Here is a 72,089-nt window from a genome sequence, read left to right on the forward strand (position 1 = left end):
ATGCTAGCATTGTATACGATGAGGACATGCATAATACGATGTAAAAACACATAAAAACATAAACTTGCATGCGAATCGGTCATGGACCGCCTTATCGCCCCACAAATGCAAAGAAAACGTAAAAGTCCTAACTTCTCTAAGTCGGGAATGATTATACCTAGCCCCGGAATGTAGGAAAAGCCGAGGAAAGTTGAAAAAACAGGTTCGGGAAATCGGTTTTGCCCCCTGGAACAAACAGACCCGAATCGGTGAAGTCGGGTCGGCTGGCAGACCCGACTGGCAGTCTGGCTTGTCGGGGCTGTACCGATTGATTGGGGTGGCCTTTTCCCTCGAGATCGGTTGCGTTCGATTCCCAAGAGACTGAGGATCACGCCTGCTCTGGTTTCGTGAAGATTTCTTGCGTAGATGTTCCGAAAATCAAAAGTAAAGTCGGATCAGTAAAAAAAAGACAGACCCAGTCGAGGCAAAACAGACCCGACTGGCACCCAATAAAGAAAAGGCTCTATAGGAGGCTCCCGATGGTCTTTTGACCCAAGGTCGGTGGCTTCCAACTCCTAAGAGTCCCTCGGAGGTGTTTGTGGAGGTTGTTTTGCGAGAAGTGACTAGGGTCGATCCGATCTGCAAGAAAAGTGAAGAATGTCAAAAAAACGAATAGACCGAACTGGGTGGAATTGACCCGACTGGGCAAGTCGGAAAGAAATGGCTCTCCCGGAGGCTGCAAGGTCGGCGGCATTGGACTCATAACTGACTGAGGATCATGCCTGCGGTGGTTTCATGAGGATTGAACATGTAGATTTTCTGAAAATAAAAAACAAAGTCGGTTTAGCTAGCAGAAAACATAACCGACTGGGCGGAACTGACCCGACTGGGTAGGTCGGAAAGAAATGGCTGTCCCGGAGGCTCCCGGTGGTATTTTGCTGTAAGGTTGGTGGCATTGGACTCCTAACTGACTGAGGATCACGGTGATAGGTGGCTCATAGTGAGGTTCAACCCGAGCTGACCTGTATGTTCCTGCAAAGTTCGGGTCAGAAAAGAAAACCAGCGGAACAGACTCGACTAGGCTGTTTGGGTTGAAACGGCTGCAAAGGAGGCTCTGAGTCCGGCACCAAGCTGGCTCAACTTCCTCTGGTTTCCCGATCGTGAATAGTGACATGAGCTTTGATCGGAAGTCTTCTATTGGAGCTGGTGGACCAAAATGGGATGCTGACAGCTTGCTTCTCTTTGGTTGCGTGCTCGATTAAAGGAGGTAACCAAAGATCATGAGAAGCATCCCTTTTTTGGTCCCGACGACCATCTTGTTGTCACTCTCTGTAGTAGCTAGCCCTCCCACGTTGGATATTTGGGGAGAATGTGTGAGTGCACGAACCTGTCACAAGATAGTAGTATGATTGAGAGGTGACGATTATGATATGGTGGATGAGGGGGTCTTAGCCCACAGGACAGTATGTGTGGGGCCGGAGCCCGCGGAAAGCAGTGAATCACTAGGCCGAAGCTCGTGGAAAGCATTAAATTACTAGGCCGAAGCCCGTGGAAAGCTGTAAAGTACTGAGCTGAAGCCCGTGGGAAGCAGTAAAGTGCTAGGTCGAAGCCCGTGGAAAGCTGTAAATTGCTAGACCGAAGCCCGTGAAAAGAAGGTAAGGTGCTAGGCCTGTGCGCACCCGAATTTTATCTCGTCGGGGCACGCGTGCGCCCGCCTATGCAACGCGGCTTGGGAGTGTCCACCTTCCCGGGGACGCGCGACGGACACATATGAGAAGGAATCGCCACTTGCCATTTTACGACCCGAAGGTCGAGGGTCGGCAAGTTACCCGGGTCTAGGGGTAAAAGGTACACCTAAGTACAAAGGCAATGGTCATACGGAACAGAAAATTCCGAATTCGGGGGTTCTATTACGTGCGGGCCTATATCCCGCACGCCTTTTCGGTACTCTAGCTTGCTAGGCTTGCCATTTTATTTATTTACCGCGTGATTTAGAGTTGCACTTGACTCACCCGTTTTGACACCGTAAAGTCGGTGAACTGATTGAATTAGGCGAAGAACCCGAAAGGCGAGTAGGCTTGTGCGTCGAGGGATCGGTTCACTATCTTATCGTTACAGTTCATCAAACCGTGATGGTCAATTCCCTGCGCGAATCGAGACCACGATTATTCAAGCTTACTCATCTCTTGGTGATGATAGACCAACTTAACCGATTCGACACTCGGACCTCTCGCTCACCGATCGGGGATCCTTACAAGTGAATGAGTGAATATACAAATGAAATTCTCACAACGTCCTCTCGAATAATTACAAAGTATAACTGGATAAGTAAATGGATCCCGATCGGTTTACGTTGGGCCAATATTCCGCTCCGGCTCACCGTGTGTTTTGAATAACCGATAAGTAAATTAAGGCAACGCGGGCTCAAGGAGCCGGGGGTCGGGTCCGATTGATCCAACGGTTTACAGGAGAACTGATTGATTCCCACTGTAACCGTTGGACCGATCGAGCTCCCGGGTGATATCTAACCCCGTTTCACACATCCAATCCAAATTGCCTTCCACATTGTACGGACCCGAATGTGGACTCTCGTCGGGGCCCGCATTGCGCGCTTTTGGATCGCGCGGCTTGGGAGTGTCCACCTTCCCGTGTGGACGCGTGACGGACACGCGTGAGAGAAGGAGTCGCCACTTATCATTTTACGACCCGAAGGTCGAGGGCAGATAAGTTACCCGGGTCCAGGGGTATGGAACACCTAGTTTGTTGTTAAGGCATTGGTCTGTGCGGAACCGGAAAGTCCGTGTTCGGGGGTTCATGTTACGTGCGGGCCTATATCCCGCACGCCCTTTCGGTACTCTGGTTTGCTAGGCTTGCATGTTTTATTATTTACCGCATGAATTAAGCTTCACTCGGCTGGCATGTTTTGACACCGGAGATTCGGTGAACTAAACGATGTCGGTTAAGAAGCCGAGAGAGAAGTAAACTCGTATGTCGGTGAGTTAGTTCACAATCTTGCGTTACAGTTCATCGAACCATGGAGGTTGAATCCCTGCGTGAACCAAAACCGCGAGATCTTGGATTTACTTGTGTCTGGGCAAGCATTAGGCCGATTCGATTAATTCGACTCTCGGACCGTTCGCTCACCGACTGAAATTCTTACAGAACAAATGTACAAAATAAAAATCCTTACAATGCTCTCGAAAACAATAAATACAAATTACAAATGGCCGAATTCCAGTCGACTCGCGTTCGGTTATTATTCCGCTCTAACTCACCGTGAGTTTAGGGAAAAGACCGAAGAACTGAAATTCAATGCACGCTCTCACTGAATAGGGCGTTGGACCCTGTGAGTGTTGATTAGGGCGTTGGACCCTGTGATCGATGATTAGGGCGTTGAACCCTAATATTGTTCGGCCTAGGGATCAGGCTCGACTCGCATGGCAAACAGGTGCGGAAAGATAACAAGCAGCAGATAAATGACAGACAATGTGTTTGTATTCACCGAATGTACGTGGATTAACAAGTTTATTGATCCGGGGTATTTTGACATGCAAATCCTACCCTAGACAAACAAATGCGTGTCAATGTTTTAGCATTCGGCTTTGGTTTGAGAACCTGACATGTCGGGTGTTCGTAGTCAAGTTTCGAGTGTGTGGATTGTTTTTACAGTGATTCGGTGTTGTGACACTGAATTACCACTGAATTAACCAAACTCGTGTTTTGACTCTAGATTTGGAATCTAGAATTCCTCCTAACCCTTATCTAGTGTTTGGTTAGGTCGAGTGAAAGGTTAATCAGCATTTTGCATGTTTTCTGACAAAGATAACCGTTCTAGTTACCCGAGTCTATGTTAGGATGACAGAAACTCATCAGTTAGATAAGAAAAGGCTATGCAGATAAACCTGCACCTGAACAGGTAGCCTGTTCTTATCCCGTACTGTACTGTTTCTGTCATGCTAACCCTAGGGGTGTCGCTGAATTGTGAAAAGACGATTTTGCCCTTTATTTGAAAATTGTTTTCAGAAAAGGGGAAACATCGCAGTGCGGGCCATCTCAGCCTGTAGCCGGTGTCGACCAATTCCCTGGATCGTCTAGGGTTGTGCAAGAACCCCGAAAAAGCCAAAGAACCGGTCGATCTACCCGGAAGTGATCTAGAAAGATCTTCTGTATCCTGACCTAAGTTACTTGGAATCAGGTAAAAGCTCAAGTTGAGACACAGAAGCCTTTTTCAGACATCCATGCTACATCGGACCGCGCGTTTCGGGTTTTGAAATTGATAAGTTTGAAAAGGGCACCAACGTCATTTGACAACTCATCGACGCGAGTTATCAGTTAATGGCCAATTCGTGTAAACTTTATCATTGTGAAGTGGGTTTAATCACGTGAGCGTCCCGATTAACCCATTCGTGAAATTAATGCTTAAGGGTTGTGCCGAATGCATTAATTGTGAAAACGATTCGCGACTTGACGACCAAGACGATTCCATAAGGATCGAGGATAATTTGGTCCAATGACCGAAACTACCCTCGTAACCGAATGGAACCGAATGAGTAATCGATACCCAAATCCATGCATGCTTTGTTTTGGAAAGACATTTCATGTGAGATTCTCGATGTAATTGAACTTGCAAATTACACGAAATCCGAGAACGGATTTAAAACGGGAAGAGGAAGTCTCATGGAACCCGAATAACTCCATGAGACTCTCGGCCTATTCTCCTTGGAGAAAGCCGAGAGGTCTCATGGCTTGTATTTGGTTTCACGAGTTTTCCCCGTCTTGTTTTGAATCGTTTCTTGCATGCTCAAACATCAAACATGTTAAATAACACGATTAAACGAAAGTCAGTATTATCATGATCTAAATAACACATTCAAACATGCAAACATGCACAAACATATTATTTAAGGAATCGATAAAACAATACCGACTTCATGGATGTGAGAAAAACAATAAAACTCAGGAAACAATTTAAATCGGGGCAAAGGAATCCGGTCTTGACCCAAAAAGGTCAAGAATGCTCTAGGTTACCTCATGGAGAGGTTAACCCGAACGATCTCGGCTTTTCCGGGTCGGGATAGTTTCCTCGACTTCGATTTAAATATTTCCCGACATATTAGCATGTTAAACGATGATAAACATGCATGGTGTAATAAGGAAATTGCATAATATTAAAGTTCGGAATTAAAATCATGCTTAAAACCCCTTAAAACTCCATAAACACAACAATAATGTAAAAGTCCTAGCTCTTCTAAGTCAGGAATGGTCATACCTAGTCCCGAGATGCGGGATGGTACCTTCAAGGGTCGGGTTGGACGGTTGATGGGTCGGGTTTGGGCTGTTCTCCGTTGAACAGACCCGAATGGCACCAAACAGACCCGAATGGAAGGGTGGACAGACCCGACTGGCACAAGTCGGGTCGGACGTCGCCACGGAGGCTCCCGATAGAATTTTGAGGCAAGGTCGGTGGCCTTGGATAGCCAAGGGACACCTCTAGGTCACCGTGGTGGTCGTTTGTCCCCAGAGTTGTCGGGTCGACCCGTACAGTCCTGCAAAAATACCCAAAACAGAGCACGTCTGGAATCTCGGACCCGACTGGCACAAGTCGGGTCGGACGTCGCCACGGAGACTCCCGATGGAATTTTTGAGCAACGCCAACGGCTCCCCACTGCTAACTCACCTCCGGAGGTGGCTGTGGTGGTCGTTTTCTGAAAAGAGTCCTGGATCGACCCGATCTGCAAGAAAACCGAACAGACAGTCAGAAACGCCGGCCCGACTGAGCAGTTTTCGGGTCGGAATTCATAACGGTGGATTCCGATGGAATATTTGAGCAAGGTCGGTGGCTCCCGACTCCTAACGAACCCCCGGAGGTGTTTGATGGGTTTTGAAAGTTCAGACCGACTCGAAAAGGCGAGAAAACAGGGTTGGAAGTTTTGACCCGGCTGGGCCAAAACTGTGCTCGATTCTGTACTGAGCTGATTCTCTAACTTAGAGGCTTCGAACTTGAAATCTAAGCTTGAAAATGGATAGAGGGGGTCGAAAACATGTAGGATATGAAGTTTGGTGAAGTTTGGATTTAATTCGGGATGGATTCCGACTTAAGTCTTGAGTGTTTTGCTTGGTTTTTGGGTGGTTCTTGCTTGCTGCGATTTTGCTGAAGTTCTTGGGAGGTTGAGAGCACTTGTTTTAGTGAGAAATGCTAGAGAGAGAGTGCTTGAAGGTGTATATTTAAGTTAATGACTTGGAAAGTATATATAGGCTATGCTTAAGTGCAATTAAGTGTGAAAAAGCTTGATTAAGGGCATGCTTATGGGGATCCGAATTTTCTAAGCAAGATAAGGATGAATCTCCTCCATGCATTCTTCATGAAGATGACCCAAATGCATTGAATGCATGGATGGTGATGGTTGAGTGCAAGAAGGACAAAGCTAGATATTTTGAAGGCAAAGAGTGCAAGAGAGCAAGAGGATAAGGCCGAATTGTTTAGGGTAAAGGGGTGATTGCTCTTGGGCAGCCCGTGGACCCCACGGCTCGTGAGGAGAAACCGGGAGAAAGCTCGGGTCTCGATTGGTCGCGCATTCGAAGTTCGTGGCTCGAATTGAACGTCGAATTGTCGATATACGCGAGAAAACGAAGTTAATGAGCCCGAGATTGACATTTTTCATGGAGAAATGTCCCGGATGTATGTGAGGCTTGGAAGCCGGTTTTGCTCATTGCAAGTGACCAAGGCGAAGTTGTCCGCTTCTGACAGCATATCTTGTGTCTGCATCTCACGTTGATCATTTTGACATAAATTGTCAGACAACGTGAACAATTGTCCCTATGCTTTTCCAAAGAGGGGTATGCTTGTTTTGCTGCTCGGAAGTCATTTGAAGTGCCTGTGTGACTTCCAAGAGACAATCTGAAGCATTGTTCATGCTCTGTGTGTTGGTGGAGCATGGCCGAATATGACATTTGGAATTAACTTTTCTCTAGGAAACCGGCATTTTTGGACTTCCACCGAAAAGTTGTCTGTATACAGAAAGTTGTTCTGTATAGAGCAGATGATTTGGAAAATGCCTTTGGGAACACTTTTCATCTGTTTGGCATTGGAGTGGATTTTTGGAGTCCAATATTGGCTATCTTCCGACGATTGAGCGAATTATCGGAAAATAGTACCGTCCGTGTAATATACTGAAAATGCCGGTTTTGGACATTGTTGAGCTCTCTGGTCGCTTTGTTGCCTTTTGGTGACTCCTGGAGTCTTTCTGTCATATGCATGTGTCATTTGCCCGATTTCGCTGACTTGGGGATGAATAGTGATTTTCTGCTCTATTAAGTCGTTTTTCTGTACTCTGCTCAAGTCATAGCTTGGATCATTGCTGATAATGTAATTTGAATCAGTGAGCCAAAATGGGGTGCTGACACACATAGGCCATGTTTGGAGTATGATGGTGAATCGAGGCTAGATCCCATTCCGCACTCGGATTGCACGCACTCAGTGAGTTAGGAGGTGTTGGGCCTCGTGTTCGGTGGTTTGGGGCGTTCCCCCATGCAACACGTAACCTATGGGTTTGGGCCCGAACCGCAACAAACTAGCAAAGACAAATGGAAAACATAAGAAAAATGATAAAAAAAACGACAAGAAACAGACAACAACTGACAAATAGAGGTGAATACAGACAAATGGTGTATTAGGTCGAGTGTACGTGATTTAATCAGTTATTAACCGGGGTTGATTAACAAACAATGTGTCTAACCTAGGCAAACATAGATGGTGGACTAGAATAGGGTTCTAAGCCAATTACATGTGTGAATTTGTTTTAAGAGTTTTATTCAGTGAGATGACACTGCGGTTTCACCGAATTAGCCAAACTCGTATTTTGACTCTAGATTGGAATCTAATATTCCACCTACCCATTATCTAATGTTTGTTTAAGTCGAGTGCATGATTAATCCGGTTCTTCGTATTTTGTAATTGAAATAAAATGTTCACCACCGAATCTACGATAGGAAGATAGAAACACCGAAAATGAACGGAATGGGCCGTGCGAATGAAACTCGCCCCCGAACGGGTTGCCCTTTCTCGCCCATAGATCAAGGTGTTTCCAACTCCCTAACGCCTGGGATATCGGTGAATCTTGGAATGACGATTATGCCCTTGGATAATAAAACGTATGATGTTAGTGTACAAATTGAAGATCGTGTGACACGAAGAAGTCTAGGGAGGACTCGCGCGTCCCGACTCGAGCCGCCTCAAATCGGGCCCAGACTCGAGTCGTAGCACGCGAGTACTCGCTAGACGTCGATTCTATTCATGTTACACGTCTCGGTGTTTTGAAATTGTGGGCTTTTTAAGGAAAAGGGCATTCTCGCCGTTCCGTGAGCCATCGACGCGCTTACGAATTAATAATCAATTTATCCAATTATTTAGTCCAACTAGTTTAATTAATCGAATGACGCGTCCCATTTTCCCGTTTGTGAGATTCTTCGGTGATTATTGTTCCACATCGTGGTTACGGTTTTGATGGGCTATATGTGGATTTAACGGGTGGTTATTCGAAACCGACATGCCTAGCAAATAATAAACATGTAGACAACGATTAAAAGGAAGCTTAATTACGAACAATTTCAAGGATCAACTTCGGAATGATGAAGAGGCCAACCGGAACTCCAAAGGAGGTCGCGGAGGAGTCGGCCACCCCCCAAGGGTAATTGGCCGAATACTCCTTGACCCGATTTGGGTTTCGATGGGTCTCTCACGTCATTCCTAATCGTCCCTTGCATACATCATATAACATGCACGTGAGTATAACACACAATTTCACTAAATCGACATCAACACGACCCCGATTTACACAAATAAACACGTGATACACTCAAAACACCGTATTCAAGGAATTAACGAAACGATATTAACTCACTCAACGATAAACTTGGAAATAACTCACGTGAACCGCACAGTCTCAAGGAAGAAGAGCCCTAAGGCTTCAGGTGGACCAAGGAGCCTCACGGCCCCTGCAGCAAGGAGATGGTCGTGGGTCCCCTTGGTGCAACCGAACCCTCTGAGGCCTCTCCCTCTTAGATTCCGAGCCGTTTCCTTCGTACAATCACGTCTTAGTCACGGTTATAGACCTCACGACCGTGGAGGTGGCCTAATTCGGAAAGAGGAGAGGGTCATGGACCCTAGAGAGCCAAAGAGGCTCACCACCCCCCCCCCCTTTGTGAGGCTCGGCCGAGAGGCTCGATGGCTCTCTCGAGTCTATGACGGTCTCATCCTTTCGGATCCGGACCATTCCACGTTATGCAAGCGTGTTCTTACGAAATATGGACGTGATAGAAAAATAAAATACAATGACGATGCATGGCTTGCATGGGAACTTAGATCTGAAAAAAAAATGACGTCTTTCATGCTTCCCGGTTTTTTAAATCATGTTATCATTTCATACAAGCAAATATCGAGGACCCTAACTTCTCTAAGTCGTAGAGAGACGTTACCTAGCACGAGGGAAAGAGTCAGGGAAGCGGCCTTGGGAGTCGCAAGACTCGGCTTGGGCTCTACGGGTTACGAGACCCGAGAGGTGGCAGCAGCTGCAGCTTGGGGAAAACGAGGTCGACACGCTAGCTCCGACCACGGCATGGTGCAAGATCGGGCTCGTTGGACTCCTAAGGGGCGGATCTAGACGTTCGTGGACAGCTCCGAACGTGCCAAACCCTAGACAAGCCCGAAACAGTGAGAGAAAGTTCGGTAAAGAAAATGGGACCCGGTAAAGAAGAAACGGGTGGAACGGTGGTTGTGCAAGGTGGATCGGCCCTCGGACCGTGACCACCTCTTCACGGGGGAGGGTGAGGATTATGAGGAACCCTTTGAACATGATGGCACGACTCAGCAAAGTCGTGGGAGGAAATGGCACGTTGTTGAAGTCCGGTGCACGCGGGTGGAGTCCTTGAGACCCGACTATTCGGACGGCCAAAACGTGATGATAGAGGCTCCAAATGAAAAATCTAAGCCCGGAAATGGACTTAGGGGGTGGGAAATATGTAGGCTAGGTAGTTTTGTAAATTTTGGCTCAAGTCGGGTCGGGTGGTTATTGGAATACCGGACAGTTTTCCGGTGATTTTGGCCGGTTCCGGCCTTGATAAGGGCTGGACGAAAGTGAGGGAGAGGGCTGGAACTTGAGAGGTTTTTGGAGAGATGTTGGCTTGAGAGAGAGTGAAGTTGAAGAAGTGATTAAGGTTAATGATGAATGGGAACTTATAGGGAAGACTAATGGTTTGCTTTTGTGAAGTTAATTGCGGTTAGGAGGCTTAAGAGAGGGTTGCCAAAAATATCAAGGCAATTAGGGAGGGGTTTGTGTCATGTTGAGTGTGGGGAAAGGAAGGGAAAGTTGATGGGAGGTGATGGGGAAGTGATAGGAAGTTGTGCGCACCCGAATTTAATCTCGTCGGAGCACGCATGCGCGCGCCTAAGCAAACGCGGCTTGGGAGTATCCACCTTCCCGTGGGGGTGCACGACGGACGCGCGTGAGAAGGAGTCGCCACTTACTGTTTACGACCCGTAGGTCGAGGGACGTTGAGTCACCCGGGTCTAGGGGTACGGGGTACACCTAAATGCTAAGGCAATGATCGTACGGAACCGGAAATTCCGAATTCGGGGGTTCTATTGCATGCGGGCCTATATCCCGCATGCCCTTTCGATACTCTAGCTTGCTAGGCTTGCCATTTTTGTTTATTTACCGCGTGATTTAGAGTTGCGCTCAACTCGCCCGTTTTGACACCGTAAATTCGATGAATTGATCAAGTTGGGCCAAGAGTCCGAAAGATGAGTAGGCTTGTGCATCGAGGAGTCGGTTCACTATCTTAGCGTTACAATTCATCGAACCGTGATGGTTGATTCCCTGCGTGAACCGAAACCACGAGTATCCAAGCTTACTCACCCTTTGGTGGCGATAGACCAACTTAACCGATCCAACACTCGGACCTCTCGCTCACCGATCGGGGATCCTTACAAGGAGATGAATGAACGTACAAATAGAATCCTCACAATGTTCTCTCGAACAATTACAAAGTATAACCGAATAAGTAAATGGATCCCGATCGGTTTGCATTGGGCCACTATTCCGCTCCGGCTCACCGTGTATTTTGAATAACCGATAAATGAATTAAGGCAATGCGGGCTCAAGGAGCCGGGGGTCGGGTCCGATCGATCCAAGGTTTGCAGGAGAATCGGTTGATTCCCACTGTAACCGTTGGGCCGATCGAGCTCCCGGGTGATATCTAGATCCGTTTCACACGCCCAATCCAAATTGCCTTCCACATAGGCCGTGTTCGGAGTGTAACGGTGAATCGAGGCTAGATCCCATTCCGCACTTGGGTTGCACGCGCTCGGTGAATTAGGAGGCGTTGGACCTCGTGTTCGGTGGTTTGGGGCATTAGACCCCGTGTAACACGTAACCTATGGGCTCGGGCCCGAATCGCGATAAATCATCATATGCAAAGACAAAACAGAAGAAAACCGATAAAACTGACACAATACAGACAACAACTGACAATTGTCGGTGAATACAGACAAGTGGTGTATTAAGTCGAATGTACTTGATTTAATCAGTTATTACCCGTGGTTGATTGGCAAATAATGCATCTAACCTAGGCAAACATAGAGGGCGGGCTAGGATAAGGTTCTAAGCCAATTACATGTGTGTGTTTGTTTTATGACTCTTATTCAGTTAAGTGTCACTGCGGTTCCACCGAATTAGCCAAACTCGTGTTTTGACTCTAGATTGGAATCTATCATTCCGTCTATCCACTACCTAGTGTTTGATTAGGCCGGATGTATGATTAGTCCGGTTCTTTGTGTTTTGTAACTGAAATAAAATACTCCCCAATGAATCTACGATAGGGAGATAGAAACACCGAAAGTGGACGGAATGGGTCGTGCGAATGAGACTCGCACCCAAACGGGTAGCCCTTTTTCGTCCATAGATCGAGGTGTTTCCGACTCTCTAGCGCCTAGGGTATCGGTGAATCACGGAATGACGGTTATGCCCTTGGACGATAAAATTGTGATGTTCGTATGTAAATTGAAGATCGTGCGACACGAAGGAGTCTAAGGAAGACTCGCGTGTCTCGACTCGAGCCGCCTCAAATCGGGCCCGGACTCGAGTCGTAGCACGCAAGTGTTCGCTAGACGTCGGTTCTATTCGTGTTGCACGTTTCGGTGTTTTGAAATTGTGGGTTTTTAAAGGAAAAGGGCATTTCCGTCGTTCCATGAACCATCGATGCGTTTACAAAATAATAACCAATTTACCCAATTATTTAGTCTGAATAACTTAATTAACCGAATAATGCGCCCCGTTTTCCCGTTTGTGAAATTATTCGGTGGTGGTGGCCCGACATTATGGGCATCGGATTCGGTGGGTAATCATCCAAAACCAACGCGTCAATCACGTATCTACCACATAGCTAACAACAAGACCCGAACATTAAGATATCCAATTCCAAGGAGCGATCCGAAACGACTAGGGAGGTCGGCTTAAATTCGGGAGGAGTTGGGGGACTCTCGGCCACTTCCTGAAGGAAGGAGCCGAGTGACCCTTGACTATTCTCGAATTTTTGAGCGATCTCCCGCGCCGTTCCGGACCGTTTCTTGCATACACAATACGTTAATCACGGTAATAACACATGTTCTAGCCATCCCGATACCGCCACGACCATAATTGTATGGAATCACACAAAGTGCATGAATCGAGATATTTAAATGGAAATATCAAGACGATCTTGACTCAAATAATAACGAAATAAATAAAACACGAGAACCGACCCGTCTCGAGGCGGAAGAAAGCCTCCCGGACTCGTGTGGTCCAAGGAAGGTCTCGGCCCTATTCCTCCAAGGAAGGCCGTGAACTTCCATGGCTCGCGCGAGTCGGGAAGACTTCTCCGGCCCCGATTCAACCATTTTCCCGTCATGCTATCGCGTTAGCTATGACTAACGATAAAACACACAAGAACCAACCCTTTTCGGGAAGGAGGAGACCAACCTAGCCTCGGGTGGGCCAAGGGAGCTCACGGGTCTCTCCCTAGAGACTTGGCCGTGAGTCCCGTGGCTCAACCCGTGGCCAAGGGAACCTCTTCCATCCGGATCCGAGCCATTTCCCGTCATGGGACGCGAGCTTGAACATCATATAGACACGGCATGGTCATGTATAGGGGCATAATGGACGCACGATGCATGGAAGTGCATGGGAAACATAGATCCGGAAGGAAAGTGCAAGCTTTCATACATCCGACTTCTTTAAACCAATATTAACGCTTCATGTGGACGAATATCAAAGATCCTCGCTCCTTTAAGTTGTAAAGAAATGTTACCTAGCCTCGGTGTACGAGGAGAAGAGTCGGGGACGTGGCCGTGGGAGTCGCTAGACTCGGCTTCAAGCTATGGGTGGGTGACCCAGGTGGAAGACAGTCGCGGCAAGTCGAGTGAAATGGAGTCGGCACGCTCGCTCCGGTCACGGCACGGTGCAAGGTCGGGCTCGTTGAACTCCTAAGAGACGGATCTAGATGACCATGGGCAGACCCGAGCGTGCCAAGGCCTGAACAAACCCGAAAATGTGAGAGAAAACTCGGTAAAATGAGAGAAACCCGGTAAGAGAGAAACGGGTGAACGATGGTTGTGCACGGTTGATCGGCCCTCGGACCGTGACCACCTCTTCACGGGGGAGGGTGAGGGTGGTGAGGAACCCTTTGAACGTGATGGCACGACTCGCCGAAGTCGTGGGAGAAAATGGCACGTGGATGAGATCCGGTGCGCACGGCTAAGGGGTCTCAGGACCCGACTCTCTTCACGGCTGGAACGTGATGTAGGAAGCTTCAAATCGAAAATCTAAGCTCGGAAATGGACTTAGGGGGTGGAAAATATGTGGGCTAGGGACTTTGGTGATTTTTGGCTTAAGTCGAGTCGGGTGGTTACCGGAATACCGGGTGGTTTACCGGCGGTTTCGACCGGTTTTGGCCTTGGCAAGGGGTCGCATGAGCTGTGGGAGTGGGCTGGAGTTTGAGAGGATTCTTGAGAGAGATTGGCTTGAGAGAGAGTGAGAATGAAAAAGTGATTAAGGTTAATGATGAATGGGGCTTTATAGGGGGCTCTAACGAGGCAATTAGGGAAAGTAAATCACGGCTTAGGGCCTTAAACTAGGGCTGCCGAAAATATCAAAGGATTAGGGGAGGGAAAGTGTCATGTAGAGTGTGGGGAAAGCAAAGGCAAGGTGATGGGTGTGATGGATGTGTAAGAGGAAGTGAAAGAAGTGAGGGAAATTTGAATTGTATGGTGGGGAGTGCTTGGAGCCGTCGGCCATGGGGTTGAGCCGCGGCTAATTGCGGCTAAGCCGACCTTGAAGGGTTGAGCCGTGGCTTGGGGTTGAGCCGCGGCTTGGCGGCTTGGCTTGGCTGAGCTGTGGGTCCCGTTCGATTGAGAGAAAAGCCGGAAAATGCTTGAAACTTGATTGAGCTCGCATCCGACCTCCGATGTCCAATTAATTTGAAGATTTGGGATGCTTGAATGACGAGGATTTGAACGAGCCTAATATCGCCATGCGTCGTGTGGACGAACGTTCGGGCGACTCTGCGCCTCGAGAGTCGGTTTCGCCCTGTTTGGACGTTCGGAGCGGAGTTTAGCATCCCCCGGTCCCCGATTGCTCTTTGTGCATCCTAACACTCATTTTGGCGATCCTTTTGCCCCGTGAGGGATCGTTGGCCCGTCGCCCTCGGCCGGGGACCGTTGGCCCGGGAAGGCCTAGGGACTTGTGACCGGGATTTTCTCAGTGTTCCCTGAATGTCTTGAGGTGTTCGGGGCTCGTTGTGAGGTGCTCGGGGACCATTGTGACCTCTGTTCTTCGTGGACGTGCCCCGAAGGCTCGTCGGGAGACGTTCATGACAACTGAAACGTCCCTTGGGAAGCCGAGTCGGGTTCCGGATGGTCATCTAAAGCTTGTTCCCCGATTTTGACGGTCCCTGGGTGCCTGTAAGCCCGCTTTGAGGGGCCGTTTGCTTGTCAGTGGAGCAATGATGCAAATCGTAGCACGACTTCAAGGGATCCAGTTCAAGTTCCAATTGGACCGATTACGCGAGCACGAGTAAAGAAGTTTAAAGATGAACTCAACGGCCTGTTTCAAGAGGTTCGGGCTCAAGCAAATTCGTGGAGGCCCATTGGACATGAATCACGTGATCAACAAAAATCCATCAATTTGATTCAAGTTATAGAAGATTCTGGACAAGGCTAAATTCAGCAAGTGTTTGAGGAAGCTTCTAGAATAGTTGATGATCAACAGAAGATAACATCAGATTTGTTTGAAGTTTAAATCTCATAGAGATATTCTAGGGGTATTTAGATTTTATATCTTTATAGATTATGTCATATCTCTATCGATATTCTTGGTTTTAATTTCCTTATCTATAGGAGGAGATATGACCAGATTAGGATTACTTTATGTCTATATATATTCATCTTAGTCAATTTTTAATACAAGGAACATTCAGAAAATTGTGAGAGTATTCTCTTTGGTTCTTGAAGAACTAATCGAACTTATCGGAAGTTTCTGTGGCGTTCATCATCGACTTATCAAACGGCTTTCCACCACCGTTTGTGGCGTCTTCATCGACTTATCAAGCGGTTTTCCATTACCGTTTGTGGCGTCTTCCTATATACCGAGGTTCTTGTTTCGCATTAAACAACGGGTTGAGGTCAGTTATACCAAAGTTCTTGTTTTTGTCGTAAACAACGGGTCGAGGGTTCGTCAATCAAATCTGATCGTGGAACGATCTTGGGTTCCTTTAGTTGTCGGGTCTCGTCATTCTTGGCGGGAATCGCATCATTTGGTATCAGAGCTAAAGGCTTCAAATCGGGTTTATCCTATCCTTTTTTGTTTCAATTTGCTGAGTTTCGCTTCATCGAAATTGTTCTTTGTGGATTATTAGTAGAAAAAAAAAGGGCTGAAAAAAAAAATTTCGGCTGAAAAAAAAAATATACAAAGCTGAAAAAAAGAGCTGAAAAAAAAAATCGGCCAAAAAAAAAATACAAAGCTGAGAAAAAAAAAAGATCGAAAGAAAAGAAAGAAGACATCGTTGTCAATTTGATCCAAATTTTTTACATCAGACCATTCTAAAGTTGTTATTTCTCGTTCTTTGTAATCTGCATTGATTCTGATCCCATAATTTCATATGACATTCTGGTTTATTTAATCCTTCATAGTAGTTGCCCTTTCTCTTGCTTCTTTTCTTCCTGAAATTTCCTTTGATCATTAATTTTCCTTGATGAGTTCTTGGTGAATTGTTGCTGGAAAATTTGGAGTTGTTTGTTTAGTTCCAAAGGAACTGAAAGAGAATTGTTGAGTGGTAAAAGGCAAGAGCGGTGAGAATATTAGAGGGTTAAAAGCCACATATTTTGTTGAGTGAAAACACGAGTGTAGAGTGATTCACATTCTTGAGTGTAAACACGTAAGGGAGCGAATTGTGAGGTCCATTCTTTCTAACTTTATTTTGCAGCAATCATGTCTCACAATAGTGCTAAGAGTATTCCCGAAGGTGCAACGGAATTGGCTGATTCAAAAATACTTATAGAGGCCATGATGAGTGAGATGAGGCGTGTGATGCGGTTGGAGTTTGAGCAGGTTCATGAACGGATAGATCTGATAGAGAATAAACGTGTGGAGCAGCCACGAAACGCTCCTAATGCACGTAGGAGGGAAAGAGTTCAACCGAGGGAAGTGAGGGTTGAAGATGAAGAGATTTATGGGGCTGGTTTTGATGAAGATGATCGAGATTCGGTTGTTAGTAATAGGAGACATGGAGGGCGGTTTAGAGAAGATAGGAATCGGGAAGATTATAACTTGGGTAGTATTAAGATGAAAATCCCATCGTTCCAAGGAAAGAGTGATCCCGAAGCAAACCTTGAGTGGGAGAAAAAGGTGGAGTTTGTATTTGATTGTTATAGTTATTCCGAGCTGAAGAAAGTCAAATTGGCAGCAATTGAATTCTCGGATTATGCAATTGTTTGGTGGGATCAATTGATGATAAATAGGCGAAGAAATAGAGAGCCACCTATAGATACGTGGGAGGAAATGAAAAGGGTGATGAGGAAGCGATTTGTTCCTAGTTATTACTACCGGGAGCTGTATAATAAGTTACAAAGTCTTAGGCAAGGTAACCGGAGTGTAGAGGAATATTTTAAGGAGATGGAAGTGGCCATGATTAGAGCTAACATAGAGGAGGATCGAGAGGCTACTATGGCAAGATTGTTGGCTGGATTGAACCGAGAAATTCGAAATGCCGTGGAATTACAACATTATGTGGAGTTGGAGGATATGGTGCACATGGCCATCAAGATTGAGAACCAGTTCAAGAGGAGAGGCAATACACGTGCAAGCCAAAGTCCAAGCACATCCACTTGGAAACCGAATCAGTGGAAGAAAGATGAGAAGCAATCCACGTCGATGTTGAAAACCGAGCAAAAGCGAGAAGCAACCAGCCATGTTCCTCAAGGTAAAACCGACATTTCTACCTCCAGGAATCGTGACATTAAGTGTTTTAAATGCCAAGGCAGGGGACACATAGCAAGTCAATGCCCAAACAAGCGGGTCATGGTGATGCGAGACAATGGTGACATTGTGACCGACACTAAAGATTCCGACACCGATGACATGCCCCCATTGGAGGACGTTCCCGAAGAGGAATATTTAGCTCCAGATGCATTGACATTGGTGGCAAGGAGAGCATTAAGCTTGCAAACAAAAGGAGTTGAAGAAGTGCAGCGGGAGAACATCTTTCACATTAGGTGCTACATCAAAGACAAGGTATGTAGTGTGATTATTGATGGTGGTAGTTGTACTAATGTCGCAAGCGCAACAATGGTGGAAAAATTAAGACTGCCCATGGTGAAGCACCCTAGGCCGTACAAGCTGCAATGGTTGAATGATAGTGGTGAGATAAGGGTGAACAAGCAGGTGTTAGTTGCATTTCGAATCGGTAAATACGAAGATGAAGTGTTGTGTGATGTAGTACCGATGCAAGCAGGACACTTGTTGCTAGGGCGTCCATGGCAATTTGATAGACGAGTGAAGCATGATGGCTTTACGAACAAATACTCCTTTGTACTTAATCAGCGATCAATCACTCTTGTACCATTGACTCCGCAGCAAGTATATGAGGATCAAGTGAGATTGCAAAAAGAGAGTGATCAAAAGAAAGAGAGTGAACAGAAGAAAAAGAGTGAAAATCAGAGAGAGGCCGAGAAAAATGAGAGAGAAAAAGAAAATCAAAATTCGGCCATTGAGAGAAAATCAGAGAGAAAACAAAAGAATTTTTATGCAAACATGGGAGAAATTAGGCAAGCAATGTTTTTAAATCAGCCGATGATTGTACTTTTGTACAAAGAGGCATTTTTCAATACTAACGAACTTGATATCTCTCTTCCTAGTTCTGTTGTTTCTCTTTTGCAGGAGTATGAGGATGTCTTTCCCGAGGAAACACCACATGGCTTACCTCCAATCCGAGGGATTGAACATCAAATTGATTTTGTTCCCGGTGCGACAATTCCAAACCGACCAGCCTATAGGAGCAATCCTGATGAGACAAAGGAGCTTCAACGGCAGGTAAAGGAGTTGTTAGAGAAAGGGTACGTGAGGGAGAGCTTGAGCCCATGCGCTGTTCCAGTAATACTTGTACCTAAGAAGGATGGGACGTGGAGAATGTGCGTTGATTGCCGAGCAATCAACAACATAACGGTAAAGTATCGTCAACCTATTCCTCGCTTAGATGATATGTTAGATGAGTTACATAGTTCTTGTGTATTTTCTAAAATTGATTTAAAGAGTGGTTATCATCAGATTAGAATGAAAGAAGGAGATGAATGGAAAACTGCCTTTAAAACAAAATACGGTTTGTACGAATGGTTAGTTATGCCTTTTGGTTTGACTAATGCTCCAAGCACTTTTATGAGACTTATGAATCATGTTTTGCGTGCATTTATAGGTAGATTTGTGGTTGTCTACTTTGATGATATACTAGTTTACAGCAAAAACTTAGATGATCATAAGGTACATTTGAAATCTGTCTTAGATGTGCTTAGGAAGGAAAAGTTATTTGCTAATATGAAGAAGTGTACTTTTTGCACCGATAAGCTTGTTTTTTTGGGATTTGTTGTTAGTGCACAAGGTATACAGGTTGATGAGGAGAAGGTACGTGCAATCCAAGAGTGGCCTAGTCCCACAAGTGTAAGTAATGTTCGTAGTTTTCATGGACTTGCTAGTTTCTATCGGCGGTTCGTGAAGGACTTTAGTAGCATAGCAGCATCACTTACTGAAGTGATCAAGAAAAACGTTGGATTTAGATGGGGAGAAGAATAAGAGAAGGCGTTTCAGCTAATCAAAGAGAAGCTGACCAACGCTCCTTTATTATCTTTACCTAACTTTTCTAAAACTTTTGAGATTGAATGTGATGCTTCAGGTGTTGGTATAGGTGCAGTTCTCATGCAGGAAGGACGACCAATTGCTTACTTCAGCGAAAAACTAAGCGGTGCAGCCTTAAACTATCCAACTTATGATAAAGAGTTGTATGCATTGGTTCGAGCTTTAGAGACGTGGCAGCACTACCTATGGCCTAAGGAGTTCGTGATACACACCGATCATGAGTCCTTGAAACACTTGAAGGGCCAACACAAACTAAACAAAAGACATGCCCGATGGGTGGAGTTCATTGAGACGTTTCCATACGTCATTCGGTATAAGCAAGGTAAGGAGAATGTGGTCGCCGACGCACTTTCTCGCAGGTATGCATTACTCTCTACACTTGATGCAAAATTGCTTGGTTTTGAGTACATTAAAAATTTATATGCTGATGACCATGAATTTTGTGAGGAATATCGAGCTTGTGAGAAAATTCCTTGTGGTAAGTTCTTTAGGCATGATGACTTTCTGTTTCGAGAGAATAAGTTATGCGAGCCAAATTGTTCCTTGAGAGAGTTATTAGTGCAGGAATCACATGGTGGGGGATTAATGGGACATTTTGGAGTAGCAAAGACTTTAGCTATTTTGCAAGAACACTTCTATTGGCCACATATGAAAAGAGATGTTGAGAGAATTTGTGGTAGATGCATTACATGTAGGCAAGCTAAATCCAGAGTGCAGCCTAACGGTTTGTATACTCCTTTACCAATTCCTAGTGAGCCTTGGATTGATATTTCAATGGACTTTGTGTTAGGATTACCTAGGACTAAACGTGGGAGAGATTCAATTTTTGTGGTTGTGGATAGATTTTCTAAGATGGCACACTTTATTCCATGTCACAAAACGGATGATGCCTCGCATGTTGCTGATTTGTTCTTTAGGGAGATTGTGAGGTTACATGGCATGCCTAGAACAATTGTTTCGGATAGAGATGCTAAGTTCTTGAGCTATTTTTGGAAGACTTTGTGGTGTAAGTTAGGTACTAAGCTGTTATTTTCTACTACTTGTCACCCACAAACTGATGGTCAAACAGAAGTAGTAAATAGAACTTTGTCTACTTTGTTGAGGGCAATCATAAAAAAAAAATTAAAACATGGGAAGAGTGTTTACCACATGTTGAGTTTGCTTATAACAGATCTGTTCATTCCGCTACTAAATTTTCACCATTTGAAGTTGTTTATGGATTTAATCCTTTAACTCCATTGGATTTATCTCATTTACCTTTGACTGAGCATGTTAATTTAGATGGCAAAAAGAAAGCTGAATTTGTCAAGCAGATTCATGAGAAAACAAGACTCAACATTGAGCGAAAAACGGAGCAGTATACAAAACACGCCAACAAGGGCCGTCATAAGCTGATTTTTGAATCCGGAGATTGGGTTTGGTTGCATATGAGGAAAGAGAGATTTCCGGCGCAAAGACGTTCCAAACTGCTTCCAAGAGGAGATGGACCTTTTCAAGTCCTGGAGCGCATCAATGACAATGCTTATAAACTAGACTTACCTGGTGAGTACAATGTAAGTGCTACTTTTAATGTTTCTGATTTGCTTCCTTTTGATGTAGGTGATGATTTGAGGACAAATCCTTTTCAAGAGGAGGGAAATGATGCAAATCGTAGCACGACTTCAAGGGATCCAGTTCAAGTTCCAATTGGACCGATTACGCGAGCACGAGCAAAGAAGTTTAAAGATGAACTCAACGGCCTGTTTCAAGAGGTTCGGGCTCAAACAAATTCGTGGAGGCCCATTGGACATGAATCACGTGATCAACAAAAATCCATCAATTTGATTCAAGTTATAGAAGATTCTGGACAAGGCTAAATTCAGCAAGTGTTTGAGGAAGCTTCTAGAATAGTTGATGATCAACAGAAGATAACATCAGATTTGTTTGAAGTTTAAATCTCATAGAGATATTCTAGGGGTATTTAGATTTTATATCTTTATAGATTATGTCATATCTCTATCGATATTCTTGGTTTTAATTTCCTTATCTATAGGAGGAGATATGACCAGATTAGGATTACTTTATGTCTATATATATTCATCTTAGTCAATTTTTAATACAAGGAACATTCAGAAAATTGTGAGAGTATTCTCTTTGGTTCTTGAAGAACTAATCGAACTTATCCGAAGTTTCCGTGGCGTTCATCATCGACTTATCAAACGGCTTTCCACCACCGTTTGTGGCGTCTTCATCGACTTATCAAGCGGTTTTCCATTACCGTTTGTGGCGTCTTCCTATATACCGAGGTTCTTGTTTCGCATTAAACAACGGGTTGAGGTCAGTTATACCAAGGTTCTTGTTTTGTCGTAAACAACGGGTCGAGGGTTCGTCAATCAAATCTGATCGTGGAACGATCTTGGGTTCCTTTAGTTGTCGGGTCTCGTCATTCTTGGCGGGAATCGCATCACGAACCCCGGGAGCTCTGTCAGAAAAGGCGTCCGTGGGGGGTCGGGGTGTCCCGGCTTAAGCAGGGTGCCCCGGAAATGCGCCTGGACGTCTCGTCGGTGACTTTGGCACTGAGGGGTATTTTTGAAACCCCATATTGGGCACCTTTCGGTGCTTCGGTGGCTCGGTGATGAATAGTGCCACAGTGCCAGCTCCGTCGTTTTCGGGATTCCTCGTTCGTCTGTTCTTCTAACTGCTATCTTCCGCCTTTCTCAGTGGATCGTGCTCTTCTCCCGCTGCTCATGACCCCGTGTCTGCCTATTTGCCTCTGATCGCCGAGTCACGAATAGTGTCCCGAGTTTCGGTTGGGGATTCTCGTGTGGGAAGCAGGTGGGCCAAAATGGGGTGCCGACAGCTTGTCCCTCTTTGGTTGCATGCTCGGTTAGAGAATGTAGCCAAAGACCATGAGAGGCACCCTTTTTGGTCCCGGCGGCCGCTTCTATCGTCGTTCTCCGCGGTAGCTCCCCCCTGTCATGAGATAGTAGCGTGAGCGAAGTTTAGGGAATGTGAAGTGGTAGGTGAAGGGCCAAAGCCTGCAAAAAGCAGTAAAATGGACGCAAATTCCGAAAAGCAGTAAATGTGGACGTGAAGTCTTGAAAGCAGTAAAGTTACTAGGCCGAAGCCTTTAGAAAGCTGTAAAGTGGACGCGAAGTCCGGAACAATAAAGTTACTAGGCAGAAGCCCGTGGAAAGCAGTAAAGTTACTAGGCCGAAACCCGTGGAAAACGGTAAAGTGGACGCGAAGTCCGGAAATCAATAAAGTTACTAGGCCGAAGCTCGTGAAAAGCAGTAAAGTTACTAGGTCGAAGCCCGTGGAAAACGGTAAAGTTACTAGGCCGAAGCCCGTGGAAAACGGTAAAGTGGAAGCGAAGTCCATGGATACGGAGTCCGGAAAGCAATAAAATTACTAGGCCGAAGCCCGTGGAAAGCAGTAAAGTTACTAGGCCAAAGCCCGTGGAAAGCAGTAAAGTTACTAGGCCGAAACCCGTGGAAAACGGTAAAGTGGACGCGAAGTCCGGAAATCAATAAAGTTACTAGGCCGAAGCTCGTGAAAAGCAGTAAAGTTACTAGGTCGAAGCCCGTGGAAAACGGTAAAGTTACTAGGCCGAAGCCCGTGGAAAACGGTAAAGTGGAAGCGAAGTCCATGGATACGGAGTCCGGAAAGCAATAAAATTACTAGGCCGAAGCCCGTGGAAAGCAGTAAAGTTACTAGGCCAAAGCCCGTGGAAAACGGTAAAGTGGACGCGAAGTCCATGGACGCGGAGTCCGAAAAGCAATAAAGTTACTAGGCCGAAGCCCGTGGAAAGCAGTAAAGTTACTAGGCTGAAGCCTGTGGAAAGCAGTAAAGTTACTAGGCCGAAGCCCGTGGAAAACGATAAAGTGGACGCGGAGTCCGGAAAGCAATAAAGTTACTAGGCCAAAGCCCGTGGAAAGCAGTAAAGTTACTAGGCCGAAACCCGTGGAAAACGGTAAAATGGACGCGAAGTCCATGGACGCGGAGTCCGGAAAGTAATAAAGTTACTAGGCCGAAGCCCGTGGAAAGCAGTAAAGTTACTAGGCCGAAGCCCGTGGAAAGCAGTAAAGTTACTAGGCCGAAACCCGTGGAAAACGGTAAGTTGACAATGTGCAAAGGGGGAGCAGAGGCGGGGATCTGCGTTAGGTGGTGTGTCGGGGGTATTGGCAGAGGCAAATTGTCCCGCCCCGAGTCGAGCTTGTTATTTGTCATTCCCTCGAGCTAGAGCCAAGAGGATTCTTTGTCATGCCCTCCGTTTGGTTCGAAACCCCGATCTGTCGCGCAAGCCAATCGTGCATTCGTCCAGAAAGAGATCCCCCTTGGAATTCCCAATCGCACCTATGCATGGGGGCAGGGAAACCTACAAAGGATGTCAGTTGCACTAAATCGGCGAAACGGGGTATATGTAAGAGGAATCTATGTAAAGACGTGTCGGGGATTTGATATCGGTGACCATTGCAGGGTGGTTGTGTCCCTATCGAAGAATGGCTTCTTTTTTTTTTTTTTTTGAAACGGATAGCCCGTGGAGTATGTGCGCAAAGGTAAAAGGAGGGATCTTATGGGATCCTCCAAGTCAAGGATACGCTGGTTCGACCCTATTTCGAAGCGGGTCTCGAGCCTGGAGAGTCGAAGAGAGTTTGTTTGCGTCAGAGAGTGCCGAACCACTACTCGGTGTAGCTTCACAGGAAAAGTGTCGCTTTTCTTTCGTGGTCAAGCCGACATTGTCCCCTAACTTTGCCTAGGCCGCGGGATGCGCAATAGCCTAGCGGGGCATTTTATTTGATTTTTCCCGCACGAATGCTCACCTTTTGCCGCGACCCCCCCTTTGCGGGATTTTAAGTCGCGCCACTCGTTCCCTAGCTTTTGCCTAGGCCGCCTCGAAGAGGTTTTCGACCTAGCGGGAAAATTTATTTTTTCTCTCAAGAAAGCTTAGTATTAGACAGATTGTGGGAATTGAAGCTCGTCCACGGAAATGGAAATGTCTTACAATGAAAGGGGCACGGAGCCCGAAGAATAAAGAATATACGAATGCTCACGGATAATACTTCTTAATGGCGTCGGCGTTGACGGGAAGGGCGTTTTCAGTGCCGTCCATGTCGCTCAAAACGACTGCTCCACCGGAGAAAACCTCTTTGACGACGAAGGGGCCGTCGTATTTGTACGAGAACTTCCCTCGAGAGTCCGACATGACGTGAAGGACTTTCCTCAACACGAGGTCGCTGGGGTTGAAATCGCGGTGGCGGACTCTTGTGTTGAAGGCTCGAGCCATTCTTTGTTGGTAGCACTGTCCGTGGCATAGTGCTTTCAGCCTCTTTTCGTCGATGAAATTCAACTGTTCGTATCGCTGCTTCGCCCATTCTGCCTCTTCCAGTTCGACCTTGGCGAGAATCCTCGTGGAAGGGATCTCCACTTCAATTGGGAGGACAGCCTCCATGCCGTAGACTAGTGAGTACGGGGTTGCCCCGGTCGAGGTCCGTATGGATGTACGGTACGCCAAGAGTGCATAGGGGAGCATCTCGTGCCAATCCTTGTATTCACCGTCTTTTTTCGATGTCTTTTTGATGTTCTTATTCGCCGCTTCCACCGCATCGTTCATTTGGGGACGGTACGGGGTGGAGTTGCGGTGTCGGATCTTGAATTGTGCACAGAGCTCGTCGATGACCTTGTTGTTTAGGTTCTTGGCGTTGTCTGTGATGATTGTCGCAGGGACCCCGTACTGGGCAATGACGTTGCGTCTGAGAAAACGGGCCACGGCTTTCGCGGTGACTGACGCAAGAGTGACGGCTTCGATCCACTTGGTGAAGTAGTCGATCGCCACCAAAATGAACATATGTCCGTTAGACGCTTTGGGGTTGATCGGGCCAATCACATCCATCCCCCACATTGAAAAAGGCCATGGTGCCGTCATGGGGCGCAGTTCGTTGGCGGCGCTTTGATCTGATCGGCATAAACCTGACATCGGTGACAATGCCTGACATGCTTCACACAATCAGTCTCCATGGTGGACCAATAATAACCCAGGCGCATGATCTTCTTAGCGAGCATGAGACCGTTCATATGGGGTCCACAGTTTCCCCCATGCACTTCCTCCATGAGACGTCGCGACTCGTGTTCATCGATGCACCGGAGGAGTGTGGAGTCGAAGGAGCGGCGGTAGAGTATCTCGCCGCTCAAAAAGTAATGTATCGCGAGGCGCCTGAGAGTCTTCCGATCGCGGCGGTCGGCGAATGGGGGGTATTGACCAGTTCATAGAAGGTTCTTGATGTCTTCGTATCACCGAACACTTCGAGCTCTTTTACCTTGAAATCAATCGCCGCTTGTAGGCCGAGAATACATGCTTCGTACTCAGCCACATTATTGGTGCACGGGAAACCGATCTTTGCCGCTACCGGGTAATAGTGTCCGTCCGGGGATATTAGCACTGCGCCAATACCTGATCCCGTAGAATTGACGGCGCCGTCGAAGTACATCTTCCACCCCGATTTCTCTCCCTCGTCGTCTACTTGGAGAATCCCTTCATCCGGGAAGTCGGGATTAATCGGTGTGTGCTCTTCAATTGGGAATTCTGCCAAATGATCCGCGATCGCTTGCCCCTTGACCGATGTGCGGGACACGTACTCGATATCGTATTCTGTTAATTGACAACGCCATTTGGCGAGGTTCCGCGTGGAGGAGGGGCTGTCGAGTAGATACTTCAGGGGGTCTGCCTTTGATAGCAAGCGGACCGTGTGATAGAGCGTGTATTGTCGGAGCCTTTGATGACCCACACCAAAGCACAACACATCTTCTTGATTTCCGGATAATTGGACTCACCATCGGTGAACTTTTTGCTCAGATAGTAGATCGCGCGCTCCGTGTGTGTGGACTCTTCCTCCTGCCCCAGCAAGCATCCTAATGATTGGCGGCGTATAGTTAGGTAAAGTACGAGGGGACGGCCCGGTGTAGGCGGGACCAATACCGGCGGTTGGACCAGGTACGCCTTGATGGTGTCGAAGGCCTTCTGACATTCTTCGTCCCATTCAATCGCCGCGTTCTTGTGGAGCAAGTGAAAGAGTGGTTGGCATTTGTCTGTCAGGTTTGCAATGAATCGTGCGATGTAATTCAGCCGCCCCAAGAAGCCTCGTACTTCGCGGACCGAAGATGGCGGAGGAAGCTCCTTGATCGCCTTGACTTTATCGTGATCTACTTCGATGCCGCGCTCGCTGACCATGAATCCTAGTAATTTCCCCAATCGAGCGCCGAACGTGCATTTCGCCGGATTAAGCCGAAGTTGTACTCCTTTAAACGATCGAAGAGACGCTTCAGATTAACGAGGTGGTCCTCTCCTTCTTTGGACTTGGCAATCATGTCGTCGACGTAGACCTCGACTTCCTTATGCATCATGTCTTGGAATAACGTGACCATGGCCCTCTGGTAAGTTGCTCCAGCGTTCTTGAGGCCAAAAGGCATGACGCGGTAACAAAAGGTTCCCCACATGGTAGTGAACGTCGTCTTGATCTTGTCTTCCTCGGCCATCCGAATTTGGTTGTATCCGGAGAAGCCGTCCATGAAGGAAAACTGGGCGTGGCGCGCCGTGTTATCGACTAGTATGTCGATGTGGGGCAAGGGAAAATTGTCCTTGGGGCTGGCCTTATTGAGATCTCGATAGTCGACGCAGACTCGAACCCTTCCATCTTTCTTCTCCACCGGCACGATATTTGCAACCCATTCAGAATAATTGCAGACCTCGAGGAAGCCCGCGTTGATCTGCTTGACAACCTCCTCCTTGATGCGGAGAAGGAGGCTTGCCCGTTGCCGTCGCAATTGTTGCCGTTTGGGCGGGAACTTCTCGGTGTCCAGTGGGAGGAAGTGCTTTACTATTGACGGGTCTAGCCCCGGCATGTCGGCGTAGGACCAAGCAAAAACTTCTTGATACCTGGTCAGGAAATCGATCATTCGGACCCGTTGTGTTGGATCGAGACCTGTACCGATCTTTAGGATGCGGGGCTCCTCTTGAGTACCCACGTTGATCTCTTTTGTCGGCTCGAGCGAGGTGAGTTGGCGATCCTCGAGGCGGCGCAAACTCTCTTCTATCTCAGGCACCAGACTGTCTTCGTCGAGCCCTTCCCCGAAGTATATGGGTCCGGGCTCTCCAAGACATTCTTCGGATGGGTTCGAATCAACGCGTCGAAGATTTGGATTCGAGTGGAGCCTGGAGAATTGAAAGAATCGTCTTAGAAAAATTTAGAAAGACATGAACAAAAGAGCAAGGAAGAGAGAGTGGAATAGATAAGGATTCAAAAAATGCATATAGGGAATTCATTGATTGTATGGATCATGAAGCCATAACAGAGTTTCCTCTTCCGTCGTGTGGCCTACAGCTACGCCGACACGCGGGACACATCTCATACATAGATAAGTCTTACACATCAGCGATCACAGCCGAATAGCGCAGGACTGAGGTCCAGTTGTTAAGCTCCTCGTCTTCCTGCGCCGGGCGGATGTGAACCCCTGAAGGAATCTCCTCGGTGACGGCATACACGGTTGGCAAGGCGTCGGTCGTGTTGTCGAAGTCCGAGGAAGGGCCGTCAGAGGTGCTCCCGATGATGAGTGGAGGCCTGGGGAAGAAATGTGATAGCGGGGGGACCGGAATGCCCCTGTTGAGCCTACCATAGCGCGTGGCGAGGCGATGAAGATGGTTGCCCCGGCGGGCCTCAATAATTTCATGGTAGGAAGGGCGAAAGCCAAGTCCCCTCCTGTGCTTGTACACTTCAACTTCAATGGGGCGATTGATTCCTTGTCCTCGCGCCCCAAGGCCGGTGCCGGGAATGTAGTTGTGGCGTAGAAGGACCTTCCCTATCATGCGGTCGGCGCGGGATGGCCCGACCTCTCCGTAATCTCGAATAACGGAGATGGTCTTGAAGGAGTGGAAGGGCAAGTTTTCGTCGTCTCCGACGCTGATGTAAGGAACTACCGTCTCCTTGTAGATGGCGTAATCCTCCTCCCCTTTGACTGTGATGATCTTCTCCTCGACGATGAATTTCACCTTTTGATGTAACGAGGACAGAATGGCGCTGGCTAAGTGGATCCAAGGCCTCCCGAGGAGTAGGCTGAAGGCGTTCGGGATATCCAACACTTGGAATGTGACGCTGAAGGAGCATGGGCCGATATCTATGAGGAGGTCGATTGCACCGTTCACCTCTCTCCTCGAACCATCGAAGGCCCGGACCGCTGTTTTGCTAGGACGGATGCGGTTGAGATCCACATTCATCTGCTTCAAAGTGGTCACCGGGCATACGTTGAGCGCGGAGCTGTTATCGATCATGACTCGGCCGATGATATGGTTATTGCACTTGCAGACGATGTGCAGTGCCCGGAAGTGCACGCATCCTTCAGAGGGGAGCTCATCGTCCGAGAATGAGATGGTACTGGAGAAAATGGAGTTGATGGTTTCCTCTATCCGGTCCGGGGGCGTCCCTTTGGGGACTTGCTTAGCCGTCAGAACCCGTATGAGGGCTTCCCTGTGAGGTTCCGAGTTGAGCAGGAGGGCGAGCAACGAGATGTGGGCCGGAGATTTGGCCATCTGCTCCACCACCTTATACTCGCTCGCTTTGATGACTTTCATGAAGGCTTCGGCCTCCTCTTCAGTTACCTTTTTGGACGGAGGAGGCAGGGTCCTAGGCCTCGTCTCCTCTTCGGCAACGGGCGCCTTCCCTTTGTCGGTAGTCGTCGGGTTCTCGTACAGCCGCCCTGAGCGGGTTATGCCCATGACACCGAATTGCCGCTCTAGGCTCCCGACACTTCCCTTATAGGTCCAGGGGACCTTATCGTTCGAGTATGTTTCCCGGGCGAGAACGTCTATGACAAGCGGGGTATGAGGTGCGTCTACCCCAGCGAACCCGACTGCGACTTCTGCCGGTACATATTCAATCACAATGGGGGAAGGCCCATCTTGTTCGCCTTTACCCTCGCTTGACGTGCACACGGTGATCATGTTGATGGAAGGCCCCGGAGCCGATCCATGGTCGGGGAGAGGATTGGCCTGTACGTTCGGAGGCCTAACAGCATTGAATACGAGCTCCTTCGCATCAATCATCTCCTGGATCCTTTCCCTCAATCTCCAACAAGTGTCCAGGGTATGCCCTAGTGCACCCCGATGGTATTCGCACTGCTTGCTTTGATCTTGAATGGTTGGATCGAAGCTCGGACCGGGCGCTATTGTCCCGATCTTATCGCGAATTTGCTGGTAGGTGTGGGAAAGCGGGACCGGCAGGGCCGGGTATTGTCGGCGGGGTCGCGATTGTGCTGCACCGCCTTGTTGACTTTGCGGGGGCGGGACTCTTTGTGTCGGCTGAGAAGCCCTAGGAACAGGGGGTTGGTATTGAGGGGCTTGGGACGGAGTAGGGGCATAATGGTGGACGACAGGCGACGGCACCGCAGATGGGGGTGGAGGCGGTAGTGCGGAATAGTAGATTGGTTGGGTAGAGGCTTGAGGCCGATATTGAGGCGCCTGCGGGGCGTAAGAGGGGGCCGTGGGAGGCGCCGCCGTGTAGTTCATCGAATATTGCTGAGGGACCTGTTGGGTCGTGTTGACGGTATTCACCGTAACTTCCTTTCCCCTTCTCCCGCTTGAGGACGATGATGTCGCGGGGACCTTCTTCGACAACTCTTCTCCTTTGCTGGTGGGGTCCTCCATCCTTCCGAGCTTGATGCCCAAATCCAGCTTTTTCCAGGCCTCGATGAGGTCGGAAAGCGACGAAGTGTGTGCTAACAAGTGTGAATAGTACACTCCTCTCAGCGTGGAGTGGAACAATTGGATCTGTTGCGCCTCGCTGATCGGAGGGATGTACTTTGCTGCTTGGGCCCGCCACTTGGCAGCATACTCCTCAAACTTTTGGCCCCGCGCCATTTCTTTCGTGCTTAGCTCCAATAGGGTGGGAGGCGTTTCTGCGCAATACCGGTACTGGTCGGTGAATTTTCGAGAGAGGTCCTCCCATGTTGGGATGTCTTCGGCCTTCAGCGACATGAACTAATCGAGGGCCGATCCTTACAGGCTATCCTGGAAGGAGTGGATGACAAATTCCTCGTATTCCCAATACTGCAGCATCTTCCCTCGGTAATGGCGGAGGTGGTGGCGCGGATCCGTCGTGCCTTCATAGGTCTTGAACTCTGGAACCTTGAACTTCGGGGGCAGACGCATGCCCGGGAATAGGCTACAGTCGCCATAGCGGGCGTCGGGATGAACATCGTTCGCTTGCAGGGCCCGTATTGTTTCCTCCATTCGCTTCAGCCTACGCTCCTGTTCGGTGTCGGCCTCGGGGAAGAAGTGCGTCGGTGAGGCGAATTGGACCGCATGGGTCGGTGTGCCCGATTCGTGGAAGGCGGTGTTTATGGGAGGTAGTGCCTGGTAGGAGAGGTCGGCGTGAGGCTGTAGAGACGGAAAGGGGGGGAGCTCCGTGGCTTTAGGGTGAGTCGGAGCAGGTGCGGTGGGTGTCGGGAAAACCATCGGCTGAGGTACCGTGTAGGCCACAGCCGGAGCCGGTATGGAAACGGGCGGAGGTGCTGACAGGGTGTGCTCCGAGGATAGGAAGGTAGCCGGTGGAAGAGGGACGGCCGTGGGGGCCGGTGGTGGCGGAATTTGACTGGTGAAGGGGTGGACCGTGGACGTATGCAGTGTTGGTGGTGCGGGAGCCTCAACGTTCTCCGAGGCTTGGTTCGGTGGGGCCCACGGAGTTGGATCGATTGTTGGCCCCGGTCCCGGCGGAGGTGTGGAGCTCGAGGAGGCCCGGTTAGGTCCTCTGAGCAAGGCGAGCAGCTCCGCCATGTTAGTGGCCATTTGGTTGACCGTGCCCTCGAGGGCCGCGATGCGGGCTTGGTCATTAGTGGCGGTGGAAGTTGGTGAGGCTGGTGGCAGGGGTGCCCCTGAAGGTGCCGGGGGCGGGAGATGCGTCGGAAGGGCGCCGGAATATGCCGGGAGTACGCCTGCAGGAGTAAGAGGTGGCAGAGCGTGTGTCTGCGGTGGTTGAGAGAGGGTCGGGACCGAAGGGTTGACTTCTTCGGAAACATCGACGTGATCTCCTTCCGCCATCCTGAGACGCTGACGAGTCGGGTAGCGGTGCAACGCCAGTTGTGATCACCTAGATTCCAAGAACGTGTAAGGGCAAACGTCGACGTCTGAAATGGTAAGTACGGAATAAGTAAAATGACAGGATGTATGAGATGCATGAGTTTTCAAAATGCTAATGTCATTACACTGATTAGCTTCAAGTTTCATAGTTTTACAAAATAGAACATACGACGGAAAAGAAAGGAACATAAACGTAAAGCCGGCATCCCTTTGCGCTCGGTGGCCGCCTGAAAGCAGCGTAGGTCCGAGCGAGGGCTAAAAAAAAATGGGCGCGCCCGCTAATCCTAGGGGTGGGCGATGTTGCGCGCCCTCTTGTGCACTCGATCTAACTGCGCGCTCAAGCGGGCCATCTCCCGATCTAGATGTGCGACTCGGGCGGGTGCTCGAGTCAGCTCTGTCTGAACCTCCCTGTAGTCCGCGACCTCTCCGCGACCTAAGCCTATCTCGCTCCTCCCTAACGGCCCGAAGTTCCGCATGCATGGCCGCTTGGATGGAGCTTTCGGCTTCAGGAGCAAGGGTAGATGTAGCGCGAAGAGTCGGGGCGGCCTGGGACCGTTGTGGTGGTGTCGATCCTTGCGGGTAGAACCGGGCCACGTATGCTGAGGTGGCGGAGAACGCTCGCTCCTCGTCGGTAGGGTGCTCGGGGAAGTACAGGCGTTGTATGGTGCTAATGTCCCGTTGGCGGCGAATCTCCCGAATCTGTAGGAATCTATCGGGGGCCGTGGATGTAGAGTCGACCCACTGGATGCGGAAAGGTAGGTGGTCTGCGTCGACCGGAATGTCCTGTAGGTCGCCGAGCTGTCTGATTACCCGGCCGGGAAATATGAGGGTGCTCCCCAAGTGGCTGAGAAGGGGAACTCCCACAATTCCGGGACATCCCGTGATCATGGGGCCGCCGGGACTCCATCGGGCGACCCATAAGAACCGTGCGGGCGTCAACTCACGCCAAAACCGTCTCCATTCCGAGAAGCTGTGCTCGGGCAGTGGGATGACTGGTGCAAGGCGTTCGATCAACGAACGCTCGTCGGAGATGAAGGAAAACGGATGTGATGAGTAAAAGGGGCGGATGTGCGCAAGAAGCCAAATCTGAAGCAAGTGCGGGGATCCCCTCATCCTGCCGCGCCGAACCTCCCTAACATAGTCAAGAGACCGGACGGTCTCGGCTAGTAAAGCCTCCACGTAACTATGGCCTCCTACCGCTTGGAGGACGACTTGGGCTATAGCCCCGTCAATGAGGTTAGGCGAGTACGGAAACAGGAGAGTGCCAAAGATTAAGAGTAGGAATCCATGGCAGGCATCGCACTGATAGGAAACCGTTGTAGGCGTCATTGCGCGGAGGAGCGTCCAATCGGAGAGCCATGCAATCCGGATGCCTTGATCCCACCTTTGATGAAGCTCCTCGTGGAAGTCTTGAGCGGGTATGCGGAGAAGAGTGGAGAGCTGACCCTGGACGGTGGTGAATGGAGTCGGCACGAAGATGCCGTGGGTCGTGGGCGTAGGCCTCTGGATGAGTGCCGTGTATTCCTCGATCGTAGGTGCTAGCTCCGTCCCTTGGAAGTGGAATATTGCGTGCTCGGGATCCCAAAATTCGGCGGCGGTCCTCAAGAAGATCCAGTCTACCGGGGTCTCGGTGAGCATAACCACGTCCCCGATGATGCCCCGGATGAATGCGTGGTCTACTGGTCGGAGAGTCCTCCAGATGCGCATGATGTCCTGCCTTGGTGGCGTGATTGCTTCGAGTCTGAGACCGGGAGCCGGGCGGTCCATCCTTACCTAGATGGAGGAGATGCCGGCTTAACGTTTTTAGAATCAAATCAATGCAATGTCCTAATTTTTTTCGAAAAGAATGTATGCAGTGCGGAAAGATAAACTATAGTTGTGTTCTTTACAGTATACATCGCTCTTAAAAACAACAAAATGCCCGTCCTAAAAAAAACTACGGGCTGACTCAAGGACTCGACTTTTGGGTCGGTTGACGGCATGGAGGTAAAAGTTGGTCCAGCATGACGGTCCCTGTGTATGCATTGTTTTCGGTGCTACTGGGAGAACCGCTAACTAGGGATGGGGGCTCCCGACTCAAGGGTGTGAATTCCTTGAAATCGAGCGAGGATCTTTGGGGGCCGGTTCGGTGGCATAGCCGACTCGATCCGTTCCCTTACTCGGAACCTCTGACTAACCTAGCTTCCTATATTGGAGCCCGTGGGATGTCGGACAAGGTCCTTAAGAAGCTAGCACGATATGTAATACATGCGTGAAATAAATGTGCTTGAAAATAAATGTACGGAAAGCGGTAAATAAACATGCAAGCAAACAAATGGAATCGAGCCCGAACCCTCTAAGATCCCCAGTGGAGTCGCCAAGCTGTGCATACCTGAATTTAATCTCGTCGGGGCACGCATGCGCGCGCCTAAGCAAACGCGGCTTGGGAGTATCCACCTTCCCGTGGGGGTGCACGACGGACACGCGTGAGAAGGAGTCGCCACTTACTGTTTACGACCCGTAGGTCGAGGGCCGTTGAGTCGCCCGGGTCTAGGGGTACGGGGTACACCTAAATGCTAAGGCAATGATCGTACGGAACCGGAAATTCCGAATTCGGGGGTTCTATTGCATGCGGGCCTATATCCCGCACGCCATTTCGGTACTCTAGCTTGCTAGGCTTGCCATTTTTGTTTATTTACCGCGTGATTTAGAGTTGCGTTCAACTCGCCTGTTTTGACACCGTAAATTCGATGAATTGATCAAGTTGGGCCAAGAGTCATAAAGATGAGTAGGCTTGTGCATCGAGGAGTCGGTTCACTATCTTAGCGTTACAATTCATCGAACCGTGATGGTTGATTCCCTGCGTGAACCGAAACCATGAGTATCCAAGCTTACTCACCCTTTGGTGGCGATAGACCAACTTAACCGATCCAACACTCGGACCTCTCGCTCACCGATCGGGGATCCTTACAAGGAGATGAATGAACGTACAAATAGAATCCTCACAATGTTCTCTCGAACAATTACAAAGTATAACCGAATAAGTAAATGGATCCCGATCGGTTTGCATTGGGCCACTATTCCGCTCCGGCTCACCGTGTATTTTGAATAACCGATAAATGAATTAAGGCAATGCGGGCTCAAGGAGTCGGGGGTCGGGTCCGATCGATCCAAGGTTTGCAGGAGAATCGGTTGATTCCCACTGTAACCGTTGGGCCGATCAAGCTCCCGGGTGATATCTAGATCCGTTTCACACGCCCAATCCAAATTGCCTTCCACATAGGCCATGTTCGGAGTGTAACGGTGAATCGAGGCTAGATCCCATTCCGCAATCGGGTTTCACGCGCTCGGTGAATTAGGAGGCGTTGGACCTCGTGTTCGGTGGTTTGGGGCATTGGACCCCGTGTAACACGTAACCTATGGGCTCGGGCCCGAATCGCGATAAATCATCATATGCAAAGACAAAACAGAAGAAAATCGATAAAACTGACACAATACAGACAACAACTGACAATTGTCGGTGAATACAGACAAGTGGTGTATTAAGTCGAATGTACGTGACTTAATCAGTTATTACCCAAGCTTGATTGGCAAACAATGCATCTAACCAAGGCAAACATAGAGGGCGGGCTAGGATAAGGTTCTAAGCCAATTACATGTGTGTGTTTGTTTTATGACTCTTATTCAGTTAAGTGTCACTGCGGTTCCACCGAATTAGCCAAACTCGTGTTTTGACTCTAGATTGGAATCTATCATTCTGCCTATCCACTACCTAGTGTTTGATTAGGCCGGATGTATGATTAGTCCGGTTCTTTGTGTTTTGTAACTGAAATAAAATACTCCCCAACGAATCTACGATAGGGAGATAGAAACACCGAAAGTGGACGGAATGGGTCGTGCGAATGAGACTCGCACCCGAACGGGTAGCCCATTTTCATCCATAGATCGAGGTGTTTCCGACTCTCTAGCGCCTAGGGTATCGGTGAATCACGGAATGACGGTTATGCCCTTGAACGATAAAATTGTGATGTTCGTATGTAAATTGAAGATCGTGCGACACGAAGGAGTCTAAGGAAGACTCGCGTGTCTCAACTCGAGCCGCCTCAAATCGGGCCCGGACTCGAGTCGTAGCACGCGAGTGTTCGCTAGATGTCGGTTCTATTCATGTTGCACGTTTCGGTGTTTTGAAATTGTGGGTTTTTAAAGGAAAAGGGCATTTCCGTCGTTCCATGAACTATCGATGCGTTTACAAATTAATAACCAATTTACCCAATTATTTAGTCTGAATAACTTAATTAACCGAATAACGCGCCTCGTTTTCCCGTTTGTGAAATTATTCGGTGGTGGTGGCCCGACATTATGGGCATCGGATTCGGTGGGTAATCATCCAAAACCAACGCGTCAATCACGTATCTACCACATAGCTAACAACAAGACCCGAACATTAAGATATCCAATTCCAAGGAGTGATCCGAAACGACTAGGGAGGTCGGCTTAAATTCGGGAGGAGTCGGGGGACTCTCGGCCACTTCCCGAAGGAAGGAGCCGAGTGACCCTTGACTCGTCTCGAATTTTTGAGCGATCTCCCGCGCCGTTCCGGACCGTTTCTTGCATACACAATACGTTAATCACGATAATAACACATGTTCTAGCCATCCCGATACCGCCACAACCATAATTGTATGGAATCACACAAAGTGCTTGAATCAAGAGATTTAAATGGAAATAACCGACCCGTCTCGAGGCGGAAGAAAGCCTCCCGGACTCGTGTGGTCCAAGGAAGCTCTCGGCCCTATTCCTCCAAGGAAGGCCGTGAACTTCCATTGCTCGCGCGAGTCGAGAAGACTTCTCCGGCCCCGATTCAACCCTTTTCCCGTCATGCTATCGCGTTAGCTATGACTAACGATAAAAAACACGGGAACCAACCCTTTTCGGGAAGGAGGAGACCAACCTAGCCTCGGGTGGGCCAAGGGAGCTCACGGGTCTCTCCCTAGAGACTCGACCGTGAGTCCCGTGGCTCAACCCGTGGCCAAGGGAACCTCTTCCATCCGGATCCGAGCCATTTCCCGTCATGGCACACGAGCTTGAACATCATATAGACACGGCATGGTCATGTATAGGGGCATAATGGACGCACGATGCATGGAAGTGCATGGGAAACATAGATCCGGAAGGAAAGTGCAAGCTTTCATACATCCGACTTCTTTAAACCAATATTAACGCTTCATGTGGACGAATATCAAAGATCCTCCCTCCTTTAAGTTGTAAAGAAATGTTACCTAGCCTCGGTGTATGAGGAGAAGAGTCGGGGACGTGGCCGTGGGAGTCGCTAGACTCGGCTTGAAGCTACGGGTGGGTGACCCAGGTGGAAGACAGTCGCGGCAAGTCGGGTGAAACGGAGTCGGCACGCTCGCTCCGGTCACGGCACGGTGCAAGGTCGGGCTCGTTGAACTCCTAAGAGACGGATCTAGATGACCATGGGCAGACCCGAGCGTGCCAAGGCCTGAACAAACCCGAAAATGTGAGAGAAAACTCAGTAAAATGAGAGAAACCCGGTAAGAGAGAAATGGGTGAACGATGGTTGTGCACGGTTGATCGGCCCTCGGACCGTGACCACCTCTTCACGGGGGAGGGTGAGGGTGGTGAGGAACCCTTTGAACGTGATGGCACGACTCGCCGAAGTCGTGGGAGAAAATGGCACGTGGATGAGATCCGGTGCGCACGGCTAAGGGGTCTCTGGACCCGACTCTCTTCACGGCTGGAACGTGATGTAGGAAGCTTCAAATCGAAAATCTAAGCCCGGAAATGGACTTAGGGGGTGGAAAATATGTGGGCTAGGGACTTTGGTGATTTTTGGCTTAAGTCGGGTTCGGGTGGTTACCGGAATACCGGGTGGTTTACCCGCGGTTTCGGCCGGTTTTGGCCTTGGCAAGGGGTCGCACGAGCTGTGGGAGTGGGCTGGAGTTTGAGAGGATTCTTGAGAGAGATTGGCTTGAGAGAGAGTGAGAATGAAGAAGTGATTAAGGTTAATGATGAATGGGGCTTTATAGGGGGCTCTAACGAGGCAATTAGGGAAAGTAAATCACGGCTTAGGGCCTTAAACTAGGGCTGCCGAAAATATCAAAGGATTAGGGGAGGGAAAGTGTCATGTAGAGTGTGGGGAAAGCAAAGGCAAGGTGATGGGTGTGATGGATGTGTAAGAGGAAGTGAAAGAAGTGAGGGAAATTTGAATTGTGTGGTGGGGAGTGCTTGGAGCCGCCGGCCATGGGGTTGAGCCGCGGCTAATTGCGGCTGAGCCGACCTTGAAGGGTTGAGCCGTGGCTTGGGGTTGAGCCGCGGCTTGGCGGCTTGGCTTGGCTGAGCTGTGGGTCCCGTTCGATTGAGAGAAAAGCCGGAAAATGCTTGAAACTTGATTGAGCTCGCATCCGACCTCCGATGTCCAATTAATTTGAAGATTTGGGATGCTTGAATGACGAGGATTTGAACGAGCCTAATATCGCCATGCGTCGTGTGGACGAACGTTCGGGCGACTCGGTGCCTCGAGAGTCGGTTTCGCCCTGTTTGGACGTTCGGGGCGGAGTTTAGCATCCTCCGGTCCCCGATTGCTCTTTGTGCATCCTAAAACTCATTTTGGCGATCCTTTTGCCCCGTGAGGGATCGTTGGCCCGTCGCCCTCGGCCGGGGACCGTTGGCCCGGGAAGGCCTAAGGACTTGTGACCGGGATTTTCCCAATGTTCCCTGAATGTCTTGAGGTGTTCGGGGCTCGTTGTGAGGTGCTCGGGGACCATTGTGACCTCTGTTCTTCGTGGACGTGCCCCGAAGGCTCGTCAGGGGACGTTCATGACCACTGAAACGTCCCTCGGGAAGCCGAGTCGGGTTTCGAAAGGTCACCTGAAGCTTGTTCCCCGACTTTGATGGTCCATGGGTGCCTGTAGGCCCGCTTTGAGGGGCCGTTTGCTTGTCAGTGGAGCGAACCCCGAGAGCTCTGTCAGAGAAGGCGTCCGTGGGGGGTCGGGGTGTCCCGGATTAAGCAGGGTGCCCCGAAAATGCGCCCGGACGTCTCGTCGGTCACTTTGGCACTGAGGGGGATTTTTGAAACCCCATATTGGGCACCTTTCGGTGCTTCGGTGGCTCGGTGATGAATAGTGCCACAGTGCCAGCTCCGTCGTTTTCGGGATTCCTCGTTCGTCTGTTCTTCTGACTGCTCTCTTCCGCCTTTCTCAGTGGATCGTGCTCTTCTCCCGCTGCTCATGACCCCGTGTCCGCCTATTTGCCTCTGATCGTCGAGTCACGAGTAGTGTCCCGAGCTTCGGTTGGGGATTCTCGTGTGGGAAGCCGGTGGGCCAAAATGGGGTGCTGACAGAAGTGATGGGTGTAAGAAGGATTTGAATTTTGTGGTGGAGGGAAGGGGAAAACCCTTTGGAGCCGCCGGGTTTGGGGAATAGCCGCGCTAATTGCGGCCAAGCCGCGGCTTGGGGATCGAGCCGAGATCTTAGGTTTGAGCCGTGGCTTGGTGGCTTGGCTTGGCTGAGCTGTGGGTCCCATTTGACTAAGAGAAAAGCCGGGAAAAGCTCGAGACTTGATTGAGCGCGCGTCCGATCTCCGATGTCCGATTAATTAATAGATTTGGAATGGTTGAACGAATAGGATTTGAATGAGCCTAATATCGCCATACGTCATGTGAACGAATGTTCGGGTGACTCGGCACCTCGGGAGTCGGTTTTGCCCTGTTTGGACACTCAGAGTGGAGTTGAGTGTCCCCGTTCTCCAATTGCTCCTTTGTGGATCGTAGTGCCCGTCTCGGTGAGCCTTTTGTCTTGTGCGGGATCATTGGCTCGCCGTCCCTGACCGAAGACCGTTAGCCGGGGGAGACCTAGGGACTTGCGACCCGGGCTTTCTCAATGTTTCCCGAGTGTCTCGAGGTGTTCGGGGATCGCTGTGATCTCTGTTCTCCATGAATGTGCCTCGAAGATTCGCCGGGAGGCGTTTGTGACCACTGAAACATCCCTCGGGAAACCCTGTGGATTTCCGAAAGGTCATCTGAAGCTTGTTCCATGACCCCGGTGGTCCCTGGGTGCCTGTAGGCCCGTTTTCGGGTGCCGTTTACTCGTCAGTGGATTGAGCCGCAGGAGCCCTGTCAGAAAAGGCATCCGGAAGGCGCTCGGACATGTCGTTGGTCACTTTGGTACTGAGAGGGATTTTTAGAGTCTCATATTAGGCACCTTTCGGTGTTTCAGTGATTCGGTGATGAATAGTGCTGCAGTGCCAGCTCCTGTTGCTTTGGGACTTGTCGTCTGCTTACTCTTCCGATCGCCCTCTCATGCTCACTTAGTGGACCCTGCATTCTCTTATCATTCATGTCCCCGTGCCCGCATGTTCGCCCCCGATTGTCGGGCGATGAATAGCAACCCGGGCTTTGGCCGGGAATTCTCGTGTAGGGAGCCGGTGGGGCCAAGATGGGGTGTTGACAGCTTGCCCCTCTTTGGTTGCATGCTCGGTTAGAGGATGTGGCCAAAGATTATAAGAAGCACCCTCTTCTGAGTCCGGCGACTGCTCTGATATCTTTCCCCATGGCTGCTCGTACCCTGCTTGGATGCATCGGGATATCGTGCCGGGAATTAGAACCGGGATGAACCCGAAACAGGAATTTAAATCGGGACGGACCCGAACAGGAATTTAAACCGGGATGGACCCGAAACAAACCGGGATGGACCCGAATAGACCGGGATGGAGCCGAATAGGAATTTAAACCGTGATGGACCCGAACAGACCGGGATGGACCCGAACAGGAATTTAAACCAGGATGGACCCGAACAGGAATTTAAACCGGGATGGACCCGAACAGACCGGGATGGACCCGAATAGGTCGGGATGGACTCGAATAGGAATTTTAAACTGGGATGGACCCGAATAGACCAGGATCGACCTGAAGCAGACCGGGATGGACCCGAATAGGAACTTTTAACCGGGATGGACCTGAATAGACCGGGATAGACCCGAAACAGACCGGGATGGACCCGAATAGGAACTTTTAACCGGGATGGACCCGAAATAGACCGGGATGGACCCAAAACAGACCGGGATGGACTCGAACAGACCGGGATGGACCCGAAATAGATCGGGATGAACCCGAACAGGTCGAGATGGACCCGAACAGACCGGGATGGACCCGAATAGACCGGAATAGACCCGAAACAGACAACCGGGATGGACCCGAAACAGACCGGGATGGACCTGAATAGACCGGGATGGAATTTGGAATTTGCGTGGAGCGCTGTGTGATATGGCTCGATTGGCGCTCGGGTCTGGACCGCCTCATGCGTGGCGGCTGATGATGACCTTCTATCATTTGTCCTTCTTTGAACATCGTCGGTTTTGGCGGTGTGGCGCATCCCTCGACGATTTCCGGCGCCTCGAGACCACGACCTGCCGCGTGAGGCAGACATGAATCCGTCGGCAGGGAGCATCCTTTGGGGTTCCCGATCGCGCCTGCACGTAGAAAAGAAAAAGCCTATAAAGGATGTCAGCCGCGCAAAATCGTTGAGACTACGACGTGTAAAAGGAATCTATGTAAAGATGTATCGTGGACGTGATATTGGTGGCCATTTGGAGGGCGACCGCGTCCCTGTCGGAGAATGGCTTTTTCTGAGACGGGTAACCCGCAGAATATGTGCATAAAGGTAAAGGAAGAGATCTTATGGGATCCTCCAAATCAAGGATACGTCGATTCGACCCCATTCCAGGGCGAGTCTCGAGCCTGGAGAGTCGAAGAGAGTTTGCTTGCGTCGGAGAATGCCGAACCACTACTCGGTGTAGCTTCACGGAGAAGTATTGCCTTTCTTTCGTGGTCGAGCCGACATTGTCCCCTAACTTTTGCCTAGGCCGCGAGATGTGTGATAACCTAGCGGGGTATTTTATTTGATTTTTCTCACATGAATGCTCAACTTTTGCTACGATCACCCATGTTTGGGTGGGATCGCACCCCTCGGGTCCTCTGACTTTTGCCTAGGCCGCCCTTTGAGGGTTTTCGACCTAGCGAGAAAATGATTTATGCTCTCCTTTTGCTGCGACTCCCCTTTGCGGGATTTTAAGTCGTGCCACTCGTTCCCTAGCTTTTGCCTAGGCCGCCTCGAGGAGGTTTCCGACCTAGCGGGAGAATTATTATTTTTTTTTCTCTCAAGAAGGTTTTGCATTGGACAAATGGCGGGAGTTGGTACTCGTGTATGTGAACGGAAATGTTTTACAACGAAACGGGTGCGAGGCCCGGCGAATGAAAAGCAAACACGAGTCATCAGGGATAATACTTCTTGATGGCGTCAGCGTTGACGGGAAGTACATTTTCGGTGCCGTCCATATCGCTCAAAATGACTGCTCCCCCGGAGAAAGTCTCTTTAACGATGAAGGGACCGTCGTATTTGTACAAGAACTTCCCTCGAGAATCAGGTGCGACATGTAAGACCTTTCTCAAGACAAGGTCACCAGGACTGAACTCTCGGTGACGGACCTTGGCGTTGAATGCTCGAGCCATCCTCTGTTGGTAGCACTGTCCGTGGCATAGTGCTTTCAACCTTTTCTCGTCAATGAGGTTTAATTGCTCGTATCGTTGTCTTGCCATTCTGCTTCCTCAAGTTTGGCCTCGGCAAGGATCCTCATGGAAGGGATCTCGACCTCAATTGGGAGGACTGCCTCCATGCCGTAGACCAAGGAGTACGGGGTTGCCCCGGTTGAAGTCCGTATGGATGTTCGGTACGCCAAGAGTGCATAGGGGAGCATCTTGTGCCAATCCTTGTAGTTCACCATCATTTTTTCGATGATCTTCTTGATGTTCTTATTTGCCGCCTCCACCGCACAGTTCATTTGGGGACGATATGGGGTGGAGTTGCGGTGTCGGATTTTGAATTGTGCACAGAGCTCGTCGATAACCTTGTTGTTCAGGTTCTTGGCGTTGTCCGTGATGATTGTCGCAAGGACCCCATACCGGGCAATGACGTCGCGTTTGAGAAAATGGGCCACAGCTTTTGCGGTGACTGATGCGAGAGTGATAGCCTCGATCCACTTGGTGAAGTAATCGATTGCTACCAAGATAAACATATGTCCGTTAGAGCTTTGGGGTTGATCGGGCCAATCACGTCCATCCCCCACATTGAGAAAGGCACAGGGCTGTCATAGAGCATAGCTCATTGGGCAGCGCTTTCATCTGATCGGCGTAAACATGGCATCGGTGGCAATGCCTGACGTGCTTTACACAATCAGTCTCCATGGTGGACCAGTAATAGCCTAAGCGCATAATCTTTTTAGCGAGCATGAGGCCATTCATATGGGGTCCGCAATTTCCTCCGTGCACTTCCTCCATAAGACGTCGTGATTCGTGTTCGTCGATGCACCGGAGAAGCGTGAAATCAAAGGAACGGCAGTATAGTATCTCGCCGCTCAGAAAGTAGTGTATCGCGAGGCGTCTGAGTGTCTTTCGATCGCGGCGATCGGCGAACGGGGGGTATTGGCCCGTTTGTAAGAAGTTCCTGATGTCTTCGTACCACGGCTTCGCTTCGGACGCTTCGACCGGATAATGACGCCTGTCCGGGGATATCAACACTGCCCCAACTCCGGATCCCACGGAATTGATAGCCCCGTCGAAGTACATCTTCCATGTTGGCTCCTCCTTCTCTTCATCTACCTAGAGGATTCCTTCATCCGGGAAGTCCGTGTTGATCGGCGTGTCGTCGTTGATCGGGAATTCTGCTAGATGGTCGGCAATCGCTTGCCCCTTGACAGACGTGCGGGACACGTACTCTATGTCGTATTCCGTCAGTTGACAGCGCCATTTTGTGATGTTCTTCATGGAGGAGGGGCTATCGAGCAAATATCGTAGGGGGTCCGCTTTTGACAGCAAGCGGATTGTGTGATAAAGCATGTACTGTCGGAGCCTTTGCATGACCCATACTAACGCGCAACACATTTTCTCAATCTCCGGATAATTGGATTCCCCTTCAGTGAACTTCTTGCTCAAGTAATATATCGCCCTTTCCGTGTGCGTCGACTCGTCTTCTTGCCCTGGCATGCACCCTAAGGATTGCCGGCGTACTGTGAGGTATAAAATGAGGGGCTGATTCGGCATGGGTGGAACCAATATCGGCGGTTGAATTAGGTAGGCCTTGATGGTGTCGAAGGCCTTCTGGCATTCGTGGTCCTACTCCATCGCTGCATTTTTGCGGAGCAAGCGAAAGAGCGGTTGACACTTATCCGTCAAGTTTGCGATGAAGCGCGCAATGTAGTTCAGCCACCTCAAGAAGCCGCATACCTCTCGAACCGTTGACGGCGGGGGAAGCTCTTCGATCGCCTTGACTTTGTCCGGATCCACTTCGATACCGCACTCGCTGACCACGAATCCTAGCAGCTTTCTTGATCGGGCACCAAATGTGCATTTTGCCGGATTAAGCCGGAGCTTGTATTCTTTTAAACGATCGAAAAGGCGCTTCAGGTTGATAAGGTGGTCTTCTCCCTCTTTGGACTTGGCGATCATGTCGTCGACATATACCTCGACTTCTTTGTGCATCATGTCGTGGAACAAAGTGACCATAGCCCTCTGATAAGTTGCCTCTGCGTTCTTGAGGCCGAAAGGCATAACGCGGTAGCAAAAAGTTCCCCACATCGTGGTGAACGTCGTCTTGAGTTTGTCCTTTTCGGCCATCCGAATTTGATTGTATCCGGAGAAGCCGTCCATGAAAGAGAACTGGGCATGGTGTGCCGTATTGTCGACTAGGACGTCAATGTGTGGCAAGGGGAAATTGTCCTTAGGGCTGGCTTTATTGAGGTCTCAATAGTCGACGCAGACTCGGACTCTTCCGTCTTTCTTTTCCATCGGCACAATGTTTGCCACCCACTCGGAATAGTTGCAGACTTCGAGGAACCCCGCGTTGATCTGTTTGACGACCTCTTCTTTGATGCGGAGGAGAAGGCTAGCCCGCTACCGTCGTAACTGTTGGCGCTTGGGCGGGAATTTCTCAATGTCAAGTGGAAGGAAGTGCTCGACTATTGAAGGGTCTAAGCCGAGCATGTCAGCATAGGACCAGGCGAAGACCTCTTGGTATTCCTTTAGGAAGTCGATCATCCGGGCTCGTTGTGCGGGGGTCGAGGGCTGTCCCAATTTTCAAGGTGCGGGGCTCTTCTTCGGTGCCCACGTTGATCTCTTCCGTTGGCTCGACCGAGGTGATTTGATGGTCCACGAGGCGACGCAAACTCTCTTCTATCTTGGGCACTTGACTGTCCTCGGGAAGCCTTTCCCCAAAGTATACGGGTTGGGGCTCACCGAGGTGCTCTTCGAATAGGTTCGAATCGAAGTGTTGGGGATTTGGATTCAAGTGGAGCCTGGAAATTCGAGAGAATCGTCTTAGAAAATTTTGAGTGCTGCGAAATAAAGAATAGGAAAAGGAGATGAAACGCATGAGAGTTCAAAAAATGCATGTAGAGATTTCATTGATAATATGAACATGGAGCCATGATAGAAACCCCTCTCCCGTCGTGTGGCGCATGGCTATGCCAACACGTGGGGAACATCTTATACATAGATAAGCCTTACACATCGGCAATCACAGCCGAGTAGCGCGGGACTGAGGTCCAGTTGTCAAGCTCCTCATTTTCCTGAGCCAGGCGGATGTGAACCCCTGAAGGAGTCTCCTCGGTGACGGCGTACACGGCTGACGGAGCGGCAGGAGTGTCGTCGGAGTCCGGGGAAGGGCCGTCAAGAGTGTGCCCGATGGTGTGTGAAGGCCCGGGAAAGAAGTGGGATAGTGGGGGTACTGGAATGTTTCTGATCTTTCTCCCTTTGATGTGGGCGTAGATTCGAGGACGAAGCCTTTTGAAGAAGGGGGGAATGATAGGGTTGAGCCGGACTCCGAGCATGAGGACAAGTTGCATATTTCTACCGAACCGGTCACCAGAGCACGTGCCAAGAAATTGGAGCAAGCCTTGCAGAATTTATGGACGCGTATTCGGGAAGAGGCACGCAGTTCGAGGGACGAACAAGTCGACTTGGGGTTGATTTTCGTCATCAAGAGTGCTGGACCTCATCAGTACACATTGGGGCATTAAATGATGATCACAACTATCTCAAATCCGGTTGGGATATGCCTTCTAGAAGATGGCCACCAAATCTGGTTGGAATCTGGTTGGGATATGGCTTCTAGAAGATGGCCACCAAATCTGATTGGAATATGCTCTGGTGCTTTCCTTAGTTGTTTTATAAGCTCTTCCTTAGGTTTTTTTTTTTGATAACTTTCTGCCATTGTTTATCTTGTGTGAGAGATATTCTCCAAATTGTTCTTGTTGAACTTATGCTTCAAGGGTTGCAAGTCGATTACTTGTGGTTCTTAAGCTTCGTATAATATTGGTTTCTAGCTCTACATAGCTACGGGGTCAATATTCCACCCTTCGAAATCTCTATCTTGGACGGTCCAAATTTGATTCCATATTATTGTTGCTGGGTTCTGCGACGGGTTCGACGGGGTTCGCATCATTTTGGTATCAGAGCTTAGGCTCCAAATTGAGGTTTCATCTATCCTTGTTCTTTTCTTGTTCACCATTCTGGAATTTTTAGATCTATCTTCCATTTCTATCCTTTCCATTTAGTCTTGACTGATCTGTTCATAGCTATTAAAAAAAATTGTCCAAAAAAAAACGAGAAAAAGAATCGAAAAAAAAAAGAGGAGAGAAGATCTGATTACACAGGCCTTAAGTTGATCTGTCATAGTTGCTCCCATTCTGCTTTTCTCCGATCGTATTTGTGTCCATTCCATCTTTGATTTGTCTAGGCTCATTCCTTTCACATACATCTTGTCCATCCATATCTCTTTGCTTCTTTGCTACTTGGAACTGATATTATAAGTGGCTCGAGCGAACAAGTAATTTCCTCAAGGACTTGTAATTAGATTGCTCAGTTCGTCCAGAACTTTGTGGAGAAATCTGTGAGAGGAAAAAGGCCAGAGCGAGTGAGACCATCAGAGGGTAAAAGCCATTGTATCGAGTGAAATACGAGAGTTTGTGTGACATCGATTTGAGAGTAAACACGTGAGGGAGTGATTGTGAGGTCCTTTTACTCTAATATTTCTTTGCAGATTTCAACATGTCGCAAGAAAATAGCGGGGGACATGAGCAAAGTAGTGGAGGGCTTGATCAAAGCACAATCATTCGGGCTATGCAACAACAATTTGAGCGAATGAACATGGTGCTCAATACGATAAATGACCGGTTGGAGAGGCATGATGAATGGATTGACCAGTTGCGACAAGCTCCCAATCAGCAACCAAGGAGGAACTATAACCGACAGCCATCACCTACTATTGATCCATTTGATGGCCACGAGGAGGGATCCTATGATGATGAGGATGATGTGTCTTCCATTGCCGCAATGAGACAAGCTCGAGGAGCAAGGGCTGAGAGGCCATGGCGCGGATGTGGAAGGCGCTAAGAAAGAGACACCGTTGATCGTAATATGGGGTCCATCAAGCTGACCATTCCTCCATTCCAAGGCAAGAGTGATCCCGATATTTACATCGAATGGGAAAGGAAGGTTGAGCTGGTTTTTGATTGTCACAACTACTCCGAGGAGAAGAAGGTGAAGCTTGCAGCAGTGGCATTCACCGACTACGCCATAGTTTGGTGGGATCAATTAACGGTGAGCAGACGCCGAAATGGGGAGCGACCGATTGACAACTGGGAGGACATGAAAGCTGTCATGCGGAAGAGGTTTGTTCCATCCCATTACTACCGGGATTTACACTTGAAGCTACAGAATCTTAAGCAAGGGTCTAAGACCGTGGAGGAATACCACAAGGAGATGGAGATTGCCATGATTCGCGCCAATGTTGAGGAGGACCGAGAGGCAACCATGGCTCGGTTCATTAGTGGACTTAATCGGGAGATTGCCAACATTGTGGAGCTGCACCATTATGTGGAGCTTGAAGAATTGGTACACATGACTATGAAGGTTGAGAGGCAGCTCAAGAAGGGGGGACGATTGTCATCTAGATTCGAATCCTCTAATTTGAATTCGAAGTGGACTTCCAAGTTTGAAGGGGCTGGACCTAAATGGGCTGGTTCGAAGCAAGAGGAGAAGGCCAAGGGAGACAAGCCCGCAGCCAAGCCATCATCTGAATCTAAGGAGAGGGGTAACTCTTCTTCCCAACCTCAAAGAAACCGTGATATAAAGTGCTTTCGTTGTCTGGGTTCTGGTCATTATGCTTCTCAATGCCCGAACAAGAGAGCCATGATTATGTTAGATAATGGGGAGATTGAAAGTGCGGATGAGCATGTGAGTGACGCGGACTCTATACCGTCACTTGAAGATGCTGATGATGTGGAGCATGCTGTATCGGATCAAACTCTTGTTGTTTTGAGAGCTCTACATGTGCAAGCCAAAGAAGATGGTGATGAGCTACAAAGAGAGAACATTTTCTACACTCGATGCCACGTGAAGGATCGAGTATGTGGACTGATTATTGATGGAGGAAGCACTGTGAATGTGGCAAGCAAGCTGATGGTGGAGAAGCTTGGTTTGAGCACTCAAAAGCATCCAAGGCCATATAGGCTTCAGTAGCTGAATGAGAGTGGCGAATTGAAGGTGACAAAACAAGTGTTGATCTCATTTTCTATTGGGAAGTACCATGATGAAGTTTTGTGTGATGTAGTTCCTATGATAGCCAGCCATTTGTTACTCGGGAGGCCATGGCAATTTGATCGAAGAACTACACATGATGGGTACAAGAATCGGTATAACTTCATCAAGGATGGTCGAAGCATGACACTTGCGCCGCTGCCACCACATCAAGTGTTCGAAGAGCAACTCCAAATCAAAAAGTCCAGTGTTGAGAGTTCAAAAGAAAGTAAGAAAGTGGCTGAACCAAAAGAAAAGGAGAGTAAAAGTGAGAGGAAAGAAATTCGAGAGAAAAGTGAGAAAGAGAGTGAAAAGAAAGAAAAATGTGAGAGTTCAGCCTTGATAAGAAAAGAGGGGAAGAAATTGAGTTTCTTCACAAAAGAAAGAGAATTAGAGAGTGTTAGTAACGATGAAAGGCCAATGATATTGTTCTTGTACAAAGAGGCCTACTTATCTACTAATTTTAACCCATCTTTGTCTAGTGTTGTGGTTTCTCTTTTGCAGGAGTTTGATGATGTGTTTCTTGAGGGGATGCCATCGGGATTGCCACCAATCCGTGGGATCGAACATCAAATTGATTTCATTCCGGGAGCGCCCATTCCAAACCGGCCAGCATATCGGTGTAGTCCTGAAGAAGCAAAGGAACTCCTAAAGCAAGTTGATGAGCTGCTGACCAAGGGCTATGTTCGAGAAAGCATGAGTCCATGCTCTGTGCCCGTGTTGCTTGTTCCCAAGAAAGATGGCACATGGAGGATGTGTGTGGATTGTCGAGCTGTGAATAAGATAACGGTAAAGTATCGCTATCCTATTCCTCGATTGGATGATATGCTTGATGAATTGCATGGTTCCACTATATTTTCTAAGATTGATTTGAAGAGTGGGTACCATCAAATTCGCATGAAAGAAAGAGATGAATGGAAAACAGCATTTAAAACCAGGAATGGATTGTATGAGTGGTTAGTGATGCCATTTGGATTGACTAATGCACCCAGCACATTTATGCGCCTTATGAATCATGTTTTGCGTGCTTACATTGGACAATTTGTTGTTGTTTACTTTGATGATATTCTGATTTATAGCAAGACTAAGAATGATCATATAGATCATTTGAGGTGTGTTCTTGAGGTGCTGAGGCATGAGAAGTTGTATGCTAACCTTAAGAAGTGTGAATTTTTCTTGGAAAGTGTTGTTTTTCTTGGTTTTGTTGTAAGTTCCAAGGGTGTGGAAGTGGATGAAGAGAAGGTGAGAGCAATCCGGGAATGGCCTATACCCACTACCATTGCTGAGGTCCGAAGCTTCCATGGCCTTGCTGGATTCTATCGAAGATTTGTGCGCAATTTTAGCACCATAGCTGCTCCTTTGACCGAGATCATCAAGAAGGAAGTTGGCTTTAGATGGGGCAAGGAGCAAGAGAACGCATTCAATACCTTGAAAGAAAAGCTAAGTTCTGCTCATTTACTGATTTTACCGGACTTTTCTAAACCTTTTGAAATCGAATGTGATGCTTCCGGTATTGGTATAGGAGCCGTCCTTATGCAAGAGAAGAGGCCTATTGCTTACTTCAGTGAGAAACTCAACGGGGCTGCGTTGAACTACTCCACATACGACAAGGAGCTCTATGCTTTGGTGAGGGCTTTGGAGACATGGCAGCATTACTTGTGGTCCAAGGAGTTCATCATTCACACTGACCATGAGTCCTTGAAGCATTTAAAGGGTCAAAGCAAGCTGAATCGAAGGCACACACGTTGGATCGAGTTCATCGAGATGTTTCCCTATGTAATCCAATACAAGAAAGGTAAGGAAAATGTAGTGGCTGATGCCTTATCCCGCAGGTATACTCTTATCTCAACTCTTGATGCCAAGCTTTTGGGATTTGAATATATCAAAGAGTTATACTTGCACGATCGTGATTTTAAGGAAGTCTTTTCTGAATGTAAAAGAGGGGCATTTGCCAAGTTTTATAAGCATGAGGGGTATTTGTTTCGTGAGAACAAGCTATGTATTCCTCAAAGTTCCATGCGAGAGTTGCTTGTTAGGGAAGCCCATGGGGGAGGTTTAATGGGGCATTTTGGTCTAGCTAAGACCAATGGACTGATGTATCAATGGATTTTGTTTTGGGTTTGCCTAGGACTAAGAATGGTAAGGATTCTATCTTTGTAGTAGTGGATCGTTTTTCAAAGATGGCTCATTTTATTCCTTGTAAGAAGACGGATGATGCTACTCATGTGGCGAACCTTTTCTTTAGGGAAGTAGTGCGTTTGCATGGCATTCCCAGAACCATTGTAAGTGATCGTGATGTTAAGTTCCTAAGTCACTTTTGGTGTGTTTTGTGGGGTAAATTGGGAACAAAGTTATTGTTTTCTACCACTTACCACCCACAAATTGATGGGCAAACAGAGGTTGTAAATCGAACCTTAGGTACTTTGCTACGAGCTGTTATTAAAAAGAACTTGAAAAGTTGGGAAGACTACATTCCATTCATTGAGTTTGCATATAATCGGGTGATGCATTCTTCTACTAAGTTTTCTCCCTTTGAGGTTGTTTATGGCTTTAATCCACTAACCCCATTGGATTTAACTCCATTGCCTATTGGTGAGATTGTTAGCCTTGATGGAAAACATAAGACAGAATTGGCGAAGAAGATCCATGAAGAAGAGAGGAACCACATCTTACACAAGAACGAGCAAGCTGCCACTCGAGCCAACAAGGGAAGAAAGCATGTCACTTTCGAACCGGGAGATTGGGTTTGGGTTCATTTTAGGAAGGAGAGGTTTCCAACCCAAAGGAAATCAAACCTGAATCCGCGAGGAGATGGACCATTTCAAGTCTTAGAAAAGATTAATGACAATGCATACAAGCTCGATTTGCCGGGAGAGTATCAAGTGAGTTCTACATTTAATGTTTCTGATCTTTCTCCCTTTGATGTGGGCGTAGATTCGAGGACGAATCCTTTTGAAGAAGGGGGGAATGATAGGGTTGAGCCGGACTCCAAGCATGAGGACAAGTTGCATATTTCCACCGAACCGGTCACCAGAGCACGTGCCAAGAAATTGGAGCAAGCCTTGCAGAATTTATGGACGCGTATTCGGGAAGAGGCACGCAGTTCGAGGGATGAACAAGTCGACTTGGGGCTGATTTTCGTCATCAAGAGTGCTGGACCTCATCAGTACACATCGGGGCATTAAATGATGATCATAACTACCTCAAATCCGGTTGGGATATGCCTTCTAGAAGATGGCCACCAAATCTGGTTGGAATCTGGTTGGGATATGGCTTCTAGAAGATGGCCACCAAATCTGATTGAAATATGCTCTGGTGCTTTCCTTACTTGTTTTATAAGCTCTTCCTTAGGTTATTTTTTTGATAACTTTCTGCCATTGTTTATCTTGTGTGAGAGATATTCTCCAAATTGTTCTTGTTGAACTTATGCTTCAAGGGTTGCAAGTCGATTACTTGTGGTTCTTAAGCTTCGTATAATATTGGTTTCTAGCTCTACATAGCTACGGGGTCAATATTTCACCCTTCGAAATTTCTATCTTGGACGGTCCGAATTTGATTCCATATTATTGTTGCTGGGTTCTGCGACGGGTTCGACGGGGTTCGCATCAGCTGCCGAGTTGTCTGATTACCCGGCCGGGGAATATGAGCGTGCTCCTCAAGTGGCTAAGGACAGGGACTCCCACTATTCCGGGACACCCTATGATCATGCGACCGCCGGGATTCCAGCGAGCGACCCATAGGAACCGCACGGGTGTCAACTTGCGCTCCATTCCGAAAAGCTGCGCTCGGGAGGTGGGATGACCGGTACCAGGCGCTCGATCAGCGAACGCTCGTCCGCAATGTAGGAGAAAGGATGTGATGAGCAAAAGGGGCGGACATGCGCGAGGAGCCAAATTTGTAGTAGGTGCGGGGATCCTCTCATCCTGCCGCGCCGAACCTCTTTAACATAGTCTAGAGACCGAACGGTCTCGGCTAATAAAGCCTCCACATAACTATGGCCTCCTACCGCTTGGAGGACGACTTGGGCTATAGCCCCGTCAATGAGGTTCGGCGAGTACGGAAACAGGAGGGTGCCGAAGATCAAGAGCAGGAACCCGTGACACGCGTCGCGCTGGTAGGACGCCGTCGAAGGTGTCAACGCACTGAGAAGCGTCCAGTCGGAAAGCCATGCGATCTTGATGCCGTGATCCCATCCTTGATGAAGCTCTTGGTGGACATCTTGGGTGGGTATGCCAAGGAGGTTGGAGAGTTGACTCCGAATTACTGCGAACGGGTTGGGCACAAAGATGCCTTGGGTCGTGGGCGTGGGCCTCTGGATGAGTGCCGTGTACTCCTCGATTGTGGGTGCCAATTCTGTCCCTCGAAAGTTGAACACTGCATGCCCGGGGTCCCAAAACTCGATGGCGGTTCTCAAGAAGATCCAATCCACCGGAGTTTTCGTGAACATGACCACGTCTTCGATGATACCTTGAATGAAGGCGCGATCCACCGGGCGGAATGTCCTCCAAATGCGCATGATCTCCTGCCTAGGCGGTGTGATTGCTTCGAGCCTGAGACCGAGAGCCGGGCGGTCCATCCTTACCTAAATGGAGGAGATGTCGACTTAACGCCTTAGGGATCAAACCAATGCAATGTCCTAAGTCGTTTTTGAAAATAATGCATGCAGTGCGGAAAGATAAACTATAATCACGTTCTTTACAGTATACATCACTCTTTCTTACAGAAAAACAACAAAAGGCCTGTCCTAAAGAAAAACTACGGGCCGACTCAATGACTCGACTTTTGGGTCGGTTGACGGCATGAAGGCAAAGATTGGTCCAGCATGACGGTCCCTGTGTATGCATGGTTTTCGGTGCTATTGGGAGAACCACTAACTAGGGTGTGAATTCCTTGAAATCGAGCGAGGATCTTTGGGGGCCGGTTCGGTGGCATAGCCGACTCGATCCGTTCCCTTACTCGGAACCTCTGACTAACCTAGCTTCCTATTTTGGCGCCCGTGGGATTTCGGACGAGGTACCTAGAAACCCGCTAGAATGATGCGATGCAAGTGCGCAAAATAAAAGTGCATAACATAAATGTACGGAAAAGTGATAAATGAACATGCAAGCAAACAAACGGAATCGAGCCCGAACCCTCTAGATGTCCCCAGTGGAGTCGCCAAGCTGTGTGCACCCGAATTTTATCTCGTCGGGGCACGCATGCGCGCGCCTATACAACGCGGCTTGGGAGTGTCCACCTTCCCAGGGACACGCGACGGACGCACGTGAGAAGGAGTCGCCACTTGCCATTTTACGACCCGAAAGTCGAGGGCCGGCAAGTTACTCGGGTCTAGGGATACAAGGTACACCTAAGTACTAAGGCAATGGTCATACGGAACCGAAAATTCCGAATTCGGGGGTTCTATTACGTGCAGGCCTATATCCCGCACGCCCTTTCGGTACTCTAGCTTGCTAGGCTTGCCATTTTAGTTATTTACCGCGTGATTTAGAGTTGCACTTGACTCACCGGTTTTGACACCGTAAAGTCGGTGAATTGATTGAATTGGGCCAAGAACCCGAAAGGCGAGTAGGCTTGTGCGTCGAGGGATCAGTTCACTATCTTATCGTTACAGTTCATCAAACCGTGATAGTTAATTCCCTGCGCGAACCGAGACCACGATTATTCAAGCTTACTCATCTCTTGGTGACGATAGACCAACTTAACCGATTCGACACTCGGACCTCTCGCTCACCGATCGAGGATCCTTACAAGTGAATGAGTGAATATACAAATGAAATTCTCACAACGTCCTCTCGAATAATTACAAAGTATAACTGAATAAGTAAATGGATCCCGATCGGTTTACGTTGGGCCATTATTCCGCTCCGGCTCACCGTGTGTTTTGAATAACCGATAAGTAAATTAAGGCAACGCGGGCTCAAGGAGCCGGGGGTCGGGTCCGATTGATCCAACGGTTTACAGGAGAACCAGTTGATTCCCACTGTAACCGTTGGACCGATCGAGCTCTCGGGTGATATCTAAACCCGTTTCACACATCCAATCCAAATTGCCTTCCACATAGGCCATGTTTGGAGTATGATGGTGAATCGAGGCTAGATCCCATTCCGCACTCGGGTTGCACGTGCTTAGTGAGTTAGGAGGTGTTAGGCCTCGTGTTCGGTGGTTTGGGGCGTTGGACCCCGTGCAACACGTAACCTATGGGTTCGGGCCCGAACCGCAACAAATTAGCAAAGACAAATGGAAAACATAAGAAAAATGATAAAAAAAAACGATGAGAAACAGACAACAACTGACAAATAGAGGTGAATACAGACAAATGGTGTATTAGGTCGAGTGTACGTGATTTAATCAATTATTAACCGGGTTGATTAACAAACAATGTGTCTAACCTAGGCAAACATAGATGGTGGATTAGAATAGGGTTCTAAGCCAATTACGTGTGTGAATTTGTTTTAAGATTCTTATTCAGTGAGATGACACTACGGTTTCACCGAATTAGCCAAACTCGTATTTTGACTCTAGATTGGAATCTAATATTCCACCTACCCATTATCTAATGTTCGTTTAAGTCGAGTGCATGATTAATCCGGTTCTTCGTATTTTGTAACTGAAATAAAATGTTCACCACCGAATCTACGATAGGAAGATAGAAACACAGAAAATGAACGGAATGGGCCGTGCGAATGAAACTCGCCCCCGAACGGGTTGCCCTTTCTCGCCCATAGATCAAGGTGTTTCCAATTCCCTAACGCCTAGGATATCGGTGAATCTTGGAATGACGATTATGCCCTTGGATAATAAAACGTATGATGTTAGTGTACAAATTGAAGATCGTGTGACACGAAGTCTAGGGAGGACTCGCGCGTCCCGACTCGAGCCGCCTCAAATCGGGCCCGGACTCGAGTCGTAGCACGCGAGTACTCGCTAGACGTCAATTCTATTCGTGTTACACGTCTCGGTGTTTTGAAATTGTGGGCTTTTTAAGGAAAAGGGCATTCTCGCCGTTCCGTGAGCCATCGACGCGCTTACGAATTAATAATCAATTTATCCAATTATTTAGTCCAAGTAGTTTAATAAATTGAATGACGTGTCCCATTTTCCCATTTGTGAGATTTTTCGGTGATTATTGTTCCACATTGCGGTTACGATTTTGATGGGCGATATGTGGATTTAACGGGTGGTTATCCGAAACCGATATGCCTAGCAAATAATAAACATGTAGACAACGATTAAAAGGAAGCGTAATTACGAACAATTCCAAGGATCAACTTCGGAATGATGAAGAGGCCTACCGGAACTCCAAAAGAGGTCACGGAGGAGTCGGCCACCCCCCAAGGGTAATTGGCCGAATACTCCTTGACCCGATTTGGGTTTCGGTGGGTCCTCACGTCATTCCTAATCGTCCCTTGCATACATCATATAACATGCACGTGAGTATAACACACAATTTCACTAAATCAACATCAACACGACCCCGATTTACACAAATAAACACGTGATACACTCAAAACACCGTATTCAAGGAATCAACGAAACGATATTAACTCACTCAACAATAAACTTGGAAATAACTCACGTGAACCACACGGTCTCAAGGAAGAAGAGCCCTAAGGTTTCGGGTGGACCAAGGAGCCTCACGGCCCCCGTAGCAAGGAGATGGCCGTGGGTCCCCTTGGTGCAACCGAACCCTCTGAGGCCTCTCCCTCTTAGATTCCGAGCCGTTCCCTTCGTACAATCACGTCTTAGTCACGATTATAGACCTCACGACCGTGGAGGTGGCCTAATCCGGAAAGAGGAGAGGGTCATGGACCCTAGAGAGCCAAAGAGGCTCACGGCCCCCCCTTTGTGAGGCTCGGCCGAGAGGCTCTATGGCTCTCTCGAGTCTATGACGGTCTCATCCTTTCGGATCCGGACCATTCCACATTATGCATGCGTGTTCTTACGACATATGGATGTGATAGAAAAATAAAATACAATGCGATGCATGGCTTGCTTGGTTACTTAGATCCGAAAGAAAAATGACGTCTTTCATGCTTCCTGGTTCTTTAAATCATGTTATCATTTCATACAAGCAAATATCGAGGACCTTAACTTCTCTAAGTCATAGAGAGACGTTACCTAGCCTCGATGCAAGAGGGAAAGAGTCGGGGAAGTGGCTTTGGGAGTCGCAAGACTCGGCTTGGGCGCTACGGGTTACGGGACCCGTGAGGTGGCAGCAGCGGCAGCTCGGGGAAAACGGGGTCGGCACGCTAGCTCCGACCACGGCACAGTGCAAGATCGGGCTCGTTGGACTCCTAAGGGGCGAATCTAGACGTTCGTGGACAGCTACGAACGTGCCAAACCCTGGACAAGCCCGAAACAGTGAGAGAAAGTTCGGTAAAAAAAAGGGGACCCGGTAAAGAAGAAACAGGTGGAACGGTGGTTGTGCACGGTGGATCGGCCCTCGGACCGTGACCACCTCTTCACGGGGGAGGGTGAGGATTATGAGGAACCCTTTGAACGTGATGGCACGACTCGGCAAAGTCGTGGGGGGAAATGGCACGCTATTGAAGTCCGGTGCATGCGGGTGGCGTCCTTGAGACCCGACTATTCGCACGACCAAAACGTGATGATAGAGGCTCCAAATGAAAAATCTAAGCCCGGAAATGGACTTAGGGGGTGGGAAATATGTAGGCTAGGGAGTTTGGTAAATTTCGGCTTAAGTCGGGTCGGGTGGTTACCGGAATACCGGGCGGTTTTCCGGTGATTTTGGCCGGTTCCGGCCTTGATAAGGGCTGGACGAAAGTGAGGGAGAGGGCTGGAGCTTGAGAGGTTTTTGGAGAGATGTTGGCTTGAGAGAGAGTGAAGTTGAAGAAGTGATTAAGGTTAATGATGAATGGGAACTTATAGGGAAGACTAATGGCTTGCTTTTGTGAAGTTAATTGCGGTTAGGAGGCTTAAGAGAGGGCTGCCGAAAATATCAAGGCAATTAGGGAGGGGTTTGTGTCATGTTGAGTGTGGGGAAAGGAAGGGAAAGTTGATGGGAGGTGTGCGCACCCGAATTTAATCTCGTCGGGGCACGCATACGCGCTCCTAAGCAAACGCGGCTTAGGAGTGTCCACCTTCCCGGGGACGCGCGACGGACGCACGTGAGAAGGAGTCGCCACTTGCCATTTTACGACCCGAAGGTCGAGGGCCGGCAAGTTACCCGGGTCTAGGGGTACGGGGTACACCTAAATGCTAAGGCAATGGTCATACGAAACCGAAAATTCCGAATTCGGGGGTTCTATTACATGCGGGCTTATATCCCGCACGCCCTTTCGGTACTCTAGTTTACTAGGCTTGCCGTTTTGTTTATTTACCGCGTGATTTAGGGTCGCACTTGACTCGCCCGTTTTGACACCGTAAAGTCGATGGATTGATCAAGTTGGGGCAAGAATCCGAAAGATGAGTAGGCTTGTGCGTCGAGGAATCGATCCACTATCTTAGCGTTACAGTTCATCGAACCGTGATGGTCGATTCCCTGCGCGAACCGAAACCGCGAGTATTCGAGCTTAGTCATCTGTTGGTAATAATAGACCGACTTGACCGGTTCGACACTCGGACCTCTCGCTCGCCGATCGGGGATCCTTACAAGTGACCGAGTGAATATACAAATAAAATCCTCACAATGTTCTCTCGAATAATTACAAAGTGTAACTGAATAAGTAAATGGATCTCAATCGGTTTGCATTGGGCCAATATTTCGCTCCGGCTCACCGTGTGTTTTGAATAACCAATAAACAAATTAAGGCAACGCGGGCTCAAGAAGCCGGGAGTCGGGTCCGATCGTTCCAACGGTTCGCAAGAGAACCGGTCGATTCCCACTGTAATCGTTGGACCGATCGAGCTCCCGGGTGATATCTAAACTCGTTTCACGCATCCAATCCAAATTGCCTTCCACATAGGCCATATTTGGAGTATGACAGTGAATCGAGGCTAGATCCCATTCCGCACTCGGGTTGCACGCGCTCAGTGAATTAAGAGACGTTGGACCTCGTGTTCGATGGTTTGGGGCGTTGGACCCCGTGCAACACGTAACCTATGGGCTCAGACTCGAACCGCAACAAATCAGCAAAAGGAAATGGAAAACAGAAGAAAACTGATAAAACTGATGGAAAACAGATAACAACTGACAAACGTAGGTGAATACAGACAAGTTGTGTATTAAGTCGAATGTACGTGATTTAATCAGTTATCGACCGAGGTTGATTTGTAAACAATGTGTCTAGCCTAGGCAAACATAGATGGTGGGCTAGAATATGGTTCTAAGCCGATTACATGTGTGAATTTGTTTTAGAGCTTTTATTCGGTTAAGTGTCACTATGGTTTCACCGAATTAACCAAACTTGTGTTTTGACTCTAGATTGGAACCTAGCATACCACCTATCAATTATCTAATGTTCGTTTAAGTCGAGTGCATGATTAATTCGGTTTTTCGTGTTTCGTAAATGAAATGAAATGTTCACCACCAAATCTACGGTAGAAAGATAGAAACACCGAAAGTGAACGGAATGGGCCGTGCGAATGAAACTCGCACCCGAACGGGTTGCCCTTTCCCGCCCATAGATCGAGGTGTTTCCAACTCCCTAACGCCTAGGGTATCGGTGAATCACGGAATGACGATTATGCCCTTGGATAAAATTGCGATGTCCGTATGTAAATTGGAGATCACGTCACACGAAGAAATCTAAGGAGGACTCATGCGTCTTGACTCGAGCCGCCTCAAATCGGGCCCGGACTCGAGTCATAGCACGCGAGTACTCGTTAGACATCAATTCTATTCGTGTTACGTGTCTCGGTGTTTTGAAATTGTGATCTTTTAAGGAAAAGGGCATTCCCGCCGTTCCGTGAACCATCGATGCGTTTACGAATTAAGGATTGATTCACCCAATTGTTTAGTCCAAATGATTTAATTATCCAAATAATACGTCCCGTTCATCCCGTTTGTGACATTATTCGATGGTAGTGATCTCATTTATAGGTGTCATGGGTTTAATGGGTAACGGCCCGAGGTCAATTTATCCGTCGTGAAATTGATGCATGGCTAGCGGTAGAACACGAACATAAGTGCACTCAACTCCAAGGAACGAACACGAAGTGACGAAGAAGACCACCCTAGATCCGGGAGGGGTCAAGGGACACTCGGCCATCTTTCGAGGGACTAAGCCGAGAGGTCCCCTTGACCCGCCTTGGGTCACGGGTGGTCTACCACCTCGGTTCGGGCCATTCCTTGCATGCATGACGTATTAAACACGTTAATGATACATGTTCTAATCATCTCAAGACTATCACGATCATGGACACATGAAATCACACAAACACACACGAACGGGGTATTTAAACGGGAACGACAAAGACGGCGTCGGCTCATATGATAGGAAAGCATAAAAAAACGTGGGAATCGGCTTATTTCGGAAAGGGAGAAGCCACCTTGGACCCGTGTGGTCCAAGGGGACTCTCGGCCACGTTTTTTTAAAGGTGGCCGTGAGTCCTCATGGGTCACACGAGTCAAGGGAGGTTCTCCGATCCCGATCTAAGCTCATTCCCGCCATGCTAATAAATCTCATGCAACGAACAATGATAATAACCCGGGAACCGACAAGTTTCGGGGGAGAGGAGGCCGATCAAGCCTCGGAGGGACCAAGAGAGCCCACGGGTCCCCTCCTTTGGACATAGGCCGTGGGCTCCCATGGTCTAACCGTGGCTTGAGTGTATCCTCTACCGCGATTCTAGCCCTTTCTCCTCATGGCACAAACATCATAGGGATGTATGAACGAGACATGATGGACGTGCGTGCATGAAAATGCATGGGAAACATGGATCCAAAGGAAAAATATAAACTTTCAAGCATTCCATACCTTTAAAACGCATAAACACTTCGTACAAGTAAAGAGCAAAGATTCTAACTTGTCTAAGTCGTAAAGGAGCATTACCTAGCCCCGATGTACGAGGAAAAGAGTCGGGGAAGTGGCCGTGGGAGTCGCAAGACTCGGATAGAGGGCTACGGGTGGGTGACCCGAATGTTGGCAGCTGCGGCAGTCCGTGGAAAAATGGGTCAGCGCGCGAGCTCTGGGCACGGCACGGTGCGAGGTCGGGTTCGTTGGACTCCTAAGAGGCGGATCTACATGACCATGGGCAGACCCGAGCGTGCCAAGGCTTGAACAAACCCGAAAATGTGAGAGAAAACTCGGTAAAAATGAGGAAAACCCGGTTAGAGAGAAACGGGTGAATGGCAGAGTGAGGGTTGATCGGCCCTCGGACCGTGACCACCTCTTCACTAGGAAGAGTGAGGGTTGTGAGGAACCCTTTGAATGTGATGGCACGACTCGCCGAAGTCGTGGGAAGAAATGGCACGTGGCTTGCTCGGTGTGCGCGGCTAGGGAAGTCTCGGGACCCGAAAGTTCTCACGGCTGGAACGGGGTGTTGGAGGCCTCAAATCGAAAATCTAAGCCCGGAAATGGACTTAGGGGGTGGGAAATATGTAGGCTAGGAAGTTTGATGATTTTTGGCTTAAGTCGGGTCGGGTGGTTACCGGAATACCGGGTGATTTTCCGGCGATTTTAGCCGGTTTCGGCCTTGGCACGGGCTGAACGAAAGTGAGGGAGAGGGCTGGAGCTTGAGAGGTTTTTGGAGAGAGATTGGCTTGAGAGAGAGGGAGAATGGAGTGTGTGTACCCGAATTTGATCTCGTCGGGGCACGCATGCGCGCTTTTGGATCGCGCGGCTTGGGAATGTCCACCTTCCCGTGGGGATGCGCGACGGACACGCGTGAGAAGGAGTCGCCACTTACTGTTTACGACCCGTAGGTCGAGGGCCGTTGAGTCGCCCGGGTCTAGGGGTACGGGGTACACCTAAATGCTAAGGCAATGATCTGTGCGGAACCGGAAAATCCGTGTTCGGGGGTTCATGTTAGGTGCGAGCCTATATCCCGCACGCCCTTTCGGTACTATGGTTTGCTAGGCTTGCATGTTTTATGATTTACCGCATGAATTAAGCTGCACTCGGCTCGCACGTTTTGACACCGAAGATTTGGTGAATTAAACGATGTCGGTTGAGAAGCCGAGAGAGAAGTAAACCCGTATGTCGGGGAGTTGGTTCACAATCTTGCGTTACAGTTCATCGAACCATGGAGGTTGAATCCCTGCGTGAACCAAAACCGCGAGATCTTGGATTTACTTGTGTCTGGGCAAGCATTAGACCGATTCGATTAATTCGACTCTCAGACCGTTCGCTCACCGACTGGAATTCTTACAGAACAAATGTACAAAATAAAAGTCCTTACAATGCTCTCGAAAACAATAAATACAAATTACAAAAATGGTCGAATTCCAGTCGTTTCGCGTTCGGTTATTATTCCACTCTAACTCACCGTGAGTTTAGGGAAAAAGACCGAAGAACTGAAATTCAATGGACGCTCTCACTGAATAGGGCGTTGGACCCTGTGAGTGTTGATTAGGGCGTTGAACCCTGTGCTCGATGATTATGGCGTTGAACCCTAATATTATTCGGCCTAGGGATCAGGCTCGACCCGCATGGCAAACAGGTGCGGAAAGATAACACGCAACATGTAAATAATAGACAAGGTGTTTGTTATTATCGAGTGTACATGTTTTAACAAGTTGTTAATCCGGGGTATTTTGGCATGCAAATCCTACCCTAGACAAACAAGCACGTGCCAATGTTTTAGCATTCGGCTTTGTTTTGAGAACTTGACAAAGAGAGTCAAATCTCATGTGTGTGGATTGCTTTTACAGTTGTTTTGTATTGTGACACTGAATTTCCACTGAATTAGCCAAACTCATGTTTCGACTCTAGATTTGGAATCTAGAATTCCTCCTAACCATTATCTAGTGTTTGGTTAAGTCGAGTGAAAGGTTAATCAGCATTTTGCATGTTTTCTGACAGAGATAACCGTTCTAGTTACCCGAGTCTATGTTAGGATGACAAAAACTCATCAGTTAGATAAGAAAGGGCTATGCAGATGAACCTGCACCTGAACGGGTAGCCCATTCTTGTCCCATACTGTAGTGTTTCTGTCATGCTAACCCTAAGAGTGTCGCTGAATTGTGAAAAGACGATTTTGCCCTTTATTTGAAAATTGTTTTCAGAAAAGGGGAAACATCGCAGTGCGGGCCACCTCGGCCTGTAGCCGGTGTCGACCAATTCCCTGGGTCGTCCAGGGTTGTGCAAGAACCCCGAAAAAGCCAAAGAACCGGTCGATCTGCCCGGAAGTGATCTAGAAAGATCTTCTGTATCCTGACCTGAGCTACCTGGAATCAGGTAAACATTCAAGTTGAGACACAGAAACCCTTTTCAGACATCCATGCTACATCGGACCGCGCGTTTCGGGTTTTGAAATTGATAAGTTTGAAACGGGCACCAACGTCATTTGACAACTCATCGACGCGAGTTATCAGTTAATGGCCAATTCGTGTAAACTTTATCAGTGTGAAGTGGGTTTAATCATGTGAGCGTCCCGATTAACCCGTTTGTGGAATTAATGCTTAAGGGTTGTGCCGAATGCATTAATTGTAAAAACGATTCGTGACTCGGCGACCAAGACGGGTCAAGAAAGACCGAGGAAGATTCGGCCAACGATGGCCGAAACACCCTTTGGTCCTAATAGGCCCGAAAGGGTCTCCGAATTGCGAATCCATGCATATTTTGGTTTGGAAAGACATTTCATGTGAAATTCTCGATGTAATTGAACTTGCAAATTACACGAAATCCGAGAACGGATTTAAAACGGGAAGAGGAAGCCTCATGGAACCCGAATAACTCCATGAGACTCTCGGCCTATTCTCCTTGGATAAAGCCGAGAGGTCTCACGGCTTGTATTTGGTTTCACGAGTTTTTCTCGTCTTGTTTTGAATCGTTTCTCGCATGCTCAAACATCAAACATGTTAAATAACACGATTAAACGAAAGTCGGTATTATCATGATTTAAATAACACATTCAAACATGCAAACATGCACAAACATATTATTAAAGGAATCGATAAAACAATACCGACTTCATGGATGTGAGAAAAACGATAAAACTCAGGAAACAATTTAAATCGGGGCAAAGGAATCCGGTCTTGACCCAAAAAGGTCAAGAAAGCTCTAGGTTACCTCATGGAGAGGTTAACCCGAATGATCTCGGCATTTCCGGGTCGGGATAGTTTCCTCGACTTCGATTTAAATATTTCCCGACATGCTAGCAAGTTAAACGATGATAAACATGCATGGTGTAATAAGGAAATTGCATAATATTAAAGTTCGGAATTAAAATCATGCTTAAAACCCCTCAAAACTCCATAAACACAACAATAATGTAAAAGTCCTAGCTCCTCTAAGTCGGGAATGGTCATACCTAGTCCCGAGATGCGGGATGGTACCTTCAAGAGTCGGGTTGGACCGTTGATGGGTCGGGTTTGGGCTGTTTTCCGTTGAACAGACCCGAATGGCACCAAACAGACCCGAATGGAAGGGTGGACAGACCCGACTGGCACAAGTCGGGTCGGACGTCACCACGGAGGTTCCCGATGGAATTTTGAGGCAAGGTCAGCGGCCTTGGATAGCCAAGGGACTCCTCTAGGTGACCGTGGTGGTCGTTTGTTCCCAGAGTTGTCGGGTCGACCCGTACAGTCCTGCAAAAATCACCCAAAACAGAGCACGTCTGGAAACTGGCCCGACTGGGCAGTTTTCGGGTCGAAATTCATAACGATGGATTCCGATGGAAGTTTTGAGCAAGGCCAACGTCTCCTGACTCCTAACTGACCCCTGAAGGTGGTAGAAGTGGTCATTCATCGAAACGGGTCACGGATCGACCCGATCTGCAAGAAAACCGAACAGACAGTCAAAAACGCCGGCCCGACTGAGAAGTTTTCGGGTCGGAATTCATAACGGTGGATTCCGATGGAATTTTTGAGCAAGGTCGGTGGCTACCGACTCCTAACGAACCCCCGGAGGTGTTTGATGGGTTTTGAAAGTTCAGACCGACTCGAGAAGGTGAGAAAACAGGGTTGGAAGTTTTGACCCGGCTGGGCCAAAACTGTGCTCGGTTCTGTACTGAGCTGATTCTCTAACTTAGAGGCTTCAAACTTGAAATCTAAGCTCGGAAATGGATAGAGGGGGTCGAAAACATGTAGGATATGAAGTTTGGTGAAGTTTGGATTTAAGTCGGGATGGATTCCGACTTAAGTCTTGAGTGTTTTGCTTGGTTTTTGGGTGGTTCTTGCTTGCTGCGATTTTGCTGAAGTTCTTGGGAGGTTGAGAGCATTTGTTTGAGTGAGAAATGCTAGAGAGGGAGTGCAAGAGGAGTTGTGTTTAAGTTAATGATGCAATGGGCTTATAAAGGAAGACTAAATGACAAGATTAAGTGGAGTTAAGTGCAATTAAGTGGTGCTTAGGGGATCCGAATTTTTGGAGGGAAGATTAGGGTGGGGAAGTTGTCATGTTGAGTGTAGGGGAAGTTAGGGGAAAGTGGATGGGAGGTGATGGATGGGAGAAGGGAAGTGATGGGTGTAAGAAGATATTTTGAAAATGTGTGGTGGAGGCTCATTTGGCTTGTCTTTAGAGGAGAGCCATGGCTCGCGGCTCGGCTCGGCTCGGCTCGACTCGGCTTGGCTAGCTCAAGGGTCCCACTTGATTAGGAAGAAAGCCGGAAAATGCTTAAGACCCGATTGAGCTTGCATCCGACCTCCGATGTCCAATTAATTTGAAGATTTGGAATGCTTGAACTACGAGGATTTGAATGAGCCCAATATCGCCATGCGTCGTGTGGACGAACGTTCGGGCGACACGACGCCTCGAGAGTCGGTTTTGCCTCGTTTGGACATTCGGAGTGGAGTTTAGTGCCCCTCGACCCCCGATTGACCTTTGTGCATCCTTGCATTTGTTTTGGCGATCCTATTGCCCCGTGAGTGATTGTTGGCTCGTTGTCCTCGGTCGGGGACCGTTGGCCCGGGAAGACCTAGGGACTTTGACCGGGGTTTTCTCAGTGTGCCCTGAATGTCTTGAGGTGCTCGGGGATCGTTGTGAGGTGCCCGGAAATCGTTGCGATCTCTGTTTTCCGTGGAAATGCCCCGAAGGCTCGCCGGGAGACGTTCATGACCACTGAAACGTCCCTCGGGAAACCGAGTCGAGTTCCGGAAGGTCATCTGAAGCTTGCTCCTCAACCTTGGTGGTCCCTGGGTGCCTGTAGACCTGTTTTGGGGGGGCCGTCTGCTTGTCAGTGGAGCGGGCCCCGGGAGCTTTGTCAGAAAAGGCGTCCGTGAGAGATCAGGGTGTCCCGGCTCATGTGGCTTGCCCCGGAAATGCGTCCGGACGTGTCGTTGGTCACTTTGGCACTTAGAGGGATTTTTGGAGTCCCATATTGGGCACCTTTCGGTGCTTCGGTGACTCGATGATGAATAGTGCCACAGTGCCAGCCCCGTCGTTTCGGGGATTCCTTGTTCGTTCGTTCTTCCGACCGCTCTCTCTCGTCTTTCTCAGTGGACTAGCTTTTCTCCCATCGTTTATGACTCCGTGCCCGCATATTGGCCCCTGAATACCGGGCGATGAATAGTGTCTCGGGCTTCAGTCGGGAATCCTCGTGTGGGAAGCCGGTAGGCCAAAATGGGGTGCTGACAGCTTGCCCCTCTTTGGTTACATGCTCGGTTAGAGGATGTAACCAAAGATCATGAGAGGCAGCCCTTTTGGCCTTGGCAACCACTTCTGTCGTCGCTCTCTGTGATAGTTTGTTCCCTCGTGTTGGATACTCAGGGGGGATGTGCAAAGATGCCTGAACCTGTCGTAGGGTAACCACCTGATTAAGAAGCGAACATTATGAAATGCAAGTGAGGGGTCTAAGCCCGCATGACAGCATGTGCAGGGCCAAGGCCCGTGGAAAGCAGTAAAGTTACTAGGCCGAAGCCCGTGGAAAACAGTAAAGTGGACGCGAAGTCTGAAAAGCAACAAAGTTACTAGGCCGAAGCCCGTGGAAAGCAGTAAAGTTACTAGGCCGAAGCCCGTGGAAAGCAGTAAAGTGGACGCGAAGTCCGGAAAGCAATAAATTTACTAGGCCGAAACCCGTGGAAAGCAGTAAAGTTACTAGGCCGAAGCCCGTGGAAAGCAGTAAAGGGGACGCGAAGTCCGGAAAGCAATAAAGTTACTAGGCCGAAACCCGTGGAAAGTAGTAAAGTGGACGCGAAGTCCGGAAAGCAATAAAGTTACTAGGCCGAAGCCCGTGGAAAGCAGTAAATGTGGACGCGAAGTCCGGAAAGCAATAAAGTTACTAGGCCGAAGCCCGTGGAAAGCAGTAAAGTTACTAGGCCGAAGCCCGTGGAAAGCAGTAAAGTGGACGCGAAGTCCATGGATGCGAAGTCCATGGACGCGAAGTCCGGAAAGCAGTAAAGTTACTAGGCCGAAGCCTGTGGAAAGCAGTAAAGTGGACGCGAAGTCCGGAAAGTAATAAAGTTACTAGGCCGAAGCCCGTGGAAAGCAGTAAAGTGGACGCGAAGTCCGTGGACGCGAAGTCCGGAAAGCATTAAAGTTACTAGGCCGAAGCCCGTGGAAAGCGGTAAAGTTACTAGGCCGAAGCCCGTGGAAAGCTGTAAACTGGATGCGAGGTCCGTGGACGCAAAGTCCGGAAAGCAATAAAGTTACTAGGCCGAAGCCCGTGGAAAGCAGTAAAGTGGACGCGAAGTCCGTGGACGCGAAGTCCGGAAAGCAATAAAGTTACTAGGCCGAAGCCCGTCGAAAGTAGTAAAGTTACTAGGCCGAAGCCCGTGGAAAGCAGTAAAGTTACTAGGCCGAAGCCCGTGGAAAGCAGTAAAGTGGACGCGAAGTCCGTGGACGCGAAGTCCAGAAAGCAATAAAGTTACTAGGCCGAAACCCGTGGAAAGCAGTAAAGTTACTAGGCCGAAGCACGTGGAAAGCAGTAAAGTGGACGCGAAGTCCGGAAAGCAATAAAGTTACTAGGCCGAAACCCGTGGAAAGCAGTAAAGTGGACGCGAAGTCCATGGACGCGAAGTCCGGAAAGCAATAAAGTTACTCGGCCGAAACCCGTGGAAAGCAGTAAAGTTACTAGGCCTAAGCCCGTGGAAAGCAGTAAAGTGGACGCGAAGTCCATGGACGCGAAGTCCGGAAAGCAGTAAAGTTACTAGGCCGAAGCCCGTGGGAAGCAGTAAAGTGGACGCGAAGTCCGGAAAGCAATAAAGTTACTAGGCCGAAGCCCGTGGAAAGCAGTAAAGTGGACGCGAAGTCCGTGGACGCGAAGTCCGGAAAGCATTAAAGTTACTAGGCCGAAGCCCGTGGAAAGCGGTAAAGTTACTAGGCCGAAGCCCGTGGAAAGCAGTAAAGTGGACGCGAGGTCCGTGGACGCGAGGTCCGTGGACGCAAAGTCCGGAAAGCAATAAAGTTACTAGGCCGAAGCCCGTGGAAAGCAGTAAAGTGGACGCGAAGTCCGGAAAGCAATAAAGTTACTAGGCCGAAGCCCGTGGAAAGCGGTAAAGTTACTAGGCCGAAGCCCGTGGAAAGCAGTAAAGTGGACGCGAAGTCCGTGGACGCGAAGTCCAGAAAGCAATAAAGTTACTAGGCCGAAGCCCGGTGAAAGCAGTAAAGTTACTAGGCCGAAGCCCGTGGAAAGCAGTAAAGTGGACGCGAAGTCCGGAAAGCAATAAAGTTACTAGGCCGAAGCCCGTGGAAAGCAGTAATGTTACTAGGCCGAAGCCCGTGGAAAGCTGTAAAGTTACTAGGCCGAAGCCCGTGGAAAGCAGTAAAGTGGACGCGAAGTCCGGAAAGCAATAAAGTTACTAGGCCGAAACCCGTGGAAAGCAGTAAAGTGGAGAGAGCGAGAGGAAGTAAGGGCGGGAAGGGATGCTAAGCGGTTCGTCGGGGACGTCGGCAGAGGCAGATTGTCCCGTTCCAAGTCGAGCTTGTCATTTTTCGTTTCCTTGAGTCAGGATCAAAAGGGTTCCTTATCCTGCCCCTCATTTGGTTCGGTGCCCTGATCTGCCGCACAAGCCAAACGCGTGTTCGTCAAGAAGGAGATGCCTCTTGGGATTTCATGCGTATCTGCAGAGAAGAGCATAACTCTTCGTTAGCCATGTGGACAGTGGTGCGCGCCAAGTGTACAGGGCTGATGCTGTCCCAAAGGTGTTGATCTGCTGTAGATTGGCGTTGCTGCTGCGATAAAGTTGCTTCGTCGATACTTTGCCCTTGGGGTGGCGGTGTGTTTGATCTGCCGAAAGCCGGCTTTGCTGCTGGGGCGGTTAGTCGTTACTTTGGCGGATGTCAGCTCTGTCGCAGTGGCGATTGTAGTTCGCTAGGGATGCCCGGTCGTACGATGAGGGACTCGGACTCTGGGGTAGAGTGCCTACGTATCCCGAAGAGTCAGGAATCAGAGTCTGCCGTTGTTCCCGCGTTTGTTGTACTTGTGATCCTGACATCATTAGTAAGTCATGGGGGTTATTAACAACGTGTAAGCGCGGATAAAAAGATGTCTTTGAGACGCACGCTCTTCAGTTTCGGGTCGCCTGAGCAACCCGCAAAGAGTTTTTGTTTTAGCGATGCGAATGGGATCCCGCTTTCAGAGGCCTCGATGCAAGGCCTCCGAGGCTCCTGTTGGCCTTACATGGGCATATCGAGACGTTCTCAAAGGTGCCCAAATGGCTCTATTGGTTGTTCGACGCGCCCGTGAACTTAGGACCCTTCTCATCAGGGTACCGTAGGGCGGCTGCATTTGTAACCCGCATGCGGAATTTTGTTCAAATTTGGTCAGACCTCGGTCTAGTCATTTCCAGAGTGTTATGACTAGACTCCCAGAAAGAAATGTCTAGGATTTTGGCTTTGCGGTAGCCGATTGAAGGGTGGCCGTGACCCGTTAGAGTTATGTGAATGACAAAGGAAAAAGAGAAAGCTTGGGGAGCACGTTGCCCTAGGCTAAAAGGATACACGGGTTCACGTCTGCAGTGAGATGTACCCCCTTCTCTTCCGCCCTTCGGTTGGTGTTGGCTGTCTTGAACTGTTTGGATTGCGTGCTTGGTCGCCCGCTGTGCTTGAAGAAGAATCCGCCTTGGACGGTTGAGATCGGTAGGAGAGCCGATCGGGGATCGTGTTGGAGTAGATAACCTGGCCATTTCCCTTGGGGATCCCTGGTCCGCGCAGTGTGCGAAGGCCCAGGGGACTATTTTGTTTATCTCTCATTTTACTCTCCTTTTGCTACGGTCACCCGCCTCGGGGCCGTACCTCTCAACCTAAAGGGGATGAACTCTCCTTTTGCCACGACCGCCCGCCTCGGGATTTTCAGTCGTGCCTTTCTTTTGCCCTAACTTTTGCCTAGATCGCCCCATGGGGTTTTCAACCTAGCAGGCTCGATTCTTTTGTCTCTCGAGTTTGCAAGGGCGAAGGTTTCAAATAATTCGACCTCCGAGTGCGTTACGTTCTGTCTCCGTCGAGGAGTTGCGACTGCTGCTTCCCTTTTTGTCGGGATTCATTCATTTCTTTTGGATTGGGGGTGCCGGTGCTTTTGGTGAACCTCGGCATTGCCTCATTTTTTATTGGCGGGTTTTTCCCGCTTCCTTTCTCTCTCTCTTCATTGGCGGGTTTATCCCGCTTCTTTTCGCTCTGTTTTTTTTTCCTCGCAGCTGGGGTCTGTATTGTGCCCCTTGTACTTGTTTGAAACTCCTCGACTTTGCATCATCGAGGCTGCTTTTGTTTGCTTCGCCCCATGGAGACTTGATGTACTTTGTTGTCCTAGCCCAATTTTGCGAGGGCTGGTTTTCTCAGAAGTCTGATGCTTGTGCACTCAAAAGCCGAACTTCGCGTCTTTTGTCCTTGCAAACTTTACAAGTCCTTTCCCCTATTGTCTAAAACAAAAACAAAATTGTCCCAGGAGTGTGGGTGACCAAGGTTGCCTCCGCATGAATGTTGGACGGGGATGCCCCGGTCTTTGTGATTTGTGTCGGGCGTCTTGTACAACCATCGTCCCCGATCGTGCTTGTGGTTCCAGCATCAGTTGTACGCCGGAAACGTGTGCTCTCGAAACCGATAGGCATGTTTGTTTGTCGATTGAGACGGTTGCGCTGAAGGCATGCAGCTCGTTCGGATGCTTCCGTCGTCGGCTTCATAGGGGGTACCTCCTTGTCGGGCCCTTCCCTACTAAAGTATAAGAAGAAAGACCCGATTGGAGTTCTCGGGGAGGTGTGAACCCGTGCATCGCTCTTCGCTCGCGACTGGCGTGTCCCTGTGAAGGATGACAAAGAGGATGATGCATTAGGCGATTATGCGGTGGAATGTGTGGTAAGAAATGTAAGGTGGACCCATGGGAGATTCCCTCATCCAGCGCGCGACCCACGGGTGCCGCGCGTGGGGGACACTCAATTCCGGGAGTCTAATCATCACCACCCTGGGGTGGTCAGACTGTGATCGTGAGCCGTATAGGCGTACTTTCCCCAATTGCTGGTTGGCATGCACAGCCGTCCTAGGGAAGGCTCGAGAAGCCGGATCCCATGAGGACAGACGAATCGAACAATTCCGACAGAACCAACAGGGCATCTTCGGGGCTGTCATAGTGCGCCCGTGAAGGGTTCGTTCATGCCTGGAGCTTGTTTGGGAATGCATATAAATGTAAAAGAGAGTTTAGGGAATAGTGCATGTTGCCCCAGTGGCTGGTTGTTGGCCACAGTGGAGGGTGGGCAGGGATCATTCTCCGGTCGGAGATGTGACGGTGCTAGTGACTTTCGCGGCGGGTGGGCAGGGCCATGTTCTGTTCATCGGAGCTGTCGCTTGTGATCTTTGCGGTTGAAGGATTAGACTTGCTCCTCGGAGTATCGCTTGGATGAATTTGAATCCAAGTCGATTTTGGATTTTAGTTGAGCCTGAAAGCAGTAGATGCGAGGTGTCAAAACCTGAAAGCAGTAAATACTGGGCCGGGGCCCGAAAGCAGTAAATGTAGGACCAAGGCCCGAAAGCAGTAAATGCAAGATCGAGGCCCGATGCAGGGCCGAAGCCCAAAAATGGGGCCGGAGCCCGCTGAAGGGCCGAAACCCAAAAGTAAATGCAGGGCCGGAGGCCGATGTATGGTCGAAGCCTAATGCAGTAAATGCGGGGTCGGAGCCCGATGCAGGGTCGGAGCCCGATGCAGTAAATGCAGGGCCGGAGCCCGATGCAGGGTCGGAGCCCGATGCGGGGCCGAAGCCCAATACAATAAATGCGAGGCCGGAGCCCGATGTAGGGCTGGAGCCCGATGCGGGGCTGAAGCCCAATGCAGTAAATGCAGGGCCGGAGGCCCGATGCAATAAATGTGAGGCCGGAGCTCGATGCAGGGCCGGAGCCCGATGCGGGGCCGAGGCCCGATGCAGTAAATGCGGGGCCGGAGCCCGATGCGGGGCCGAGGCCCGATGCAGTAAATGCGGGGCCGGAACCCGATGCGGGGCCGAGGCCCGATGCAGTAAATGCGGGGCCAGAGCCCGATGCGGGGCCTGAGCCCGATGTGGGGCCGAAGCCCGATGCAATAAATGCGGGGCCGGAGCCCGATGCGGGGCCGAGGCCCGATGCAATAAATGCGGGGCCGGAGCCCGATGCGGGGCCGAGGCCCGATGCAATAAATGCGGGGCCGGAGCCCGATGCGGGGCCGAGGCCCGATGCAATAAATGCGGGGCCGGAGCCCGATGCGGGGCCGAGGCCCGATGCAATAAATGCGGGGCCGGAGCCCGATGCGGGGCCGAGGCCCGATGCAGTAAATGCGAGGCCGGAGCCCGATGCCGGGCGGGGGCCCGATGCGGGGCCGAAGCCCGATGCAATAAATGCGGGGCCGGAGCCCGATGTAGGGCCGGAGCCCGATGCGGGGCCGAGGCCCGATGCAGTAAATGCGAGGCCGGAGCCCGATGCAGAGCTGGAGCCCGATGCGGGGCCGAAGTCCGATGCAATAAATACGGGGCCGGAGCCCGATGCGGGGCCGA

The 72,089-nt window shown here is 49.2% G+C and overlaps 1 pseudogene; it reads left to right on the forward strand.

Moving 5' to 3' along the window:
* Positions 1–16,784: 16,784 nt before the first annotated feature.
* On the forward strand, positions 16,785–46,957 carry LOC116212156 (annotated as a pseudogene).
* Positions 46,958–72,089: the final 25,132 nt, after the last annotated feature.

The sequence above is a fragment of the Punica granatum genome, chromosome 6 (assembly GCF_007655135.1).
Source record: "Punica granatum isolate Tunisia-2019 chromosome 6, ASM765513v2, whole genome shotgun sequence".
Taxonomy (NCBI): Eukaryota; Viridiplantae; Streptophyta; class Magnoliopsida; order Myrtales; family Lythraceae; genus Punica; species Punica granatum.